This window comes from Megalops cyprinoides, chromosome 1 (genome assembly GCF_013368585.1).
Source record: "Megalops cyprinoides isolate fMegCyp1 chromosome 1, fMegCyp1.pri, whole genome shotgun sequence".
NCBI classification, from domain to species: Eukaryota; Metazoa; Chordata; class Actinopteri; order Elopiformes; family Megalopidae; genus Megalops; species Megalops cyprinoides.
In genome coordinates this window covers 34,354,183-34,415,130 of record NC_050583.1, presented here as the reverse complement: position 1 = coordinate 34,415,130, position 60,948 = coordinate 34,354,183, and the positions used below count along the sequence as shown (strand labels likewise).

General features: G+C 43.4%; 3 protein-coding genes across 4 annotated transcripts; 1 reads left to right on the top strand and 2 right to left on the bottom strand.

The window, feature by feature from the left end:
* Positions 1 to 616: 616 nt before the first annotated feature.
* Positions 617 to 12,329, bottom strand: atp6v0cb (ATPase H+ transporting V0 subunit cb). Its single transcript, XM_036551743.1, has 3 exons — positions 12,070 to 12,329; positions 1,333 to 1,516; positions 617 to 1,055 (listed from the first exon to the last, which is right to left on the bottom strand). Exons 1-3 carry the CDS (start codon positions 12,140 to 12,142, stop codon positions 851 to 853), a joined length of 462 nt encoding a protein of 153 aa, XP_036407636.1. The 5' UTR covers positions 12,143 to 12,329; the 3' UTR covers positions 617 to 850.
* An 8,633-nt stretch (positions 12,330 to 20,962) lies between these two features.
* Positions 20,963 to 30,320, bottom strand: tbc1d24 (TBC1 domain family, member 24). 2 transcript variants are annotated; one of them, XM_036534517.1, is made up of 7 exons: positions 30,270 to 30,320; positions 25,969 to 27,054; positions 24,357 to 24,515; positions 23,461 to 23,524; positions 22,965 to 23,060; positions 21,540 to 21,804; positions 20,963 to 21,285 (listed from the first exon to the last, which is right to left on the bottom strand). In XM_036534517.1, the coding sequence occupies exons 2-7, from the start codon at positions 26,946 to 26,948 to the stop codon at positions 21,131 to 21,133; spliced, it is 1,719 nt and encodes a 572-aa protein (XP_036390410.1). In that variant the 5' UTR covers positions 26,949 to 27,054; positions 30,270 to 30,320; the 3' UTR covers positions 20,963 to 21,130. The 2 variants fall into 2 exon arrangements, with proteins under 2 accessions (XP_036390410.1, XP_036390417.1); XM_036534524.1 differs by lacking the exon at positions 30,270 to 30,320 and adding an exon at positions 27,844 to 28,003.
* A 2,752-nt stretch (positions 30,321 to 33,072) lies between these two features.
* LOC118787770 (alpha-1,6-mannosylglycoprotein 6-beta-N-acetylglucosaminyltransferase B-like) lies at positions 33,073 to 49,799 on the top strand. Its single transcript, XM_036543435.1, has 18 exons — positions 33,073 to 33,141; positions 33,616 to 33,674; positions 35,106 to 35,224; positions 38,320 to 38,449; positions 39,264 to 39,391; positions 40,446 to 40,510; positions 40,916 to 41,089; positions 43,030 to 43,197; positions 43,299 to 43,468; positions 43,553 to 43,684; positions 43,908 to 44,041; positions 45,890 to 46,020; positions 46,807 to 46,962; positions 48,016 to 48,162; positions 48,326 to 48,442; positions 48,656 to 48,730; positions 48,969 to 49,129; positions 49,586 to 49,799. Exons 2-18 carry the CDS (start codon positions 33,649 to 33,651, stop codon positions 49,782 to 49,784), a joined length of 2,232 nt encoding a protein of 743 aa, XP_036399328.1. The 5' UTR covers positions 33,073 to 33,141; positions 33,616 to 33,648; the 3' UTR covers positions 49,785 to 49,799.
* Positions 49,800 to 60,948: the final 11,149 nt, after the last annotated feature.

Sequence of the window (60,948 nt, the reverse complement as noted above, 5' to 3'; positions counted from 1 at the left end):
GAAACGAGCAACGAAATCCTGCTTGGAATCGGTTGGCACATATGACTCACAATAAAATCAATAGTTTAGAGGTGATAATAAGTTGAGGAAATTTATTTGGAAATTTGACCTGTGAAACCCAACCAAGGGCACACAACCTTTGATGCAATCAAACAGCTGTACTACAGGAAAACATTTTACAAGTGTGTCGAGAATGTCAGCATAATTAAAACACACAAAACTCCCACTCCAACATCTGGACAGTAAAGGCAATCTCCATTTTAACCTATTATTACATCCAGAGGAATTCCAAGCACTTATTACAATTAACCACAGTGCAATAAATCTACCTATACATAGATATATTTATAATATATATATCATGGGGAATTCAATAATGACTTTGCTCCATTTAAACAGTGTTATGAACATTTCAAAATCTTTATAAATAAAAAGTGGAAAACAAAAACAAAGCTATTCCATATATATATATTTTACAGATAGTTCCTCAACATCAATATGGAAATTGGAAACTGTCCCAAAGAGAAGAAAAAAAAAAGAAAAAAAAACAAAAAAAAACAAATAAGGTCAAACCCCAGACAACAGAACAAATCACTTTGGCCAACCCGAAAAAGAAAAGTGGAAAAAAAAACCCATTTCATATATCTAAACACACACAGGACAGACAAATCACTAAGTTACATTGCGCATTTACAAGAGATTGACTACCAAATTGAGACGACTGTACACATTGTGGAGATAAGACCATATTTATGGAGCTATTTTAATTTCTCTTTTTTCCATGTTGCATTTTTTTTTAGTTTTATATATTTTTTTCCCATTCAGCAGCAATGTAATGGACGACTCTCATTTACTTTGTGGAGAGGATGAGGGCCACGATGAGACCGTAGAGCCCCAGGACCTCAGCGAAAATGAGGATGAGGATCATGCCCACGAATAACCTGGGCTGCTGTGCTGTGCCCCTGACTCCAGCGTCCCCGACGATGCCGATGGCAAAGCCAGCAGCCAGGCCGCTCAGACCCACACTGAGGCCTGCACCTAGGTGGAGAAAACTCCTGCGGGAGGGGAGGGGAGGGAGAGGGGGAGACTGAGCAAACTATCTATATAATGACCAACACAGCGAGAGCTTCTGTGTAATTCATACAGTCTCTAAGTTAAACAATGCATTATTTTGCTCAAGAAAAGTCTGCCCAGAGAAGAATAGCTGAGTTTACTTGGGATAAGACACCATACTCATTTATTTGTCAAAAAGGGCATACATTCCTCTGTGAATGATTCAATTACATTTTTTTAAACCAAATTACAAACTAAGAAATGCTACTGGCCACTTACTTGTAAAGAGTGACTTTTTCGGAGATGTTGTTGGCGATCAGCACAGCCACCACCAGGCCGTAGATGGCTATGATACCCGCCATGACCACAGGAATGATGGACTTCATGATCAGCTCTGGCCTCATCACCGACATGGCAGCGATGCCTGTGCCACTCTTCGCTGTGCCATAAGCTGCCCCCAAGGCTGGGGAGAGAGAGGGAGGGTGCTACAATAAACCTCAACACCAAAAAAAAACAGGCACACACCTCTATACCTTACACACATCATCCACAGACTGGAGAGGTGTGAAAGGGGCATTAGAATATACCTCTACCCCCATCCATATACAACAGGAAAATAAAAGCGAATACATATACTGGAATACGTATACTGGATGCACTTCATTGCTTGAAGGAGACAGAAAATCCTCACAATTTTCAAATGCATCTTTTAAATAGAAGAATTAAGTTGGCTGAAGACACAGATATTAAAATAAGTAACTGTCCTGTTCAGAGACAGTATTCATCAATAAAAATGTACTGGCCTACTGCAGTATGAACAAAAAAAATGCTGGACATGTCTAAAGAGGTCACTCCCTAGTCCTCCTGGCCCTGTGTGTTGCGCTAACCAGTCAGCTGGGACCCACACTATGACACTGATGTCAGAAACATATTGATCAGAAACCCTTTGTACTGGCTATAAATCGACCCCAATTGTGCAGCTTCTGAGACAGAATCTTCTGCTGCGGTGGGATGTATGGAATGACAGTAAGACAGGCTAAATTTGCCATATTACAACTTTCCCATTTAACAGTAGGGGACAAAGATGTCCTCTACCCTCTTAAGTCAAAGCCTGGATGAGTCCTCCTCTGTGCGCTTCCACATCTTGTTGCAACACTAATCTTGGTGAGTGTCTGTGACTCAGAGGCGCTCCACCTGCCAGCATGCAGCATTTTAATCACCATTCTGTCCTTTCTGCATTCAGACCAGATGTGTGAGGAGATCCAGGCAGAGGCTGCAGCTGACGTCAGACAAAACTGCATTACAGCAAAGTGGGCCAGAGATGCAGCCAGTGATGCTGCTGTAGACGGGAGAGCGCGGCCAACAGCCGGACTGACATTCCAGTTTGCAGTCTGAGTTTATAGTGCAGGTGAGAGCAGATGTGACGCCTAAACCTAAAACTGCTACCTACTGAGGAGTGCTACGGATAAAGCTGCCTGGGTTTTCCGTTTTGCTGAAGGTCACTTGAGAAAAGGGCCAGCTTAAATAATAGAGCAGACAGCTGAGAGAGCCTTAGATCACTGAAGGGATGGAAGAAGCTGCAGCTCATTGGCTCAGCAGAATGTGAAGTCATGGCTGAATGGACACATTCCTGCCCAAGGCTCCGCCCCCCACACAAGATCTGGGGGGCTTCTGACAGGCTGCTGCTCTGGGACTGCAGGTATCGGAGGGACCTGGATAACTGCACACTGAAGAAAATCCGCTTGGCTCTCACTAGAACTGATGTTCATGCTTCTCCAAATATAAAAGTTGTAAATAACTTGTCCCTGGGAGAAAAAGAGTGAAGGAAAAAAGAAAAAAAAAACTGAAGATTGATACAAAGGTTACAGGAAATGTAACTCCTTGTTTCATTCTGTCTGATCACAGACAGGCCATGCCAGGGCCAAGAGTTTTAATCACCTCAAACCAGCTCCACAGCTTTCTAACAGATGGCTTCAAAGTCAGGAGGAAGTCCCAACCTGTATTAAATGTACTAATGGCAGACGTCCAACTCTGATTCATTTATTAGAGGAGGAAAATGATCAATACAAGGCTGCACTACAGTCTTGTTACAAGCACTCAGCAAGAAAAAATAGAACATTCCTGCCTAGATGCATCTAATTTTAAGTGAATTTATTTAGTCAGTTAAGACGGAAGGGCTAGGACAATATCCATTTCATAACATATTCTCAAAGGACAGGTTAGCATTGCTACACATCCTGCTAGGAAATAAAAAGCTTTTGTCTCAGAGTGACTCATTTGATTGTAGTAATGACTGTAAAGTCTACATAGCAGCACAGTTTTACTTCTACCACTCAGTGCCACTGTGAACCAAAACATCATTAAAAGCACTGAACTAGTGGCATAATCTCAGCCATTTGCTTTTTTGATTCTTTCAAGAGCAAACGAAGTTACAATAAATACAGACCTCTGACAGACCTTTTTGTTAATTTACAGCAGAACTAATCCACTCTGCCTCAACTTCCTTGACCTGGGGAACTACGCCTTGCACTGGTACGCCTCTGCCTCAGAACAAAGAAAGTGTTTCAGTAAGGAACAGAAACCAAAGCACAGGCACAAATGTGAACTGCCACCGACAGGAAACCTTTGTGGCCACAGTACTCTGGACAGCCTAATTTTTTTGACCAAAAAAAAAAAAAAAAAATGCAACAATCCCTTTTCTTCCCAGATCAACTGATCTCTAAACTGAAGGCTAGACAATTAGCCCTCACCTGGTCAAAGAGCCTGAAATGCTACCTTTAGCACTGCGATAAGCTTTCATCAATGACTCACACCACCCACTCATACGACCACTGAGACAATCACAATCGCACGGGAGCTGGATCCCGAGATTCTCTTTGACCACACCACTCCTAGCATTAGAACAGCAGGGTTTTCAAGCTCCCTGCCTACATCACCAAGGTGCCCCTACTGTCACTCCCCACGCACATGCCAAGGCAGAGAGACGGCATCAGCATTAACACAACAAACTGGTTACCTCAAGCCAAGCCACCCCACCGCAGAGCTAAATGAAAATGTGTCAGACGAAGGGGGTTTGGAGATTGGTATGGTAACTGAATCAAAGCCCCCTTGATTTAATCCTAATCCTGTTCTTAGGTAAGGAGGTTTTACTCTTGCTGTTGTTTTTTTAATTCAGATTATTCATTACAGACAATGTATAATGCTTTGCAAGGTAAAACAGGGTTGGATAAAATAACCAGCCTAAACCTTCAGCTCCCCAGAAGTACACCAAATGGAAACAAACTAAAATGAAGGCAAAACAAACTAAAACAGGAAAGACAACAGACTAAAATAAAGACAAACAATGGAGGAAATCATTTTTTGTTGCCTTCAGATCAACATTGTTGCTCGCAAGACTTTCAATGTTTTTTCCTAACCTTCCAGCCTCCCTCTGAGCATAAATCAAATCTCATTAACTTTGAGTCATAAAACAATTAACTGTATTTTTATAAACATCTTAAATGCAGATTGCCGCAGAACAGGGACCGACCATTTTTCATGGATTTAACTTTTCCATTTCCTTATAGCCTACAATGGCAAATAAAATGAACACTTGCAAAAAAAAAAAAAAAAAAAAATCTGCCTTGCCTGTTTACTGATCTGGCTGAACAAGAATTCAACAGATTCAGGAAGGATTAAAGCTAGCAACAATTTTGCAACAGAGTAAAGAGTTGGCAGGACAATCTGTAGACAATTTTTTTCATATTTAGTACACTCAGATGCCACACAACCCTAGCGTCTCTACACTAACCACTGTAGAAGCCAAAGACAAACGCAAGGAAGACATGAGGCCTTTACACTGTTCCAGAGGACAAGCCCACTGAGCTCTGACTCCACAAAAAGAAATGCCAGAATCAAGACTCAGAGGGGGTATAGAACCACGTTCACATCGGGGTGCTCTATGCTTATGAGAACCAAAAACTAAAGAGTACATAGACAATGGCAATGGACATATTGCGCTTTCTGGGACCTCAGAATCTGACCAAGCTGACGACTATGTCTATTGTTACTGTAATTTAATGAGGTGCACAGACAATGTCTTTTGTTCCAAGATGTCCGTCTGGATTGGAAACAGTAACCCAGTTCTCACTGTCTTCGCAACCGCGGAAGTAGGCTATACCACTCGATTTCAGTGGGTATGCCAGATCCAAATGTTTGTATTGTGTTGTGGAAGAAATACCAACTTTAAATGAACAGTGCATCAATTAAATGGTGAAATTTTCAAAATGAGAGAACAAAGAGACAGGTTGACATGCGCAATAATGAAAGTCTATTCAAACTGTTACATGAGAAATGGCATTTGCATTTCACTCAATCACTTGTCATGGCAGGACACTCCTGTATGTGGTACAACAGAGCAGTAGGTTACTGACATCTGAACCCTGCAACTTCGAACTCTGGAGGGGCACAAACAGTTCCTTTGAAGCAGGAGTTTTTCTGCATCAGTCCATGTAGCTATATAAAAGGATAATGTACAAACATCAAACTGCAAAGATGTGCAAGATTCACTGCGTCTCTGTTTATCCAATAACAAACAATGTAGCAGCCAATACAATACTAAATATTGCAATATAACTGGTCAGACTGTAGCACTGTGTACTTCCTACCACCATTTGTAAAAACAGTTGAAATTTTTTGATGACTGACATTTGATTCCTGCTTTACCCAGTAAGAAAAACAAAAAGTGGGGTAACTCAACAATCTGAATAATATAAGAGAAAGCAGTGATTTAGACAGCAACACCTCCACACACACAATGCTCACACCTCCCTGTGACAGCTCTCTCACACTTCTTTCCCAGCAGTCACTGCAGACCAGCAAAGCGGTTCAGACCTGCGTGCTAAATCTGGGACACTGCTGACAGTAAAGTGTCCCCTTCACCAAGTTAAGAATTAAAAAATACCCTCCTGTGGAATGCATGTCTACAAAACTCAAATTCCCAGCTGAGGATCAGTGACAGACTGATATTTTCAACAGCAAACACTCGTAAAACACATGATAACTAGTATCTTTAGTAACCAACACATCCTTCCACAAATATGTCACTTTTCTGGTGTTATTCCCGACGAATTAGAACAGTTTATCTTTTTTATGAGCTAGAAACACCTTGAATAGAAATTGCTCTTCAGGACACATGCATGCTGCTAGTGCACCGTTTTAAAAAGCACAGCGATGCCACGTGAGGCAAGAATGCGACTAATTTTCACACTGAGTAACTGCTCACATATGCATATATTTGTGGTGCAAGCAAAGAAAAAGCAAAAGCAAAAGGCAACCGACAGTCGCACATCAAAGCCAGAGAGCCCACACACTGATGTGGCCACTTCAAGCGTTCCCACCAGGGACCCTGGCCGAAGGACACCACTTGCACTGTGCAGCCCCCATCCACCAGTCCTGCATCACCCATGTTAATGCACCACACTGACTCACACCACACAGCCAGGTCCAGCCCACAAGCCCCGGCCACACAGACCACACGCAACATTTATAACAGCATCACAACAGTGGTCCCTTCCAAGCGCCTGGCAGCAGTTATGAAAAAGATGAAAATTACAGAACTCCTACACGTAATGCAACAAGGAAATGTGCTGAAAGCCAGCCCAACAAATCTGTGAAATTCTTAACATTGTGTATTCTAACAATACATCAAGGTAAGCTGTAACCACTAACATGCAGGTAATGGCATGGGGAGTAGTATATAGCTGAATGTGTAACAATAAAGTATTTAAACAATTCTATGCCGTGACTACATCTAACTGAAAATGGGCTTTATACATATACCTAAGTCAATAATAACCAAATCATCTTCATCCCCTTCCTCCACTCTGCACTCAAAATGTCCTACCAGGACTCCCAGCTGGCTAGTTAGCCATCTGTCTCTCAGGCACAGATCACAAAGGAAACCTCACTGTGCTGTGTGGGTATTCAGTATTTCTCCGTGTATATCTAGGGCTGTCAGCTGATTAAGAATATGATAAAATATCTTATTAGATGAATTCACTGGCAGAATATTGAACTATTTTTTGGAACATACAGAACTGTGCTACAAAAGACAGTCCCCCTTCTTTCAGGAAATGCTTCATCTGGGTTTATCGCTGACACTTACTATCTAGCATAATGTTATTTATTTTGCAATATTTGTAATGTTCTGCATCGACATAGTCATTTACCGTTTTCCTTGAATTAACTACCTTGCTAGTATTATTGATTTGCAAACATGCTAAGCAAATGAATCATTCAAGCTCTAGTTTTGTGTATTATTTTGGCAATGTAAGAAAGACATATCATTAAACTGCTGAGGTTTATTCACCGTTTCATGACAAACCTGTGTAGCTAGCCAGTTAGCTATTTCTCCTCCCAATGAATTATTGCCAGAAATTTGCATTGCCGCTTCTGGCTGGTTTAGTGTCCCTTTAGCTAGCTGCTGGCTTGAAGTAAGAGAATGTAGATCCAAGTGAGGACTCCTTTAAAAGTTTTATTTCCTGCTGCTCACAGACCTAGCCTAACAACTGTGCTGGGACACAGTGGGTTTTAACAGGAGCGGTTATGTCTACACTTGCCCTGCATAAACACAATGCTACAAGTATTTAATTTATTCAATACCATCAATTAATCAATTTCAAAATCTCCAAGGCTGCATATACAATTACACTGACTAAAGTAGTGAACACTTAACAGCTGTGTTGGAATCCAAACACATTCACAGCATTATATATGGTACCCATTTTCTGTAATGCCACATTTACCAAAGGCAACTGTATGAGAGTTGCATAATTGCCAGACTGAGACAACCTCGTCAGCACCCCCAGAACAAAGCCAAGTTTCACTTCACACCTCCACCAAATACCGTCTTTGGCCAAAAAACTAACAAGAAACTGTCTCTTGGGAAGCTCACGTCAAACTTCTAGGCCTCTTCTAACAATCAGCTTCTACTACTGCGGTTTAGTGGCTAACGGCATGTCAATGTCTCTCTCCTTTGTGCATTTACTGCAAGGTCACAAAGTATGATGGGACATTAGTTTATCTGCATTATGTCCTCATGAAGTTGCATATTGCACTGTGTGTCATAAGCTGAATCAGGTGCCACCACAAAGTACACCCACAGTTAATGTGGGATTTAAAACAAAAATCAGCTGTATTACAAGATTGTTCTGAAGTTGCTCTGTACAAGAACAGCTAACCCTCAGTCCAATGTGTTAGTGACTGTGGAAAAGGTAATATAATACTATGAATGTATAAGAGGTGAATTTGAGCCATTTTAAGAGTAAGGGTGAGTGATGAAACTCAAGGGTCACATGCTGTAACTTGCCAGTGGATTGTGAAATGCCTGAGGTCTGGTGGCAACCACTGCCTAATTTCAGCACTTTAAATTTGCATTTCCAGCCATAGAGGTGCAGTCTCTTTTCCTTTGACAGTGCTCATTGCTGAGAGATCTGAGCTGCCATTAAACTGCTGACCAGAAGCATTAACCAGAAAAATAATACAGGTACAACAGAGTTGTACAATCTAGATCAATACATTCTTCTGTTACAGTCAAACATATGTAAAGGTGAATTAATAAAAGGCTTTGATTGGGGCCTTACGTGAGACACGAAGATGAGCATGAAAGGCTGCTGTAGTATTATCCTCATCTCTAACATAGCATCTGAAAGATCACACCCAGATCGCACCTCAGAGGCTCTACTTATTTGTGAGAGGTGCTGACAGACAGGGAGGATGATTCTGTTTTTTAGTGAGAGGCGTAATGAAACGTGTCCCTCTGAGAACTGAAAGCTGCAGAAAATACTACATCTACAGTGCCTGCATTGCCACTCAATGAGATATCAGCCACAGGTAACACACAAAGCCACCCTGAGGCTGGTTTGCTTGTGGATGTGCTTGGGTTTATGGCTGAAGGCTGCAACAAACAAATGAGGTGGGCAATATGGTTGAAGCTGAACCAACTGCATTTAGAAACAGTTTCATTATTTCAATTTTTACAATGTTGTTTACATGTGGAAACATTTTCTTTAGTGGCTTTAGTGGTTGACACAGTATTGCTAAAGAACAGGCTTAACCAAACACATGTATACTCCAGTGAGGAAGTAATTAACACTGACAAGACAAGTGAAGGAAGTTCTCCTTTGTTAGGTAATGCCCTTCAAGAAACCACTTGGTCCAGTCAGATGTGGTCAGAATCACTTATTTTTCAGTCGCTCTGGATGAGCATCTGCTAAATGAAGTAATGTAATGTAATGTGGCCAACCCATACTATGTCAACAGCTTCTGCTTTTCTACCTATTCTTGTCTTCATTCATAATGAACCATTAATTGCTCAGTTAAAGAACATTAAAGGGATACGAACATGTTCCCAGTATCCTCTGTTATTTGGAGCAGCTATGTGTATATGTAGTGTATATATATATATATTAGTTTTCATGACACTAGCCATCTCACTGAGCACAAATCCTGGTCTATTTTTTAAACTGTTGTCGATATTATTGGTTAATAGAGAGATGCAGTTGTCCAGCCTTACATAAAATAATAGATGCACAAACTGATGGTTTGAACATTCAAACAGACTTCATAAGTGTTGTGGTAAAACACTGCCATTTTGCTCTGGGTCCATAATTCTTCAATGAAAACAGCAGGCTAGGGTTTCACAACTAACAACACCTGAGCACTTTCACACATGTCAAGCCAACACAATAAAATGCTAAAGGAACTTGTCACTGACAAGTTAAACAAAATGAATACATGTACAGATGTAATATTTTAAGACAAAAAGGCATTAAATACACTGAACACTTCAATGATTAGGTCAATCCAACACTCAATTCAGTACTTATGCAGTAGAGTGCATTCTCATCTCTTGCAATGGGTAAGGCAACCTTGACAGTTGTTACTGCATTTTGTATCAAACAACAGAACATCTTATCTGCCATTATAGCTGCTCCACATCCCTGTGCTACAGCAAAGATATGCTTCAACTGAAGACATGCAGTGCCAAGTCTTCTAACAGTTTTTTTCAAGCAAGCTGTGAGGAAGTGAGACTTAAGCAGGTGAACCACACTGAATGGGAGGCAAAGCTCCTTAATTTCCTGTTACTCTTGGTCACCCATATCACATTCTCACTGTATTATCTGCAGGACTTTGTAGGCCCCTCAAAGTCAACCAACTGACCTTTAATTACAAATTTGTTACAACTCTTATACAATCTGCTTGAATGTAATTATAACATCATGGTATACTTCATTTGAGAAAACTGTTTTAAATAAACTACATGGTCAGGGTTGTCACACGCCAACAACAATTTATCTGATTATACTCCCACGTTTTCTAAAACTAATATTATTTTGTTCATGCTAGTAGTCATTCACTATTCACTGTATGCCTGGAAGGTGACTGATAAATAGCTCTCAGGGTTGAATGAATGCTTCAGAGGAAGCACAACTAGGTTTCCTACAAATGAAATACTGTAACATCCAGGTGGAAAGAGGGCCAGAAGTTGCAACCTTTCAGAAGTCAGATGGCGAGGTTACCATAAGAAACAAATACAATATGGCGACCCATCTTAATCAGCCACGATGTGTACATGTCCTAACAGTGAAATGCAGTTTGGAAATGGCACCATGACTTAAGGGGTGAGCAGGTTAGGTTCACACTTACTAAATAAGAGAGAGAGTAAGTGCTGCTTATGCGTTGTTGGTCTTTAACAAATGCCTAGCTAGCTAGATCCATCAGTGTCGGTTGCATTAAACAGCTCCCGAGGAACTCCAACATTATCTCATTCCTCACTAAGTCGAAACTAGTCGTCCCTCTGCAGTCATATGACCATTTGCGGGGACTCCCCTCTACGTAAAGGCGATCACTAACGGAAATTGTGAAATCTGCACTCAAAACAGGTCATAAATACGAAAAACTGGCGTAGCCATTGCGATAAATCGAATTACAAACACAGCATTAACGAACCCTGCTGGGAATGACCGAAGACAGCTTGATCCCTACCATTAACTACCGCCCTCGCAATGTGTTAAGTCTATGCATAAATATTGCATTTTATGGTAGTCATGTGGCTAGGTGGTTTAACTAACACTGCTGTCTGATTAGAAACACATAAATTCGATGTCTTTCACAGCTAGCTGGCGACCAACTCGGTACACAGATAGCTAGAGGGTCGAGATTGTCCATTTTGCTGTGACAGGTTAGCAAGCTCACAGACGAACAAATTCATGCCAATGTATTTCAACAGATTTCAATAACCAAGCTAACGTCCTGCCTTTGCGCCACAAATATGTCAAGGCTCTTGCTACAAAGACACAAACGTAGACAGTTAAACCAGCGTTAGCTACGGTTAAACTCTGTATCATGAAATGCCTCTGGTGACTTTCTAGACATACAAGGCAAGGAAACATTCAAGTAGACGTGTTAGTTAGTTAACCTCACGATCACTAAGACAAACTAGCTGAATTATAGCTAACGTTACAGCCAGTTTGTCAGAAGATTAACTAGTTTTCTAGCTCGCCACGACAATCATGAGCTAGCTAGGCAGCTAAATCGCTAATTATAGTTATAATGAAATGAAAGTATTCGCTCTTGATAATATTTTAGCAAGCTAGCTACGACAGCTAGCTAGCGCCTACGTCAATGACATGGTATACGAAAGAACACTGGCTAGGTAGCAAACAGGCTAGTTATCATCCCTCACAAAATAAATAAATGCTTAGTTAGATAGCTAGCTACCAGGTGACCACTTTAGCCTAGCGCTGCACGTTAAAAACAGCGGACAGCTAGTTAGCTCGTTAGCTAGCTTGGTAACCCGTCTGAACACACACCCTCTTCCACAAGCAGGCTAGCTAGCTAACTAGCTAGCTAAGCAATAGACAGCTCCAGGTCCTTCGTACGTTACAATAAACAACATGCAGATAATACTTTAAAGCATGTATACTGCTAAAAGGGTAACAGTGAAACAGTGAAAATAACAAATGTTCTAATTACCGCTGAAAACCATAGCCGCAGAGGCACCCATCACTGCGAAGAATGGAGAATACTCAGGGCTTTCGGACGACATCCTTTCTTACACACAATAGCTAAAAAACAAAAGAGTACAAAACAGATGGAGTGGCAGCCTCCTTCAACCGTCTTCCTTTCAGGTACAACGAGCCTTTTAATTTTTATACAGGAAACCAGGGGATTGATCCCTTAGCAAGCTATCAGACTGTAAAATGTGTTGGTCACGAATCTTGCCCGCTGATAAATACCGGCGCAGCAGTACAAAATGGCGAAGCGGAAAATATCACCTGACCAGCCATTAAGGCCTAGTCCATTAGGCATTTGTGGGTATGAAAGTAAAAGTATATCTGTACGAGTTTACCAGTGTCGCATTATACATATCTTTAAAATACAACATGTACATTTAGCTAATTATAAATTTTGTTTAAAACATAATGCAGTGTCTTTTATCTTTTTTTTTTTTCAATTGTGTCATTTCAGTGCCATCCCCTTTTCTAACATATGGTGGTGGTGTGTCCCGCTGCAGGATGTATCACTGTCGAGTGTGGAGTATGTCTATACGATGTGATGTAGCGGGCGGTATTGGGGTGTCAATTCATCAGGGTAGTATTCAAAGCCCTTCGCTGTTTAAATTACAAAAATTGTGTCTGTCAGGTGTCCATATACACACAATAGAAGACATTTGGCTGTTGACACACTTCAAAAAGCTTGGCCGCTAGTACATAAAGCTCCTGTTATTTTGTCCGGTACAATAGCACTCAGCTGTTTTTCCTTAAAATGGACAAAATATAATAAAGAAGTCATTCCAAATTTTGTATGGCGACAGTACTCGTACCCAGCCCATGAAACATATCTAACCGCTGCAAATGCTTAATCAGTAATTCCGTCTATTAGAGGAATGATTTTAAAAATTAATGGAAAGGAAATATATCAACCATGAATTAAATAAATCACAGTCACATGTGCACCTGGATCTTGTGCTGTTTCCAGGCTCAGTCTGGGACTAAATTGTCTAGATTAGGAATATATCCTGGTGGATAATTTACTCTTCCTGGAACGGTAGAAAGTCTACTTAGAGGGCTGGAAGGGAAACCATCGCCGCTAGTAAACTCGTCTTATATCCTATGACCTCGTAGTAGGAGAGAAGTTCATATCTGTTCAGTTATAAAAACCAGGCATTCAATTTGAAGTGGAAAAAAAAATCATAAACAAGGTTTCTACCCCATTTATTACTATCGCATACAGTATATGGAAATAAGAACCTTCAACCTTTTACAAATAAACACATTTTGTGCATCATAGTGAGAAATTAAGAAATCCCTCTTATAATGCTAGGCATCAGTCACATGTAGTGTGTGTATGTGTGTGTGATTTTTAAACTCAATACAGGCTCCTTGGTGCATTTCAGCCTGAAAATCATTGCATTTATTTGCTTTGAGGTAACATTAAATGAATGAAAATTTTACAGTAGAGACCCAGGCATTACTGTGGCAGGGTGGAGGGGAAATATGTGTGCATGCGCACGTGCGTGTGCGTGTTTGAAAGGGAAGGGCGTGGGGGGGGAGGGTTTCCCACTATATTGCTCCTAGCCAGTACAAGCGTAGAGTACCAGGGACAGCAATGAGGGAGGGAGTGAGTGAGTCAGAGAGATCACACAGTTCCTCCCCTCCCCCAGCACGTCTTACGCCTGCATTTCCACACAGCCAGGCAGGCATGCCCTCTCAGACCCCACCCTGATGGCAGTTCTGCAGCAGCATCATCTAGGCTGTGCCATTTCCTCTGCACAATACAACACCTTGTGTTCTCATCTTCTATATTATGTGCATGGGGGTGTGATCTCCTGTGTTACAGAAAGCACATAGAGGTTACATGATTGAAGTCATGAAGCTCATATTCTTCTTCTGTGGTAACTGAACCACCATTGATCAAAGATTATCATTAATCTGATGTACATAGTGGCTGTAAAAGTAGCTTCTGTGCTTCATGAGAAGTGCTGTCCTGTTTCTTTTATCCTGCAACACCAGCATATGTTACTATTTTTACCCAGATAAATAAATAATGAGGCAATGGATGAATTATGGGATGTTTAATCTGCACCTTTAGATTGAAATCTTAGATATTATTGGCAGTGTGAGGTTCTTGCTTTTAAATATGATATGCAGTTTTCTATGATATGTGCAACTATATGAGTAAAAAGCTTCCAGCAATGGAACGTTTTCCTGCATTTTCCTCTGTGATATGTTGACTAATGATGCTAGAGACAAGCTGAAAATTGTTCTGTAATTATCAGATTATTACCATCAAGGCATGCCAAATGCTGAAATTTCCAGAAAGAAAATAAATTATCTGAAACAAATATATGGGTTTCTGTTCCATAGAGTGGAGATGGCATATTCAGACATTTCTGAAAACCACGAGGCCACTAAGAAGACAACATAGCATAAGCAGGATGCTTACGGGGGCAAATCCACTATTAAGACAGGGGAAATAAAAACTTTGGTAATTAAAATGCTGCACTGCATCCAAGTTTCCATCTACCATGAGACCAGTCATAGATCTACATATACTTCCTCTTGTGGTATTTCCATTAAACCCTAATGGTACTTCATACATCCCCTAGAGACAACTACGTACTGTAAAAAAGTCCATAATGAAATGCCTATCATTTCAGAGACATAACTAAGATGAGACGGAAGCAGTCTCCCAAGCTGCTACAGAAGCATGAAGATCATATTTTTAGGCGTTATATGATGGCTATAACATCCATGAGAGCACCACTCTCAAAGGTCAGTCTTGTATCGATACATGTATTTAAGGACTTAGTTGGCGCTTTATTTTTCTACACAGAAAAGACATTATGAGCATATAAAATTAGCTGTTAGCCTTTCATGTGAAGGCATGCCTGTGAGCTCTGGGTTCTCTTTCCCTTGTGAAACTGGGGAGGTGGGGATATATCCAGCCTGAGGAGAGAACACATGCATAGCTCTGAGGGAGAGGCAGGGTGGAAGCTGAAAAAAGGGTGGTGACAGATGTGAGTGCAATGAAATTCTTGTCAGAGCAAGGAAAAAATAACACTTGCACATTCACTAAAAGCAGTGCACAGGTACCTGATATCAGTGAGTGTGATTTAATAAACTTCAGCCTGTGCATTTCAATATCTAAACTATGCATGCAAAGGGTTAAGAGTTTAAGGACCAGAAATCCAGACTTTCAAACATTTGTACCTGACCCATAAAAAAAGCATTAATAGCTGTGAAAATTCTGAATGAATTACATGGTTTTGCCAAAAGGGGGCAGACATATGGTCACTTTGACTATCTGCACATAATAAAAACATTTCACAACATACTCCTAAACGTTCATTTAGCTTTGGAACAATGTCTTTGCACTTAAAGAAGTTAAAAGACATAACAGCTAAAGCAGGACATAGCTTGTTATGGTCAATGTAAAAATGTAATAATTGATAGAACGGAAAAAGTCCTATGGCAGTATAAACTATCATGCTCTTAAGGAGATTTATAGATCAATAATCCTGATTGGTGTAGCTTAACTATTTTAATGAACACATCCTTCAGTTATTACAAAACCATCACACAAATTATGCATTTTATATGTGACATTTTTAATAGAGCTGAAAACACAGACAAATTTGACAAAACAAAACACTTTTAAGAGTTGAGTGCCCTTTGAGTGGAATGGCCTTTTACTCTAACACTTTCCCTCTCAGGCCTTGTACACAATACCTCCCCAAATGGATTATTGACATGAAACTCAGATAATGACTCTGCTTACACACACCAACTGGTTGTGATCGGTCAGTGCATAAGAAGCTGCTAACATGCAAACCCATATTGTTGCATCTGGGGATTATTGTTGTGCTTGGGTTTACTAACTGGTATTGAACTGAAACCCAGTGGTAGCTTTTCCATTTCACTAGTCTGCAAAGGTTTCAAGCTGTAGCTTGAACAATTCAGATGGTCAAACTTTACCATACCTCATCCAGCATTGTCTTGATTTCAAAGTGATGTAGCTTCTACCCCATCATGTCTTCCGTTCCTCCTTTCTCTAAGGTCATATGATTAACCAGGTGATGTGAAAACAATTCTAGTAATACCCTCAGATTCTTTCTCCACCCATGTGACATGTGAGTGAGGGCTGAAAACTTGTCATGGTCTCTTGGACACAGATTATTCCACCACAATTGTCCCCTTGGTAGCAATACCGTCAGCATGTGGCTGTGAAACTGATTTGAGCATTTCAGTGTGACATTTGCATTTAAGTATACAGTCCTCTTACGACTCCTTTATGAAAATGCTAAATTAAAGACAACAAACACGCTTTACATGGTTACTCCTGCACCAAGCTGTGGGGTCACATATACAGCTCTAGTCACATCTGGAAACATGGCTGGGAAAACCTGGTATTAGTCAAACTGCAATATATTGGAAGTCTTGGAAGGAGAAAGAGGGTTTACACACAGAACACTCTGATAGTAAAGACAACTGGGCCATAAAGCATACATATGTCACATTCCCAATATAGCTTGCTCAACCAGTTTTTCCCCAACCCTCCCACTCAAGACAGTTGGGATCTACATTCACAACAGAAATAGAGGAAGCTGGCAGCAAATATAGAAACTGTCTCAGCCTGCCCATGTGATTAAACATCTTCTGGTTGATAATAACCAGAATCTAACTGAAATTTCTGAAAAAATTTCGGCTCCCACTCATCACAGAAAGTTGTTATCATATAGGAAAATGTATATATATATATATATATATATATATATATATATATATATATATATATATATATATATATATATATATGTATGTATCTCGCAATCTCCGTTCCAGTTCATCCCAAAGGTGCTCGATGCTGGATCGGGGCTCTGTGTGGGCCAGTCAAGTTCTTCCACACCGAACTCATCAAACCATGTCTTTATAGTCCTTGCTTTGTGCAGTCATGTTGGAATAGAAAAGGGCCTTCCCCCTTCACTGGAGATAAGGGGCCTAGCCCAAACCCTGAAAAACAGTGTGTGTGTGTGTGTATAATATATGTATATATATATATATATATATATATATATATATATATATATATATATATAAATATTAAAGAATGCAGATCTCTACATACAAAAGCAACACCTGATATATGGAAAGTAAAAGTAAAGATGAACAAAGTAGCTGTATTCCAAAAATGTGCCTCCAAAACACTGTGAATGTTATTGATGAAATTCTTCGATCAAACTGGTCTACATTTTCTGTACTTAATCACACGAAAAATTAGGGATTTACAAATTTTGCTGTAATGTACTACATGCGGCTCAGTGGTCAACATTCAGCTGATAAGAGACTCAAAGAAGGCATCTGATTTTGCTGCAAGGACACAGTAGTGCACACACCACCAGCACAACAGCTTCACACAGGACACATGAGGTTTCATTTGGTCATTGGCGCTCAATGGCACATGTTACACCCTGTGCAGTGCAGTTTTAATTTCTGCTGTGCTCTTCCGTGGAACAGATGACATCCTTGTCTGACACACAGGAAGACAAAACCGAGGAGCTGGCAGCAACAGTGCAAAGACAAGCGTGGCTGTGAGGATTACTAATGCTCTCACAGGACTTGCAGACTCAGCCCAAATTCTATTTTTGACTTTCAGCTGCACAGGTTTTATATTAATATTCTGTAAAATATGCTGGAAGTGTTATGACTGCTAAATTGCATTATTTCTGCCATCGTGTAAACCTGAAAGTTTTTATTTCAGGGTTGAAAGCATGATTAACTGCAGTTTACCTGTCAAATCTGATATTTTATTCATTTAAACAGCACACGTTCAAGAAGAGATGTTGAGTGTTCTCAAAGATAATGCAATACAGGAAATAGGCTGAAGTCTGAGTTTGTGCTGTAAGTTTGGTGTGCAAGATACCAAATGTGTTCACAAATCAGACTTTCCTGTTAGGGGAGAAGAATCTACATGTCAGAAGAGCAATCGTTTTCCTGTTAGCTTCGCACATTTATAATTCCAAATATGGCAAAACAAAAAGTAGGATGTATTATTGACGTTAAATCAAATTCACCTCCTCCATAGGTATTGGTAAACGTCTTTAAAAATAAAATACGTGAGACACGATCCAGTAATTAAAACGTAACTCCGTGTGCGACTGCGAACAAGGTGGTATTCTGTCGCATGCTGAGAGAAATCACACTGGAACACCTGTACCCAGTAAATGTACACTGCCTGGCCAAAAAAGGTCGCCGTCTGGATTTAAAATAAGCAAATGATCTGGGGTTGCTTCAGTTGGTCAGGTCTAGGCTCAGCAACGTTATGTGGCAGTAAAATGAAGTCAGCTGAGTACCTGAATGTACTGAATCACCTGGTTATCCCATCAGTGGATTTTTTCTTCCCTGATGGCACGGGCATATTCCAGGACGAAGATTCATCGGGCTCAAATTGTGAAAGAATGGTTCAAGGAGCATGAGGAATCATTTTCACACATGAATTGGCCACCACAGAGTCCTGACCTTAACCCCATTGAAAGTCTTTGGGATGTGCCGGAGAAGTCTTTACGGAGTGGTTTGAGTCCCCCGTCGTCAAATAAATGTTGTGACGTTGCATAAGGTTGTCGAAACAATGCCATGGCGAATGCGCGCCGTAATCAAAGCTAAAGACGGTCCAACAAAATATTAGAGTGTGCGACTTTTATGGCCAGACAGTGTACTTCATTACGCTGTAGTCCTTCTACCGTGTGGTTCCACCGTGCCTGGCTGCGTGGCTCTAACAATGTGTAGCGCTCTAATGTAAATGTAAGATATTTCTATTTGTGTGGGCATCTACAGAGACGACGCGCTTACATGAACGGGCGTGGAAATCCTTGAATCACCATTTCAAATTTCATGGACATCTTGGGGAGAACTTCACCCGAGCTTGTGTGACTGAAACGTGTAAAACAATGTACGTATTTTGGAGACATGTAAGGAATTACGAACATAAAAGATTACATATTATATTCACATCTAACCAGAATGACGTCGGCATGTTCCGCGAACCAAGGTGATCCCCGTAAGCATTGGGCACTGATACTGTAGCACTATTTTTATGGTGCAATCTCGGGTATGCTATCTAGTTATAGTAATGCTGCCGAATACTTCACCACGACGTTCCATAGCCCTATTCAATTACCGATGTTTCATTCACGCTCAAGCTTTAATCCGCATCGCTCACACAAGCGTTATTTAATTAAATGATATTAATTGTTGTACTTTAACATTGTATAGAGCCTCCGAACATCGCTCCTCAAACCTCTGTAAGTTTACTGGGGCAGACGACTCAAATATATTATATTCTAGTCATAACCGGCATTCATTGAACTTGAAGGTGCAGTTATGACATCTAATGGAATATTTTAAAGCAGTTTCAAAATATGAATATTGAAAGACACTCAGAGTGATACAAAAGGAATGGTGAGACAAAGATACTGCTTGTTCTAAATGTATTTTCAAATATAATAAATCTGTAACTCGTCAAACAACAATTTAATGGAGCACATTCTTCAACAAAACTCAACATACATGTTGACATATAACCAAATCAAGTCTGTTCACAATCATCAGTTTTCATGTGTTATGATCCTTCAATTCATGACATCCCTGACTCAGAACCTGGTCACTCTACCTGGCGTCAGTGTGAAACAACACTACATGACACAGAGTGTCAAAGCTGAGCGAAAATGCGCATATGTATACAAGGGAGTTCTCTGCTGATATGGACTTCATTTCACTGAATATTTGCGATAGTAAAATACACCTGACAAACGTACAGACTCGACAAAACTATCACTCCTTCTACAGCACATTTCAGGTATCAAAACAGATACGCTTCATGTAATGTTACAAGGAACCACAGGTCTTACATTCACAAAAACAAAATCTGAGGGTGTCTATGCAGGACACACTTCGGAGTTCTGATAAGCACAGATCACTGATATGTAGGATGAGAGAGGTACACCTAAGGACTAAGACTGAAATACAGCTTCCAGATTGTGGTAAACAAAAATGAAACTTGGGGAGAGATCCTGGTTGGACATACCAAACACTTCGTAATCAGCCTTATGAGAATCATGTGCTTTGATGTGTCTAGTACCCTCCAACAAAGGATTGTCCCCGGGGTTCATTTTCAAATTCTTATGTTTTTTTTTTTTAACCACAAAACTTACAATGAATTTCAAATGAACTTCAATCTCCAGTTAGACAAACCTTCTAAAAGACTTTTTCATTTCCTTCTAAACAGCCTTAGGCTTCCTTTACAAAAGGTGCAATAATGCTTCTGGATGAAACTGATGTGATCACATTGACTCTGTACATACATAACATACCTTACAAACAATGAATGGCCTTCACAAAACAAATGATATTTTACAACATATACTTCACTTTTATAGAACAATTAGCACCAAAGACAACTGGATAGACATCTTTGATTACTTACTGGAGTAAGTGCTAAATTTGGGTCTTTGGCAGTTGGTATGCAACCGATTTGCAAAAATAAATTCAGGTGGGAAAGATTCTTTGCTAAGAACAATGAGCTGCGATAGTGTGTATTTCCATTTCAAAATGAAAAGAAAAAAAAACTACACTGTAAATGCCCTTGTGCAAGCAATGACGCATTACTACAATTGTGATTTCTAAATATTCCTAATAACACTGTTCATTTTTTATAATTTTGCACCTCCGAACAAATAAGTGGCAGACAATTAAAAATACTGAACAATTAACAAATACAGATTTGACCATTAAAATTCTCTTCAGTAAAATAAAGTAATAAAAAAACTCTAACTAAATGTTATTGATTATGATGAAAATGTGTATGGATATGATGCCTATTTGTCCTTAAATAAATACCCAGAATGCTCACTACTCATTTAATGCGACCATGTCCTGGACTCTAAATACGCCCGGATCCGTGTAGTGCAGCCGTAGAGGGACGGACTCAGCTCAGGGTGAAGTGCAACTGGGGCTGTTCTCTCCCGTTCCGGACCCAGTTAGGAACTCATGGTGTCCTGGAAGCCCCACACCTCCAGAATGGCGATCTGGAAGGTTTCACTGCACAGCGGCGGATTGTCGAAGGTTGTGCAGCGTGCGGTGCGACCATGGTTCAGCTCTGCATCTATGTACAGGGCATTGCCTTCGCCCCCTCCTGGTCAAACAGAGAAAAGGACCACAGCTGGAGAGGAGCACATATAACGAATATCTATCTATTCATGCTAAGAAGCGTAGGTACTTGCACTTGACAGCCACACTCGTGACAAGACTTTTGACACATGGTAGTAATTACAACCCGCCGAAGAGAGGAGGGATCATTTCACTTCCCTTTTGTTTCAAGCGAGGCGACTGACACCAGAGGAGAGCAGAAGGCCTCTGCAGCAGAAACGCTGTCTTGCTCACACTCACCCACGATGATGGAGTCAACGTTGCCGGCCATGAACATGGAGGTGTTCCTGGAGTTGAGGTGGAAGTGACGGGCGGACAGGAAGGGAGAGAGGCGGTCAGAGGGGTCGGTCCGGGGATCGGCTGCAGGGAGGGTGTTTTTGTCTGAGTTTTGGGGCGGGGTGGCAGGCTCCCCCTCAGAGGGCTCTTCAATTTGACCCGGAACGGCTGATGCCAGCTCCGGGTGCCGGATCACCACCCACTCATACCTCTCCATCTCTGGCTTCATCTGTACAGACAAGAGCATTAGTATGATTTATTTAGAGCTCTTCCTCTTGACGTACAGAGCTCAGAAAAATGCCACAGGCCTAAGAGAGTGTGGTCAGTGTTTCTAATCATTCCATTATAGCCACCTCTTTGTCACTCTGTGAAATCACAAAAGATACAGCAGACTCAGTCACGACAGCACTGGATATGGGACAAATCATTGCCTGCAGCCCTGTGTCAGGTGTCAGGTGTAGGAGCAACTCAGGTAAACGTACGAGCTCGGGCTCAGATTACAGGTGTAGAAGCTCTAGGCGCTGTTGGCTGCAATGGTGTGTGTGGACTGTGCACAGACAGCATCTGCCTAACTCTGGGAGTCACATGCTGAATGATTCATGCAGGGCATGGAAAACTGGCTTGGCATGTGCTCCTCTACAGGCCTCTGTACTGACACTGTCTGGGGTTTGAACTTTACAGTGCATGAGTGTTCAACCACACAAATCTGGTGCAATGTTTTTAACAAGACGTTTTACAGGACTTCATTAAAAATGCTGTGATGGCTACCCTGATGTCTTAAATTTAGCTGATGTTTATTTGGTCACTGAAGTCACGGCATCAAATAACACCATTAAATCCAGAAGTTTAAATTTTTAAAAATGTGAAATCAGTTTCCTTTCATTTCTGAAACATCTGGATTCTGAAACTGTGAAAGGGTGGTGGTCAGTACTAAAAAATGTTTTTCAGACCATATATGACAGAGGGTGAAGCCCTTTGTGAATGGCGCCCTCTGGTGACTACTCCCACTCACTCCCCTTTTAATCACTATTGCTTTCACTAGTGATAAGCGAAGAGAATTTGATCTAAGACAAACAATCCACTGTGTCTTCTGGGATGTCTCCAGTAAAATCTGTGTTATTTTTTCATGCAAGGTTCTTTAAACAGATAAGAAAAGAAAAAGCTGTTTCCCAAATGTCAAAACTTTTCGAGGGAGAAAAATACTTCATAAATTCTTTACAACTCTACACCTCCAGCAGCAGCAAGTTACAACTCTGAAGATCATTTGATTAATTAAATACAATTAGAGACAAAAAAACAAAAATGTAAACAATCACTATAACACATAATATACTGCACTGTGGCTTTTTATAGCCTCCTACAGACTGTGGTGGCAGCTAGCAAACTCACCCTGAACACGAAGCACTCCCCTGTCCCGAAAAAGCTGAGCTTGTTCCCACCTCGCTTGCGTTCCTCCCAGTCAGTGGACAGGTAAGCACCACACATCTAGGTACAGGCAGGACAGTGTGACGTGTCATTACAGCATGGATTTCTGCACCAGCAGGGTCAAGGTAATTTCCCCAAAGACTGTGTGCATGCTCATTTATGCACAAACTGCAACCAATCAATCATCATGGTTAATCTACACGGCAAGCAGGTCATTGCAGAGTGAGGAGGTCCTTACTGGGACGTGTCCAAATGACGTCATGGTCAGGGCCAGAGACAGTAGAGAGCAGTAAAAGCATACACAGCAGTTGTAAATGGGAGACTCGTGTCACATATTCAAGCAAAGCTGTGTGGAATGTATTCATAGGTGCTCCAGCTATCTCTGTGCTCGTACAGTCAGTGTCTGTTGTGCCAAACTCAGTTTAAAGAGGTGTAGCGAAGTGCGACGTCTGTACTGTACCTCTCCATCAGTGGTCTTGATGAGGAGCAGAGTGGGCTCAAAACCCTCGCAATGGGAGTAGAACCTGCAAGCGGGAGGGAGACACAGCCGTCAAATGCCACGCTCTAGAGGAACACCTGGACACATCCTGCGCCCCTTTCACTGCTCTGATGCTAATGTGTGAGCCCTTATTCTCTCCTAGCATGCTGTAATCCCACCCCTAAACTTAAAGGAGAAAATCTACAGCCAGAAGCCACAGCTAGAGGAGGAGGCACAAATTGTACTGCAGTTGCCTACACACGAGATGTGTCGTTCCCATCAGGTGATATTGGGTTAGCTGTAAACTGTCCTAATTCAAATTCCTAAGCAGGCACTGCAGCAGCAAATGATCAATGCATTTTTTTTTGCACCATTCTATATTCAACCCTACACACATGGAAAAAAGGACAAACACATACACATACAAAGTTACCTGTACAAAGATCTCGCTGCTTTTGATCAAATCTGTTTTGTATACAGACAGTGCTGATTGGAGTATGTGCTCTGAAGCTGATACATCTGCTTGGGTGAAAACATCATCTGACTCCTGTACTAAACTGCTGTGGCTGAAAGCTCCATAGAATGATAGAAAATAGAACAGAATAAAAATGCCTACATTCTACATTTTTTTTTACATGAAATCAGGGATACAGAGGATTTTAAAGGTGAAAACCAACATGCAGAATTAAGATTTTATATATTTTTTAACAGATATATGGCTGTCATGTGATGAACCCCAGAACACAACCTTTGTGGCTGTGCACTGTAAAATGACCTTGCAGTGAGAACACTATACATTTTTCTCACTTGTCATGCCAATGCTTTTATGACTTTGCGTACTTTGTACGGTTTTCAGGTGCTCCTCCCTTGGGCCGTACCTGTTGAGGCTGCAGCCGTGATCGGCTGTGGTGAAGAGGAGCTGGGGCTGACACAGGGCGAAGCGCTCTGGGATCCAGGACCAGATGTCCCGCATCTCCTTGGCGCTGACGATCGCCGAGGAGAAGTTCTCCGCATTCACCGCCAGCTGCACATTTCGCCTGGAAATTACACACAGGAAGGGGGAGGGGGGGCAGCGTTAGTTTCCACAGTCTGGGCCAGCCGAGCCTTTCACCATTTAGATTGGACGATGAAAGTCTCTGTAAGGCATGCTGCTGATTGTGTTAGATTATAATAATTTACAAAAAATCCTCATCCTGTTAAAATGTCATACTGTGCCTGTTGTGGACACTTTCGCCTTGCTTCCTGTAAATCCTGAAAAGGTGACATTATCAGGCACTGACAGTGCTGATAAAATGAGATCTAGAAGCAGCACAAGTCCCACATAATTTCCACTGCATTTAGCTAGCATTGTTACTTTTAGATTTATTTCTTTGTTTGTGACAGTGAGATATCATAATACTGGGTGATGGATGTTCCTGTGGTTCCATTCAGTGGTGTCTCTGCTAAAGAAGTTTAGCTCAGGCCCAGGAAAAACCAGTTCTGATTCTCACAGGCCTAGAGCAGGAGCATGCAACTGAAGGTCCTGGAGTACCAGAGATGTTTCTGGTTTTGTTGTTCAGCCTTTTATTACATAATGTGATCAATTACCCTGCGGTTCCATAACCCTGAAGACTTTCAAGAACTCTCTGAATTATGAACCTTGAGCACATGGACATGTACATTAACTTAGCAAAGTAACTGAACCGGTTATGTAATTAAGGGTTGGGATGGAATAAAAAAAGAAATATCTTTGGAACTCCTGGACCTAGGCTGCCTTCAGATTTCAGTACATGTCTCATGTACTACTATACTGAAATATTCAAAACCAGGAAATACACCTAAAACAGACATGCAAGAAGTTTATAAAAACAGCCATTCAGACTTTCCTGTTGCTGTTTGCATTTATGTGCCGCATATTTCATGTAAATATCAAGATAATTTACTTCTGTTGTTGGTTGTATTAGTAATTATTAGTATTAGCTACACTGTTTTGGTTGTCAATAAAGTCTATGAATGACATATACAGCTTGAAAATATTTGTATCCGGACTTCACAAATCCATCAGTGACAATCAAGACTGACATGTACTCCGTTGTCTGCAATATTAATAGTGCTGTGGTTTCTTTCCTGCATACTGGTAAAAACTGACCACGATAAACATCATGTACAATAAAAGCTATGAGACAGTGCCCATTAACCCCAGAGGCACAGGAGCACAGGGTACCTACCCCTTGTGAAGGCTAATCACACAACAGCGTGAGAGGTGAAGACAGGAGTGAAGACGGAGAGACAGAAGATGGTGACAGGTGGGAGGAATGCACAGGAGCACAACCACGAGTAAGAAAGAGAGAGAGGTGAGTGAAAAAATGACATCACAGTGAAAGGAAATAAAGCACATGAGCACGTGCAGATGGGCACGAGCATGCAGATACAGGAAATTAGCACTGCTCAGAAGACAGCAGCGAGAGTCGACTGGCCCTTCCTGCTGGGCAGGAGCTCTGCACTCTGTACCTTCTCTGCTTGACGGTGATGCCCTTCTGCTGCAGGGACTTCTCGTTGGTGAGCTGCAGCAGCGTGATCTCCTTGCGGCTGAAGAGGCGGATGGCGAAGGCCTTCTCCAGCAGCTTGTCCGGGGAGACGCAGGAGGCGATGCCCCGGACGAAGGCCTGGATGCTCCCCCGCACGCCGCCCGTGTCCTGGCCGGCGGGCTGCTGCTGCTGGCCGGACTTCTGCTTGCGGTAGAACTTGAGGAGGGCCAGGGCCACGCGGAACAGCACCTTGTAGCCCTCCACCAGGAAGACGTCCATGACCCTGGCCACGTGGGAGAAGGGCAGGTCGCCCAGCACCCAGTGCATCCAGTCCGAGTACACCTCCAGCACGTCCTGGGCAGTGGCCACGATCAGCTTGTGGGCGGTGGGGCAGTACTTGTTGGCCAGATCACCGAAGGTCATGCAGGACGACTCGTAGGCCAGGAAGGTCTGGTCCAGCATGCGTCGGCCTGGCTCGTTGCACGCCAGCAGGCGGCACACCTGCTCGAAGCAGTACGCCTCGTCGGTGCTGAAGTGCAGCAGGAGCGCGGTGACAGCGGGCAGCGCGGGGCAGTGGGAGATGTCGGGGAACTGGCTGGCCACGCACGACATGATCTTGTGGGCCGCACCCACGCCGTCCGCTTTCAGGCAGTACTTGGGCACAGGGCTGCCGTCCACAAACTCCGGCAAGGGGATGCTGGCGGCAGCCCGCTTGCCCACGACGTTCTCCACGATGTCTCGGTAGACCTCGGCGTCCGGGGTCACGGTGCGGCAGGGGATGGCTTTGATCAGCTGCTGGTAGACCTGGGCCCGCAGCTTGTGGTTCTTGGCCCAGTAGCCCTGGCGGGCCAGCTGCTTCAGCTCGCGCTGGTCCTTGCAGTCCAGCTTGCTCGGGCCGCTGCTCTTGGCCAGATCGCCCATCTGATCCCAGTCCACAAAGCGCCCATAGTCCTCCTCAGCCATGACCCTGGGCTTGCAGACTAGAGTGGGGGGACAGCGAGACTGGGACAATCTGCTTGTATACAACAGATATGTCTGGGGTTTGATTATGAGCCGCACATGATGTTCACTGTGAGGGACGGAGGGGGGAAGAAAGAGAGAGCGGGAGAGAGGGAGGGAGGGAGAGAGAGGGAGAGAGAGAGAGAGAGAGAGAGAAAATAAGTGCTTACAGTTTGAGCACAGTTATAGGCTCTCAGATAGGCCGCCGTGATCTGCAGCAGTGACGGAGACCACAAAGCCACAGCACTGCCCTGGGCTCTCAAATCAGATGTAGACTAACAGCTGCCTTCAAAATGGGATAAAACCAGAAAGAACCATGTGACCAGTGTGTCTGACTCAGGTGTCTGACTCAGGTGAACCTTTGCACAAGTGAACTTGCACTCCCTGCTTCAGAAAAAAGTGTTGCAAACCATTGACATAATGTCAGCATTTATGGGCTCTCCATAAACACAGCACCATGACACAGGGGTTAACTATGACAGGCTACTCAGCTTTTTATTACAGATGGCACTCACTGTCAGTGCTTGATTCTTAAACACCTCTGGATGTCAGAATCCAAAACAGTATATTTGTAACTAGCAATGTACTTTCAAAATCAGATATGAATATTTGGTAAACATTAACAAACAACCACAAAGATTGCCTGTCAAATAATTCCTTTTGTGAATTTTATTACTGGCATGCTGCATTTCTTTGATCTCTGTTGACAATGAGCACAAGAGGGACCAATAACAAAGAGTAAGCAACTCTTTAGTACCAAGCAAACACACAGAAGAATCCTATCAACAGCAACAATATTTTAGCATATGAACAGCAATTTATTATCTAGACTACGATCAAACAAGCACTCCACACTCACTTTTTTCTGGCTTAACACAAATGCATGGAGGGTAAAAGTCGCACGCTTCTTGTTGTCCTTTCTCCCCACTGTTGAGCTGCTCTGATCCGGACCGCCTCTCTGGGCTTCAACAGTCTTCATTGCGGCCACATGATCCAGCTCTGGCCCCTGAGCCCACCCATTCCAGTCCAAAACAGGCTTAAACTGTGCATCTTCCCCCCAGGCCCGCGCCCCACAGCTCACTCCACCCTGCCCCTGCCCCTGCTCGCGTGTGAGCGTGCGCGGGTGCGCATATGCACGGGGAGCCGTCAGCGCTCAAACCACGTTAGCCAATTATCTTAATTAGATTTTTCTTGCAACTTGGGTCTTCTGACAGGAAAGGACCAGGTGGCCCCGGGCATGCGCGCTCCGAGTGCCGCACTGAACCTGGGGAAAACCTGAGCGAAAGAGAGGACTGGCACATTTCAGAGACGGGCTGCATGCATTTCAGGATGGGCCCTTTCAGAGGGTAGCCGCCTTGGATTGCTCAAAAGTCCTGAACTTTGCAAGAGTGGGAGACAGCTCAGCTTTCTGTAATGCAAGACAGCATGGACCACAGCTGCCTGTAGATTAATTATAAATAAGAATCACTTTATTATCATTCTTTGGTCATACTCCAAATCAATTACCACAATGAAATCAGCTGAGAGGGATCTGAAAGCAACTAACTTTACTGCAGTGTCAGAGCGGAGGAATCCTTATTATAGCGCAGTCCTAAAACGATCAATAAATTACTTACGGCTAACAGCAAATACATAAAGCAAGACAGACAGCCATATTCTTGGCGTACTAATGTAAGCTACATTGAATCACTAAAGAGCACACCATACAACAATGCTAGGTGCATGTAAGCCTTGCATGGATCCATTAGCTTCAGGTCATACACTGAGAAGCACATCACACACCATTAGGAATGGTCATGTTTTGACAGGTTTGTCTGTCCAGGTACACAATCATAACACTTTGTCATCATCTCAAACTTGACCCACAGCAGACACCACTCCTTGTCTAATCTACCTTTTGAATAACTAGGTGGGTCTTGCGGTCTACAATTGGACTTCATACCGACCCCTCCAATGTTCTCCGAGTGGTGAGAGAAAAGCCAAACACTACACCTGCTTTCAGCTTATTTACATGGAGAGGAACAGGAACAGGGAGAAACATGGAGCATGGAGAGGAACACCTGTGAGCAAAACTGAATTTCACAGAATTTGAAGCGTTGCTCTGAAAGTGAACCAGAAATGGAGCAGCAACATGGTGCAGGACGGAGGTGAACAGGTTTCAGAGTGAGACAACCTGTGCTGTGATGACAACCAAAGCTGTGATGCTGGCAAAGGATTCCTGGGTGCTGTATGCAGTTCACCTCTTTGAGTACTCCATGAGTACCCATGCTCCTGTTTTCTGTTCTCTGTTCTCCTTTTTACGATCTCTACAACAGGCCTTTGATCACTGAAATGTGAAGGACCTGGATGCCAGTTCTACTTGGGACAAGTGAAATATCAGAAGAAAAGGATTGATGTAATGCTTTTCCTCTCTTTCATATTTATGAGCAAGGGAAAAGCATTAAAATCGATATTACACTACTGGTACAGACAACAAGCTGAAATAACATGAATGAAACAATATCTGAGACAGCATTCATTAAGTGAAAGCAGACAATGACAGCTGGCAAATTGATTAGCTAGCTCGGTTTCACACTACCCATTCCTTGTTTACACGCCATATTTGGAATGGGAAGTGGCTAACGTTACGCATGTATTGCTATCCTGTACATTCAGGACAGCAGTCTCAGCCGTTTATATAGCTATCTACTTCGCAAGGAAATAAAGCAGTCAATACCTAACACACTGTGCACTGTCCATTGGTGGGCTCTAAGGCAGCAATCTATTTCATATAGCGTGAAGCTAACACAACGACTCAATGCTATCATCCACTGAAAAAAACACGCCAAAATGACTCTGTGAGCACACTTGACTTGCTAATTAACCAACTACGTTCTGTCCATGTTTATAGTTAAGGTCCTTTGCCTTTTCCAAATCGTCTTTGCGCGACATCACACTGCGTAATACAAGTCAACACGTATTAATTTGGCTAGCTGCCGTAATAGCAAACTTGCTTAAGATATTGTGAAACTGTGTGGATATTGCATGCTAGCTAAACAGACATACTTTGACTGCGTACCTGCAGACAGTAAGTAGCTAACGTTAACGTTTCTAACTACCGAGCTAAACATTAGTTAGCTGCCTACCTTGCTAGCTGGCTACGTGACGGACAATATGCATTGGAAGATGGCAACCAACTCTTCTACAGCCATAGGCGAAGGTCAAGGAAACACGTTTAAGCGATGCGTTACTACACGCATTTACCATGTTTTTCCGTAAATGTGTGAAAACATGCAACGCACCTACCTGCTCAATGGTTCCACGGTCTTCAGCCCAGTTCATTTCACAGAGTGCCGGACATGCGCATTGGAACGCTCCAGTTTTCGCGGGGCCTCTACAGAGAGTGCGCGTTGGTAAGTGCACGCTGCCTGCAAGGCAATAGGTGCTGAGTTGATGTGTCGCGCAGTGGTACTACTTAACATACACATTTTATTTCAGACCAGCAAGCTGGAAGGAAGAATTACAGAATAAATAAATGAAAATGTTACATATTTTATTTTGTTCCAAAATATGAATAGGGATAACAAGTGAAAAGTAGTGAAATGACACCTATAAATAGCACAGATCATTAGCTAATGGATAATGAGAGCTAATGTGAGGATCGGATTAAATGTAAATACAGACTTAAGAGTAAAGCTAATGGGAAATTCAGTAAATAGTTGTAATCACGATTAAAATACACACTTGCGTCACTGCTGTTGACCTACTCCATAAAAGTTGGTTGGATGCGGGACCCATCATCTGATTCAAGTCTTGTTTACAACGCTGGACGACTGTCAAAGGTAGCGGGAGACAGGAAGTAACCCTGGCACCCGAACAGCATACTGCTTTGTCCTTGACCAAAGCCACCCGAAACAGCAGTAGAAACACATGACAGTTATTAAAGCTAATTGAATTCAACTGTCGTTACCCACTCTATTTCTGGTTCCAGCTGTTTGGTTTAGGTTTTTGCATCGGTAATAGCTGCTTATTCGGGGATTGAACTTATGTAGTAATATGTTTTCCTCTAACCTACAGCAATATCTTAGTGACAAAAAATATAAATCACTTTTTTAAGTGACCTCTTTCTCAAATTTACTCCAGCAATAGTTGTTCTTGACAATCCGTTTCAGTTAGTCAGCCTGCGTATTGCTATGGCTGTCCTGATCATCGTGTTGTTTTCATGTGGCTTGCCCACTCAGAATGAAGGTGGAATTCTGACGCCCAGCTGGTTCACATCTGCACTGAAGATAAAAGACACGGGAGACCAGTAAATCACTGTGTTGCATTGCACTCTAAACCATACGCAGCTGTATCCAAGCAAGGTACGCAGAACCAAAGTCATGTAATCACTTATGCCGGACAGTTACCATATACAAGGGCAATGGCAAGTATTTTCCGCCACAGGGCACCTTGTGTGTGTGTGTGAGAGAGTGTTAACTGTAATGATGGTTATTGAGGAGGGAGGTGCAAGGCCTCTACTGGGCTGGGAGGCAGTGGGGGGAGGGGACAGATGGGTTAACAGGCTTTGGATCTAACACTCAAGCTTACTGGGTTTTAAGCTCATCAAATCCTTCCTGCCTCTGCTCTGTGACATCACAACTGTTTCTCATATTGTCTTACACAGGCACAAGGCAGTTCTGCTCCTGATCTATGTCTTTTAAAAGAGATTACTTTTTTCATTGTTATTGGTATTCCTTCACCATCGCTGCATGAGTGGATTCAAGAAAAAATATCATGGGACAGATTTATTTAATCATATTTCCTCATTAGTCATGTTCATCTTATTCTGGCTGTAATAATAACGCCATTGTATAGTGTGTCTTCTGTCTGTGCTCTCATAGATAATGGTTGCATTTCTATTTAACATGTTAGCCAGAATTTATTAAATAAATGTCTCTATAAGTCCCTCCTTTTATTTTTTTTTTTTTGGAGTGACTCTAACCCTGGCCTGTACCCTGACCTTCAGGCTTCAGTCACTGACTCATGTGCATACAACCTTCAGCAAAGGATTTGCTCAGTGGCTTGAGACCTGTCAAAACTAAGACTGGATTGCCCTCTGCTGGTTAAAGACAAAATTGTATTTTTCTTGCTTGGTAGGGATTGGAATTGTGTTGGCAACCATACCACTAATAGACATATAGTCATATATTGACTTGTTAGGTCTAACAAGGACTTAACTTTTCTCCTAGGCGAAGTTGCTGATAAAAGTGGAGTCTATGTGTTAATAGAGGACTTGATTTGTTCTGGGCCAAATTATCCCAATGCAGCAATGGAGATGCTGTGCTCCAGGGTATATTTTAGACAAGATCTCAAAGCCTTGTCCTGAGTCTCTGAGGTTACCAAGCCACTTACCACAAAATGTGTAGATGATGAAATCTCAGTCTTGGTCCAATAGGTCAAAAGCTGACTTTGCAGTACTGTTTATTTAATCTATCAAAACATCACTGCATTTCTTGCATAATTAACAAATATAAAAGAAATATAATTTAACATTTTATCCAGTGTAAATTAGATTTTGTTCTTTTAATCAATATGAAAAAAGGATCATGCGTGCACAGAACTGCAGTGAAGTTTAATTTCCTAAAAATACTGGGTAAACCAACAAAACAAAAAGAATAACAAAAAAAAAAATCCTGTTTAATTGCTAATATTCACATTCAGTATCTGAAGATGCAAATTAGTAAAAGCAGTGCCAGAATGGAGAATAATATAAGAACAAGCCAATCAACATTTCAAGCCGTTTCAGAATCCTTCCTTTGCGATATTTAAAACAGCAATCAATAGCAGGTCAGAGATACATTTTCATACACACAAAGGGTGACACAGTACAGCTGGATTGAAAGCTCTGCTGTCACCTTATAGGAGAGGGCTCATTGTGTGTGAAAGGCCCCAACGCCACTGTGGTATTGTGTTCTCTAGAGGGGAATAGGGTTTCCCCGGCAACGGCAGGATGCCTACCCAGAAGGCTCGAGACAGAGAATGAGAGAGGCAGGGAGGGAGGGAAACAGAGTGAGAGAAAGCCAGAGAAAAGAGACTTTTTTTACTCAGTTCCCTCTTTATATTGGGACTTTTTGAAAGGGGGTGTAGTCCTTGACGTTCGCTGGAAATGGAGACCATGAGGCTGCACTTTGAATGGGTGAGTCCAAGCTGCTGCTCCAGTCTTTATCATCCAGCCGTGTCCTAGAATGTACACAGAGACCACAGGGGTGAGGGATGGGGAGAGGGGAGCTGCTTTCTCTAGCATTAGACAGCACTGCTTTTACAGTTCAATTCATTCATCAGTCTCATTTAGTTTGATCCCAGCCTGGAAAGTTACCCCATGCATTGAGCAACTTTCCCTTAGTCATAGCTTGGTTTGAATGCGGAATATTTCTGAAAGGCTTAACCTCAGAATGCTGGTTTATGTTTGGTAAGGTAACCTAAAATGAATTCAGTAATTTCTTCATCTAACCAAACCTCTAAATCTAAAAAAAAAAACAAATGGAACAAGATATCAGGACTTCAGCTTTTTATAGAAGTAATTATAGAAACAAACAGTAACCAGAACTGTGCAGATCAATATTACTGACTGTATTGCAATAAACATGGTCTGTGTTTGTATGTGTTTTAGTGAAGCGCAGGTTGCCCTGGCTGGAACTGGACAATGCGTGCCCCACTGCGCCCGAGGAGGTAAGGACCCAATTAGGGTGCTCTGTGTCAGAGCAGAACTGAAGAAAGAAATATTTCTACTTGAACAATCTAATTGAACCATGACTCAAACAAACTCACATTATACTATTTGCTTATCTGCACAGAACATGTTGTCCATTATTATCTATATATCAGTTTTATTACAACATGCTGAAACAGCTAACATTCCCAAAGGCGAATAAGAAAATGCCATAGCTATATATGGTCAATGCACAGCACAAATGGATGGAGCAAATGAAACTTAATGGCAGCCTTGTTCTTGGTTATGGCTTTATGCTGTGTGCTGTGAGATATACAAAATAAAGAGTGTTACGGAAATCAGACTGAAAGAACAAGAGATCCCGGATTATCACTCTCTTTTCCAGTTTCCACTACTCTAGCAGCATGTTCTGAGATGTGCTGCACTGGCTCTCATTTCTGCAAACCGGAGGCTGAATCCCTGCCTTCCAGCGTGCGTCGGTCTCTTCTCATGAGCGAGCTGAAGGCAAAAGCAGAGTCGATGCTACTGCCGTCACTGTTATTTTCACTGTTATACATGTGGGTTTTGGATGTGGGCTTTTTAGATGCACCGTTCAGGGGATGCCCAGGGAGGTGTGGGGACCGTCAGGAGAGGGGCAGCGGCAGCGCAGTGTGTTTGCCTTGGCCGGGCTGTCTTCTCCTGGAACAGGCCTGTCTCTCCAAGGGCTGGCTCCAGGATTCAGCCTTGGCCTTGTCCCTTCAACTCCAATAAAACACAACGGGACCAAACCAGATGAAATAAACGCGTGTGCCGCAGCTGCCCATCTTCGCCGAATGCTTGTTTGACACGTTGTGCTTTCCTTGAACCCCAGATACGGAACAGTTCAGCCTGCTCCTCTATTTTTTTTTTGTAATAGCTCTGTTTTTTGCGCCAAACTATTTGCTCAGGATTGATGGCCAGTCCAAAGCTCCACCAGAAGAACACTCCGAGCCTTGTGATATGAGCAGCGGCTGTCAACCGGCCAGCTTCTTCATCATTCACCTGGGACAAATGGGCAGACGTGCAGTACTGTGCTGCTAGTCATTTATAAGAGAACCATCTGCACAAGTAAACAGGCAACTGCATTGTCTCTCAGTGTATATGGCATGCCAGATAACTTTATATCCAGAATTCATAGGCATACATCATATAGTATGAAGTATATATATAGGTATATGTTTGTTACACATTTAACATTTTCTGAGGCGGGTGGAGAGGACATCCAGGCAATTCTGTTACCATTGAATCCTTTCAGTTCTGAGGATGAATGAGAACCCTGAGATAAATTTATCACGTCCCCTTTGAAATATATCCATGAATGTAATTAAAGGTAAAGGTAATTAATGACATACATTTCAAAGTGCAGAAAGTGCATTTGTGATGCAAAGTGAAATGTCTCTCTGTCCCTGCAGTGGCTGCCTGCTGCTGTGTCTGTCTCTGTCGCTGCTCACTCTGCTGCTGCAGAGCCTGTGGGTCCCTCCAGAGACCGCCAGGGAGGAGCTCCCAGGAGGGAGGGGTCCTGCTGACCAGGGTGAGATATGTGCTGTTCGCAGTCTGCGCCCTGCTGCCTGTTCACTGGCTTCACATACTGATATCTGTTCACACACGTGCATCACCTGCTAACACACACCCACACTGTATGCACGCGAACATTGCCACCTGCTCACTCACACACACTGCCGCCTGAACATACACACACATACACACATACCAAATGCACGCAACACACACAGACACACAAACACACACTGTTACAGTACTTCTTCACACGCAAGCACAATACAAACTGAAGCTGAAATAACACTAATTACATCAGAGTGTAGCCTGGTACGTGTTATTTGATCCAATCATAACTTTAATTTGGATTAAAATACTGCTGTAATTATGGTTGGTTAATGCAACTGAAGCCACATCCGTAGACTGCTCTCCTAGTCTAAGTTCATGGCTGATACCCAGTAAAGCTCATTGAAATTCAAATCACAGCAGCGACATCATTATTAAGGAAGGTCTTTGAGTTTGTGGTCTGGTGGGAGAAAACTATATGAATAAGTGGACACCATCTAGATGTGAGGATGAAGACCTTACTGTAGGAACGAAGGCTTCAGCTCTTGTTTCATGTGACCCTTGATCCCTGCGGTATCCGGTTTTGTTGCTTCAAGGCAAGTTATTGGAGTGATGTACAGGGAACGGCTGGATCAGACCCATGCCTCTGATGGGACATGCTGTAATCCTCCCTGTTGGGGTTTTGATTGTAATTACCACTCTGGCCATAAAACCCACTGACACTGAAATCAGGGCTGGCGTCTGCCGTTCTGCTATTTCCATGCCAACAGAGCTCTCCCTCTATGGCAGCGTTTCCCCCAGCCAATCGGTATGTTTCAGCTTTTAAAAAGAAAGAGCATTTTGGCAAAATTCTGGCAAAAGATTCAGATGTAGAAACAGTGAACAGCTATAGTGAAATGAAGGGCTTGAACTAACAGGAGGATGTTTCAACGCACAGACAAGCAAAGAGAAGACCATAACCGAAGCTGCACAGTGCCTATTTGTGCCTGTTTCATGACGTTATCTGCTTTCATTAGAGTGCCTCTGCAAAGTCATGCTCTTGCCGCCTGCTTTGTCCTCTGGTTTTGCTAAATCAAATTAATTCATTAAACCATTTAGCCTAAATGATCATCTCCCCCGGGATTCCCCCCTTGTAGAGGGAATAGTATTAAAAGCTACATCAGGTCAGGACAGGCTGGGTGCTCAGGGACAATCTGGGTACTTCTGAGCTGTGCAGCCGGTGGCAGTCAGGGTTCGGGGGCATGGATTAAGCAGAACTGGGTCTAGGGAGAGGCTGTTGTTTGGCAGCAGGCCTATACCCAACAGAACCTGCGCTGGGGCAGAAGCGTGGTGGGTGAGTCACAGAATGTCCCTAAATGACTGACTGACTGACAGGCCGCCTCCACGCCACGGGGAACAACATCTCCTTTCATTCTCTTATTGTCCCCCAGCTTAACATAAAGCTGTTTTTCCTCTTGACTTTTTCCCCTCTTTCTCCCTGGCACTCGCCCCACGCGGCCCGGGTAGCGTGCAGTTTAGCACCAGCTGGGTAAACAGAGGGCGGATGGGATGAGATCACCGCAGGGTTGCCGTGTGTGTCAAATGGGCAGAGGGTCCACATAGATGATCCCTGGTGGAGATACACCGAGGGGTCTCTGGCCCTCCCCTCCCCAGCTCCCTCAGAGCCGGTCAACATACTCATAAACGCAAATAGCTTTTTATTATGGCACGGAGCTCCAGGCTTCCATCGCTCCCTTCCTAAAACGTGCAGGCATCTGCTTGGTACCTTTCAATATGTGTCATTGACCAAAGGGACTGTTGGAAAGAAAAGAGCCAGATGTCTACATGGATATTGAGATCTCCAAAGTAGTAATGTCAGATACCAATGTACTTGTTGCATTAGAGTACATCATTTTTATTCCATTAAGGGACCTTAGAGGACCTTCCACACATGTAGCTGGCGCAGATAATGCGGTCCACCAAGACCAGGGCTGAGTAACAATGCTTTAACGTAGCAGAAATCAGTAACAATGGAAAATGAACATTTTTCATGTTCAAAGGTAGGAAGCAAACACTTTAAGACATCCAAAACCTTCGATCATAAAACAATGTGGACAAACAATTAACAAAAAAGACATTATACATTGAACATGACGATATTACATTGGAGCAGTACTGTTTTCCCTTAAACAATCACCCAAAAATACAAACATTAAATGTACCTTACAAATTGAAACTGGCAGTCTGTAAAAATTGTAAATTTTAAATTAACTTAAGAAAATTCAAGTTGACTATGTGCTGTATATTACTGGCATCAGCTAGTTGTTATGACAAGACTGTGTGTGAGCATGTGTAGAAATCTGACCCAGTTATGCCACCATGCTGAGCTCAGGGGAAAAGTGATCTGGCAGTAGTGCTTGCCTAGACATATGTGTGTTGGTGTGATAGACCTTCACTGTGTTCACTTGTTTGGTTAATCGAAAAGGTGAATTTCTTACTATGAGAAACATTCCTGCGTGAACCACTTCTTGTCTGATATCGCACTGTCTCCTAAACATCAGAAAATTACAAAAATGATTTTATGAGTATTGTCTGATGAGAACATATTTCTGTCCTGAAAAAATGTGCCTTTTTGTATTTCTTGTATTGCAATGTCAATGTGGCTCCTACAGCTTTTAAAAAATAGAGCAGTCGCATACACTGACAAAGTGAGCGAAATCATGCTGTGAGATTTTCCTTTGCTTGCCGAGTGCTAATTAACTTGGGCTGATTCCAGCAGTAATTTGGGGGAAAAAACAAGCATTCGTATTTGCTCAACAAATGATACACAAAAGAAAAGGTGCTCCAGATTTAAAGAGATACTGTTATCAGGTTAATGCGCAAATACTTAAATCTGAACACAACGATGGAATCAGAATCATCTGGATCTTATATTGGAATGTTTATAGCTGTTTATAGACATTTACAGAGACAGTGGTGATGTTAATGTCTGCAGTGAGTCACTGTGGGTTTCCTACACTGTAATACTATAATCGACCCGTGACGGCCTGCCGCTCATCTGTGCTGACCTGCTGTGTCCCGCAGAGGGCCCTCGTCACAGCGTGCGGAGACTGGCCCTGCGTCTGGACGCCCTGAGCTCCCAGATCCAGAGGCTGACCAGAGAGAAAGACAGCCCACCGCCCGCACAGCCTGACCTCACACACGTCCTGCAGAGGTGAGCTGTGCGTGTGTGTGTAATTATAATAATTATATTTTATAAATGCTTTCATACATACAAGCATGAATACAATACATACACCTTTATATCTACTGTATCTATCTATCTATCTATATATAATTATATATATAATATTTTTTCTTTTTGTCATGTATGTAATTTAAAATGACATTTTACATGTTGCAAGCATATATGAAATTGACTGTAGTTGATGTCATTTCTAATATATAAAGTATATGTTGACATACACTGTTAGCATATTCTGGTCACACTTTTAGCGAAGTGTTGCTCATAAAGGCTTTATGAAGCTTACGTAAAGCCTTCATAAACACGACATAATGCCTTAAGGCATAGTGGCTAATGGCTAAATGCCAGATGACATTCTTGGTTATGTCACATTTGGTATAACGTGTTGCATAAGAAAGTGTTATGTCTCCCTTTATGAAGTATGACATTTGCTTGTGTGTGGTTCATGAAGACTTTACATAACCTTCATAAAGCCCTTATAAGCAACACTTCATTTAAAGTGTGACCCATATTCTTTGCTGTTTATTTTGGATATATTGTCAATGTAGGTGCTTTTATGATTCTACCCGGTCTAACAAAATGACTAGAAAAACCCCTTTGAGCTTATGTAATGAAATGGGGTTAAACCTGATGGTGGCCTTTTTGTGTGTTGAATATGAAAATAAATCAGGAGATCATTAGAGTGAGTGACATTTGCAATGCTGTTTAAAGTGCACAGTCAGACTCTTTGATTGGAGCCTTTCTAACGAGCCTTTATTTGTGTCCTGCTTATATGATTATTCAGCTTCAGGCGAGACAACAAAAATCTGGTGCGCTCCATGGAAAAGGAGCTTCTGCGCATGTCCTGGAAGTTAGACCAGCTTCTCCAGAGGACCCCTGCTCCTCTGCCCCAAGTTCAAGCCCCTCAAAGAGGTACAAATGTGAACACTTGAATATGTGACACCAGGAGCCCTCCTCTGGTAATACTGCACCACTGACAAGGAAGATAGCCATGCACTTTAGACCACCACTTGGCTAGTTTTAATCAATGCCTCAATTCAGTGTTTACAGTTGTCTTCAATAAATCAGATCAGGATAACCAACAGTACCAGTAACGTATGGCCTCACAATATCTTGCCTGCAGGCAGGTTTGCAGCAGCAAGGGGTGTTGACGGAATGGGCCAGCAGGTGGGGGGACAGTGAGGGGTAAGCTCTCGGGGGTGGGGTAGGGGGGCTTGTTTAATGAGTCTGCAAGGATGGTGGCAGAACAGCAGCCACAAGCAGGCTTTACTGCCTGGACTACCGTCTCCTTAACGACCCTCGCTGGGGACGGGGTCACACAGGTTTAGGGTCCTGTAGGGAGAGTGCATGGAATGTTTACATCTCTGAAATACAGTGATTCACACAGGGCAACCCCCCACCCCCCCAGCTCCCTTTCGCCACATTACCTCAGACCCATAAAACTGTACTGGGTCTCCCAGCAACCCGCCATCCTTCGCCATCTCAGTTGGCTTTACTTTTGTTGCTACAGATGCTTACTTTTTAATTGCTCCATGTCACATTTTCAGGTTTTCACACCTTTTTTTTTGAATGGGGAGTGTGCGTGTCTGTTTGCACCTTCCGATGTCTTCACTCTGTTATTGTACCTTGTGAACATGGATAGCCTGTTTGGGTTGGCAGCAGAGTCAGCGGGTTCAGGTACAGAACAGGCACAGAGTGTTCGGAGGAGGCTGGGGAGGGCAAGGGGGTTATTCCAGGTGATTCCTGCTCCTCCATTACAACAGGGTGAGATGGATTAATGGGTTTGGGACAGAGCTGTCCTGGCCACCACAGTACTCACTCTGACAAGGCACTGCTTTTTTAATCCTTTGCACAGGAGAAGATTGCACAATGGTAGAGGGCACACTTCTACCACTATAGGCTAGCACATGGACAATGGAAAGCGATCAGTATTTTGCAGATGGTCTCTCCACTGTCTTCTCCCAAGGTCTCCCTCAGATGTGTGAAGTGCCAGACGACCCTCACTTCCCTCTGTGTGCTGGGAAAGTGGAGGTAAGCCAGAGCCACTGGGGAAATGTACGTCTGGGAAGGTAAAAGTGTTCTACATCTGTATTCAGATCGCATGGAATAAGAACTGGAGGTCAGCCTCAATCTGCTCTTCAGTCTATACTCAACCTTTCCTCATCCCCCACCAGGGGATTCAGATACAATACATCAGTTTTGGTGAATACATTTTGAGAATGACCTAACAGTTTAATGGCAATGCCCTGTGTGTGTGTGTGTGTGTGTGTGTGTGTGTGTGTCTGTGTGTGTGTGTCTGTGTGTGCGTGTGCGCATGCGTGTGTTCTGTGTGCATATGTGTCTGTGTGTCTGTGTGTGTGTGTGTGTGTGTGCATGCGCGTGTGTATGTGTGTGTGTGTGTCATTGCCCTGTGCTCATCCCCTCCTCCATACACAGTTCCTTAGGGCCAGCTGGCGCTCTGACCCCTGCTATGCCTTCTATGGGGTGGATGGCTCCACCTGCTCCTTCCTGGCCTACCTGAGTGAGAGAGAGGATTTCTGCCCTGCACTGCCTGGCAGGAACCGTACCACACTATCCTGGCACCAGCAACCGAGGGCTGACAAAGATGAGGTGGGCACCTGGAAAAAGAAGCAGAATCCTTCTGTGAAATGCATACTTTTAGGAGCCTGAGAAAGACTATACATTTCAGAATGTTAAATGTAGGCCCTGTTCACTCAAAATAAAGACATCTCTTCGTCTCTCGGATAAAAAAGAATATTTTACACCGTGCAATGGTTTTTATTTTGGAGAGCTGCAACTATGTAATAAATATAATTCTGGATGCCTCATTGCCAACCAAAGCACAAGGTGTAGCTCTGAAGTATGAGGTATCTTTTGGTTAGGCTGATGAAGAATGCTGCATTGGTCCCAGCTGTTTGTGGACACCTTTCATGTGCATATGAATGGTGCTGTGTAACAAACCTTATTTACTGTGTTTGTAGCTGTAGTACATAGACAAGGCCTGCATGTTTCAGGTGTACATTTGCGAGAATGGAAGACAGGCCAAAATACAAGTATACAGTGATACATTTTCAAATTCTCAGATGGATGACTTTAAAATGTGCTTTCTCCAATACTTCATGACAAAGAAAGAGGAAAAAGGAGTGATTTAGATGTACTGTATATGTTTAAGTTCTTAATGAGCTATAAAGGTTCAGAGGTCATGGAGAGTGTAAATTATGGAGCAGTATCTGCCAGCACAGCTCAAGTGTGTTTGACAAGTAGGAGACCAGTTTTTTTTTTTTTTTTATATGCAAAGCATTTTCGCTCTTTCTTTTGTCTCAGTGTATTTGGATAATGGCAAAGCAATTTATGAAATTTTTTTGTGACATGTTGTGGTTCTCTTGATAGTTAGCCAGGAATGTCAGCCCACTTGTTACCCAGCAGAAATGTCAAACGGAGCCTGTCTAGCTCATCTCAGGTGCCAGTGACCTCAGTATGCAGTGTGTATTCAAATGAGCAGTTCAGTGGGTGGCCCTCTGCCTCTGCAAATTCAAACACGCTTTCATAAGTATATGTTGGTCTTTTCAACAGTCATATCTCTGGTATTCCCAAAACAGGATGTTACAATATGCCAGTTCAATGAGAAGTATTATTACTGAGTCTTTCCAAACAAAAGTAATGATACAGTTATGTGCCATTTTATTTTGACATTAATGTTTAAAGTAATGGGGTGTGGCTGTCATGTAATTTATTGCAATATGTATAATATTGTCAGTTTAACCATTCAGAGGCATTTTAATGCATTTTTACTCATTTCTAATTCCTTAGGTGTTCGACACCATGAAGCCATAAATGTTTTTAAAACAGAGACATAAGCAACAAAGTAAGCGATTGCAACATCTTAGGAGCATCTTAGAAGATAGATGCTTGATAGATATTCGGACAGAAGCAGGAAGCTCAGGACACATCAGCATTCAGCACATCAATAAATACCTAGACTGCCACAGCGGGTCAGAAAGGTTAAAAATGCAAAAACATTCACCCCAGTGGCAGGGTGAGGGAGTCCACCCACTCCTAAAGGTGCTGATGGATGTACGGTACATTGGGACAGGCTGGCATGCACAAAGACAACAATAAATCTCAATTTCGGAGTTTGTGGACTGAGGACATCCCTTAAAGCCAGTTTTCCCAGGGTGTTGTATCCTGTTGTATCCAGTGGTCCATTTAGATGGATTTTGCAATTGTAGCCCACTCAGTCAAAATCATAGAGCTCTAGACTTAGATGCTATTAAAATTCAGCTTGCATTCAGTTAACGTTCATACTTAGAACATTAGGATGCCTGGGCTTGCTTCCCTCTTTGCAGGCATCTGGAAGAGGTAAGTCTGTACTGGGTCCAGGCCTGCTGATTTAGAAACCCTGTCTAATGCATGTCAACCTGTATTATAACCAGCACAACTCCTCAGTCTGTATTTCATTAATTTTGGGTCAGGGGACTGGAGCTTGGTGTTGTTAGACAAATTGTTGCAAACAGGTCATTCACATTACATTTTGGCTTTTTTTTGTGCAGGCAGTGATCCAGACAGACCTGAGGCCCTTGTATGAGTTGATGGGTAGTGGCCAGGGTCCTGCAGTGAGGTTCATGCGCTCCAGGATAGAAAGGCTGGCAGCCAGGTGGACAGAGGCTGGAGAGAAGCTGAAGCAGAAAATCACTCTCAGGGCTTCACAACGTCTGAGGGTGGGTTTCTCAGGGCTTCTTCTCTGTTGCCTCTCATACAGATATCACAGTTGTTCCAGCACATGAGATGTAAGGATTCCTCTTCCGTTGGTGTTCCTCAGGTGCTGCTGTACCCAGGAATTCTGGCGGGGGGTGGGGGCCAGCATTTTGGGGAGATGGTGGAACGTGGTGGTCCTCTGGGTGAGCTGGTTCAGTGGGCAGACATGAGCGCTTCCCTCTTCATCCTGGGGCACAACCTGACCTTCACCATATCCCAGTCCCACCTGCTCAGGTAATGTGTTTAAATATCAATGTGGTGACTGCTCTGTTTTGTCACATCTATGCTGATGGCTGACAGCATTCTGCTGCTCCTCAGTCTGATAGGGGCTGCACCCGGCAGAGGGAGCTGTCCGATTCAGAGGCCCCTGCCCTTTGACCTCCTCTACACTGACTACCACGGCTTGGCTCATCTTCAGGGAGTCATGGGGCTATCTTTCCAACACTACCAGTAAGAGCATTGCGTTAGTTAGTCTTCTGAGGCATCCTGGCTAAGACCTATAGCCTGGCACTAAAATCAGAGCGGACACAACCAAAACAATGGCTGTATATCATGTTTCTCTTGAGTGCTGAATTCTATTGCTTTTAAGCATATTAGGCCTATTTCTAGGAAAGATATGGCAACCAAAACTATATTGAAAAATACTGAATCTCTCCTTTCAATCTGTCTCAAGATGCCGCTTCAGAATTCTGGACTCATTTGGCACAGAGCCTGCTTTCAATGTCAGGGAGTATGCACGTCGCCGTGGCTACAGTACAGTGTGGGGAAGCTGGAGTTTGCAGCCACTGCAGTACATGACTATGTTCCGTAAGTACAAGCATGTGTATGTGCATGTGCCTATGTATATGCATGTCTATTCAGGTGTGTGTGTGTATGTATGCACATGTGTATATATGTGGGCGCATGCAGGTGTGTGTGTGTGTTTGCATATGTTTATGCGTATGTGTATGTTTCAGTGTGTATGTGTGTCCATGCTAGTGTGTCTATATCTGTATGGGTGTGTGCGTGTGCATATGCAGAGGCATGTGGCTGAGTATGTGCGAGAGGAAGAGAAAGATGTTTTACAGTGCTCTTCTGTTCTCAAACCTCATAAAACCCTGATCTGGTCTCACCCTTTTGATTTGGGAAATAGCAGTAGGACAGCCAAGTCTGTGCAAGGGAGCCAAGATGAGCCACAGTGTGGCCTGCTCCTAAAGGGACAGTCAGATGTTTTTCCATGACATGTTCCCTGTTGCCTGTCACGTGGGCGATGCTGGGAGGCCGGAGTTTTGAAGAGAGTGTGCTGATGTGTGGTTTTTGTGGGTTCCAGTTCGAAGCCGTGGGGATCATTGTCCCCTGAACCACAGCCTGCGCGCGCTAACTGAAATAACTGAGATGTCTAGAGACGAGGGAAATTTATCATGGAGGTTATGTAAACGTGAACTGGCCCGGACACACTGGAGGAATGAGGACAAGCTGGACGGCTCCCCCGGCCTCCGTGTCAGTTGGGAGCACTCTGCTTATTTGTGCTGCTCCATAAAGAGAGATTGATGTTGGCCCACGGCCGGGTCGGTGGATTAGGCTGAGCGGAGTGTGGCTGACATGGCTGTGAAGAGCATGAGGACCTGTCGGAAGTGAGAGCCATTGGCCGCATGGCTGCTCTGCCTCTCCTCCTTCCTCTTCGCCATTTCACGCTCTTCTTCCTCATGTTCCATCAACAGCCCCCAATTTTGTGATCAAAAGGGACCTGGATTAACCATTCTGTTAATCATTACCAAAAAATCCGGTCTTGGCTCTTTTTACACAGAGAAAGACATACACTTTGGCAGGGCCTTCTTAATTCTACAGCACCTCTCTCTGTCTCTCTCTCTCCTACACACGCTGGACCCTTCACCGTGTCCCTTACATAAATATCCATCTCTCACACCTCGCTGTCACTGGGGTGTGTGGAGTAATTGAGCCGATGGGGGAGGGGTGCAAGGAGGCCAGAGTTTAGGCATAATCCAAACAGAAAGAGAAAAACCCTAAGACAGCGCCGCTCTTTATTTCCATTATTAGCTGATTTATTTCAGATATTTCGCCTCCCGCAGCCTGTTGAAATGTCCAGTATGCTATCGCTGAGCAGTCAGGGCTTTTCTTCCCAGTCGCAAATTAAGCTCCACACATTCCCTCTTCCTTTCACTGCCCCCCTTCTCTCCTGTTCTTTTTTCTTGGTCTTCAGAAAAGTGACAGAGCATTCCGGCACTCTGAATCAGTGCCATGCTTTTCCCGCTTGCGATAAGTGCTCTTTTCCCAGAACGGTGGATTGTGACAGCCTCTCCGCTGTGCTGCCCTGTGTTCCACTGACCACTGAGTGACCTCCATACACACAAGATATATGTGTTACATACATTCAGCCATATTTATTTCAGATGTATGACATAATTGTTTGGTATTTTAAGATGTATTAAGAGAATATTCAACAATGCATATATGGAATATACTATAAAATGCACTCATAGGAATATGCATTAAATGATTACACAATGACGTACTGATATATATATTGTCATGTGTGAATGTAAGCTGTGTAAAATACTGGTGCACCATTCACACATAAACTTAAGGTTTTGGTGAAGGATAAGTCACGATTTTGATGAATAATGCTAATTCCTTGTTTTGTTTGGTCTCAACCAGCCCACACCCCTGATAACTCCTTCATGGGTTTTGTGAGTGAGGATGCAGGACATGGACGTGAAACACACACCAAGGCACAAAGGAAGGAAGACATTGCTGTGGTCTATGGCAAGCTGGACTACATGTGGCAAGTAATGGCATTCAGTTTGGTGGACAGATCAAAACAAGCTGGTCAACTATGGCTTTCTTTTCATTGGTTCTTTGCTCTTCCTTATTCTCTTTGTAAGCTGTATGTATCTGTTTATAGTGCATAAGTGGTTGATCTCCTCCCCCTTTCTTGTTGGGATCATGATTTCTCAAAAATGAAAGATCTGAAGCCCACAAAGACTTTTTCATTCAGAAAAACAATAATGTTCTTTTCATTACACAGATGCTTTGCCTTGTAAAATCTGGTTGGGATATAAAAACATGTGGGTTTTCCAGCATGTTTCAGCTCATCTCTTTGTGTAAAGTGTCTCCTTGGCATAATTCTGTACGTCTTATAAATCAAAATAAAACAATATTGCTCAGACTAAAGCAAATACAATCCAGCTCCGGATGATGGCTGTGGACCATCAGTTTCTGTGTTTGTGTGTGTTTTTTTTAGAGAATTGTTTTTGATAGAGTTGGCAGCAAATTTCGGTTGCGCAATCTGTTTGGAAGAATCTCAGCAGATGTCTGCTTTGTTTGGTGAACAACAGCAAATGATGAAAAAGAAAAAGAATATTGCAGCCACCTGATGTGAATTATATGTATCAAATACCTGCTTGGCTTGCACATATTGACTGTCTATTCACTAAATGTATTTAGTATTTAATAAATGTTCATGCATCATCAAAGAGGAGCACTTGTGCACCCTCTCTTTTCCAATGTGGAAGTATCCTGAGCAGATCTAGCTCTGTCTCAGCACGGCTCCCTCTCTCTCCATGTCTTTGCAGGGGAAAACAGGCTACCTGGAGGCCATCAGTAGACAGCTGGAAATCCACGCCACTGTCTACCAGTCACCTGGCCGTCCCTCTCTGCTGCCCGAATTTGTCACCAACCATGGGCTGCTCTCCCAGGACCAGCTCGTGCTGCTGCTCAGGAGAGCCAAGGCAAGATCTTCCCTGCTGTGGATCTGCGACAAGATGGAAGTGAAAATAAAGAAGTAGTCTGATGAGACAAAGGCATTCATAGATTATACTACATGTTATTGTCAAATCTTCCTGCAGCATGCTTTTTCAGGTCTCTAGGGAAAAGGATTGTGTTTGCAGATCTCAGATTCTAATTCACTAACTTCTGATTCACCGTGTGAACATGACTGCTTTCTGATATAAAATGTTGTGGAATGAGAAATCATCATTTTCATTTCAACGTGGTAGCCTCCTATAAGTGTACAATGCAGCATCTTTGCATGTTACTATAGGGCATTAGTGCGAAACAGTGTGAAATCTGTATAGAGCTCATTTGAACTCATTTCTGCTTTCTGGCTTAGTATTTCAAAGTCATGTTGTGTTGGATGACACAGGAAATGCCCGGGCTGATAATGCTGTAGCTGCTTTTGCAGTGGCAGAGGCACAGGTTTTAGCAGCTGTGCCACAGCACTGCTGCTACAGGGTCTGTGTCTCACGTGGTCTGGAAAACCTCATTCACTGCCATTCATTTGCATCATCGTGGAGATTTAAGCACATTTTGAGCGAACTTAATTAATGTTGTGCTATACTGGAATGCAAATTCTTAAAAATTTGACTAGAGGTCGAATGTTGCAGTGGTTATCAGTGAAGACAGAACGCATGTCAGAATTTTATGCAAAATGCTGATTCCTTCCAATTTCATGCATCAGTAATTGTGATGCTTACCTCAATATGTGCAAATATAAAATGCACTCACCAATAAAAATGAAATTTGTGAGCTCTTTTATGGGCCAAGGGGTAGGAAATTCAACCAAGGGGTACACAATCATTTGAAATGGTTCTTTGCCAGCACATCATGGGCCTAGTCCATGTATGTATGTATGTATTCAGTGGGATCATGGCATTAGTTCTGTTATAAATGCAGTATAAATGATAGCTGAAAATAACAGTCCCTCCAGATGATATGGACCATTAGGTTTCCATTTTCTGAGTCAACAGTGCCAGGGAATGTGACACTGGGCTGATTTTCCACAGCTGTTTGTTGGCCTTGGATTTCCGTACGAGGGACCTGCACCCCTGGAAGCCATTGCGCTGGGGTGCACATTCCTCCAGCCGCGATTTCGGCCTCCGCACTCCTCCGACAACAGCGAATTCTACAAGGGGAAGCCCACGACGAGACAGGTAGTGGACCTTCGTTCTACCTGAACCTGCTTCAGCTGTGCCTAAAAAGGCTGTCGGTTCCTTGTCTTTTGAAGCACCTGTGCTGCAGCCATAGGGTTTCCACTCAATTGGCTCAGCGTGCACCACAAATCTGGACCAGTGAATGAGACTGTCTGTGTTACAGATCCACTCCCAGCACCCCTACGCTGAGGACTTCATTGGCAAACCCTATGTGTGGACTGTGGACATGGACAACACCACTGAGGTTGGGGAGGCAGTGAGAGCTATCCTGAGCATGGAGGTAAGTCACACGTTCTGGACTGGGGAGCATTCTGGAAAGATGGTGGGGCCAGTATCACCCAGTCTGTCACACTGATGTCTGAAAACACTCCAATGGAGGAGTCATAACCTGACATTGTGTCAGCATCAGAAATATGGTGCAGGAATACTGCGTGTAACACACTCAGAAGTCTGTGTTGGTTATCAGTTCACAGTGATTTTGCCTGTGTTCCAGGTGAAGCCCTTTATTCCCCATGAGTTCACCTGCGAGGGGATGCTGGAAAGAGTCTATGCCTACGTCACTTACCAGGTCACACCCACCTCCTTTTCATTTGTTTGCAATAATGTCATGAAATTCATGTGCCCTGAATTTCTGAGTCACTGAGGTTTTTCTAAGTTTCAATTCCACCTTAATTAAATTGTCATTTTTGTTTAGCCAGTGGGGAGGAACCTCAGGAAGCTGCAGGGCTGAGGTTCTGTGGGGAGCAGAAGTGGCCTCACTCATGCCGTCTCCACCGTCACTGTTCCCTCTGTGTCTATCTCGCCAGGAATTCTGCAGTGCCTCCCTCCCCACCTGGCCACCAGAGGGCGCTCTCGTCGCCCAGCTGGGCCCACTGGGGCTGTCGTGTGTGGCAGTGTGCCGACAGGCATCACTGGTGTGTGAGCCAGCCCTGTTTCACCACCTTAACCACCCTACTGCCTTCAAGAGGTAAGAGGGGAGGAATCATTACAGCTGTGTAAGAATCAAAGCAGTGGTCCTACAGTACATGGGATGAGAGGTTTATGCAGTTCATACATGTTCAGAGCAACATTGTGTGCTCTGCACAGGACCAAAGTATATCATTATGCAGGGGTATGTGCAGGTTACAACCCTCATTTATTGGCCATATGCATTACCTTACATTATTCATCCTCTGAGCAGATAGCTGTACCCAGGTAGTCTTACACTGGTATTCTATAACACTGTCTCATTCCAAATTAGAGCCCACAGCCCCCTGTCTCATATCCAGTGCTCCAGCTACCATGCTAGACTAAATTTAACTATATGGTCTCTCAAAGATGGATACTGGAATATTGTGGGAAGAGGCATTGGAGGAAGCACCCCCGCAGTAGAAGCTGATGTGAGATTTCAGGTGAAAGGTATGGTGTATCTGTGCTCCCGCAGACTGGGCCTGATATGTGCCAGCACCGAGCAGGAAGTGGACCATCTGTTCCCAGCCTACAGCCCCTGGGGTCGCCGCTGCTCCCTGCAGGAGGACAGGCTGCTGTACAGCTGCGCAGGCGCCCACCCCTCCTACCGCAGGCTGTGTCCCTGCAGAGCCTACCAGCCCGGGCAGGTGGCGCTGTGCCCCCGCTGCCTGTAGAGGGCAGAGCTACGCAGCTACGCACACAAACTCCGGGACGCGGGCTCTCATGCCCTGTCTCTCTGCACATTCCATTGTTTTTGCTCACTGGTCCGAAAGGTAATTTCAAGAGAAGTGAAATGATGAACTACTGCTGGTAATATACTAACATGCACACCCCGTGAAGGGACTTTAAATCCTGCTGATCAGTGGTGTAATCAGTCAGATTTTTCAGCTCGGTTTAGTTTACCGTATAGCTCACACCGTGAGTAGAGCTGAGATGGTAAGCTGTTTGAGAGGCCTACTGTTTCCCCAACTTCACAGATCCATTCTGTTGAGTTCACTAAAGCGTGAAATTACTGCAATGAAAGTGGTTCCTGAATCACCGGTCTTGGGCACTGCATAAGCCCTCACGGAGAATCTGGCAGGGTAAAATTTAAGGAGCCCATTTACCAGCGTTGAATCACAGGGCAGTCTTTTTCTCCTTCAGGAGGAGGCAATAACAGTTTGATTAAAACAGATACAAAGTGATCCTGCTGAACTCTGCAGAGAGGGGCTCCGGCGAGCATCGCCCTGGAGGAGAGGGGCGAAGCTGAACTGTGCAAACAAACAGGCCGAAACAAATGAAGTGAGGGGTCAGAAAAACGGGCGCGGAGGTTCAGAGCCCCCCCACCCCATCGCATATTTCCTCTTAATAAAGGGTGAGCGAGAGGAGTGAAAAAGATGTTAATTAATAACATGAGAAGGCTGCTGTTAGTGCCTTTCAGAGCTGTGGGGTGGCGTGTAACACGAAGCAGCTGCTCCCTGGCCCGCTCCGCACGGATCCGTCTGAGATTTTTTCCACCTTGAACTGGATCGAGTGTCCTGGGGAACGAGAACCCAATGCTCCCCCCCAGCCCCCAACTGCTGCGCCCAGCCCTCCTCGCTGTGGGTGCTTCATACACAGCCACAACAAGGCCCGGTCGCCTGGCCTGGACTCAGTAAGACCGCGCCTGCAACGAGACGTTGCTCTGTGCCGATGAGAGACGTCTGAAACCGCTGTCCCAGAGTCAAGCTGACACACTTAAAATCTTCGAAAAGTTAGCAGAGTTAAAGCTGTGCTTCAGTTCAACTTCAAGGTACCGCCTGACAAAACAAAATATTTTCTGCCTGCAGCGATGTACTGCACTCAGTGACTCAAGTAATTAGGCTAATTAGACCATGGCGCAGAAGTGGAGCAAACGATACAGAGTATCAAACGACTTGTTTGCTCAGAATACGGCTCTATCCAGGGCGGCTGACAGGGCTGAAGGTAGAGTGAGCTTTAGATAAAATGGAATTCCAAAGTGTTTGATTAGCTGGGACAAGGAACAATAAAGCCATGCTACGCAATGAGATCTCCCTCAAGTACATGTGTCCAAATCCCCCAAAACATGGTCATGAATATTAATGCCAAATATTGAAAGATCCAAGGACTGACTTAAAATGCGTTCCTTGCTGTACTGTGACAAAGATATTGCACTTGGGGAAAGCTAACACTTAATTACAAAGAGGCTGTGCAATAATAAATCTGGCTCAGCAACATCTGGTGTGGTAACTTTCTGCTGTTCGATTCTGCAGTTCAGTAATATCCTTTGCCACACGCCATGAAAGGCCTTCACTGTGCTGTTCACACACCCAACCGTAATGAATCTGGTGGGAACCGCGTTGCATAAATATAAAAATGAAAATGGACAGCAAATATCGAGCTTGAGTTACGTTTACACCTGCCATTATTTTTTTTGTTCAACTTGTAAATGTTCAAAATTCACACGCGACTATTCGGTCTGCTGCCCTTGCAAAGCCAGGCCTTAACAGCGTGGGCCCAAATAAAGGCGACTGTTTAAAGCCACAAGTGTCAAACAATATGCCACCGCACAGGGGAGAATTCTGTGTGTTTCAGCACATCTGGAGTGACGTGAGCTGTTATTACACAGTGATTAAAGGTTGAGAACAACGAGGAAAAATGGCGAGTAATGAATAGAGGAAACACAAGCTGTCCAGTTTACCCAGACAGCTTGGAATGTTCATGGTCCAGCAAAGACCCACTGTTTATCTAAGCGGTTTTTAATACGTGCTTTTTTTCCTTGGAGAAACGGATGGGTGGGTGGGTTGCTGGGGCACAGGAGGGCATTACAGAAAACGATTTGCCTAACCTAACCTATAATACCTTCACACGCACATCATTAAGGCCAGATCCTGGTGGGCCAGGTTTCTTGTTTTGAGACAAGTGGATAATGTCCTTCGTGCCCTTCCTCATTCTGGGCTTGAAACTCTCAGGACCCTGTCAGTTCCTCCAACAGGCAGCATTGCTGTGCTCTGCATGCCCTGTTTGTAGCCTGTAGGGATTCTGGATGTGGGCGAGCATGCCTTAGCACTGATAACACAACACCAGACCACGGTGATGGAAAAAACACATGGGCAATGATACGCAGAAACGCCAGGCAAATATTTAAAAAAGGCTACCCGAGTATATTCAGCGAGGCTGTAATTAGAAAATAATGAGAAAGATTTGTTATTAACATTGGCCTTTTCCATATTTGCGCACAAAACATGCAGCGGGGTCTGACGTGATTCTTCCCTGTTTTTAAATCACTTCTCCGAGTTGAGGCTGGTGTCATGAGGTACGGCCCCCTGGGTCCCTGTATGTTTTATTATAGTGTTTAGATTCATAAGTTCAGTCAAATGAAGTGCTTATTTTGGACACGTAACCTGAAGCATTTTCCACAAGTGGCACCCAGTCAAAGTGTTCTGTTGTGGGGAGGGAGGGTGGAATCTCCACTTGTTCTTCTACTCTCTCTTTCTCCTCGTATGCTGCACTGAGTAAAAGTCACCAATAGAGGGCAGTGTGGTAGCGCTGATGGAGTAGACTCTACGTCTCCGGGTTTGGCACTTCAGAATACTCAACATTCCAGTGAAAATCTGTGCCACCTGCTTCAGGACAGAAACAGTTGGGCCATATGTAGACGCTTACAGCTTTGTGCTCTCAGCTTATTCCCCACATTTAAAAAGGGAAGAAAAAAAAGATCTTTACAACAACAACAAAGCAGCAGCTTTTATTGAAACCTGTTATTGGCACGCCAAGATTACACTAAACAATCACTCCTCCGCCGAAAAAAAAGCAACAACAAACACTTGGTTTCCTTGAAATATTCAAAAACCACAGAGATTGACTTAACGATATTTGGTTACTCAGTTGTAGCGCTAAACACAAACAATTGTTTGCCTTGTGATTCATTTCTCTGCTTGTCCTGTTGGTTTCTGACTCTGTTGAGTCATTGCTCTGCTGCATCCTCTGTTGCCTGTCCCTTCGTCACTCCAAATGAAGAGGCCTCCTGTTACCCTAAGCGCAGCTGTAAGGAGGCAGCTTGGGTGCAGCCACTTGTAGGCGTAATGTAATCGTGTGCAGTCTGATGTGAATCGCAGCGTAATTGCTCTTCAGCGTTGAGTGGAGCTAGTGCAGGGTGGAGCGTGTCCCATCAGGCAGCGCATGAAAAATGGCCTGGCTGCGGCAGAAGGGTCTGGGAGCTGCAACACCTATAAATCACAGACACGCGGCCGTCTGTTCACTCGGGTCCTGAGAGAGAGCAAGGAGGGGAGACGATTGTCCTTCCTTACTGTCACTCTCTTGGCCTGGCGGAGAGTGGGGGGACCTTCACTGTGTCCTTCCCTTCTTCTGCTGTCTAATCTATGGGCTGCATAGCAGCAACAATCTAACTTTAAGAACGATTCCCACCATTGATCTCTCACATTCACTCAAAATTTGACTGATCCTCTCTCAGGTTTCCAAGTCTCGTATGCCTTTAAAGGTGAAGTTTCCCTCATGAAAGGGCAAACAATGTACTGTTCCATTAGATGATTTTAGAGGGATAGTGGGGAGAAAGAGCTTGTTTGTCGGTTATGTCTCTTAACTTGAAGTGAGACATATATTATTCTGGTTTCTAATGGAAGCAACTGTTATGTAGCTGTGGAAAAGATCTACACTAAATATAATTTCATTTAATGTAATCCTCTGCTTTGAATTTACTCCTGGAAAATGACCACATTTCATAATTTCTCATGAGTACTGATAATAATCAGCTCATATCTTAAGGAATCAAACCTGCCAATAAATACTGCAGCTAGCACAAACACTACATTTTTGTGCAGACAACAGGACATGTAAAGCAGTCAAATATCATTTGAATATGCAGCAGCAGACGAGGAAGAGGGAGACACATGTTTGCTAAAATGGAGCCAGAGATTTCTGTAATAGAATCAAATCAAAATGTTCTGGAGGCCAATGGCAACAATAACCAATCCAAATAAATTGGAAAGATATAAGTGAACAGATCTATCCAGAGATGTCAGGGCTAAGACACGAGTGGCCAGTATCGTGAGACTTCAGCCTGATGTGAAAGAAAGGACATAACAGGCCAGCAGTTGCAATTCTCCCTGGAGCTTAATAATCATCTACAGGATTGGCTCAAGGAGAGCCAATGGCATGACAGGAAATAATGCAAATAGAATTCACACCAGCGTAGTTCTACTGACCTGCTGTATCAGGGCTGGTTGTCTAGCCAAAGTGATGAGGTATGTGTTTGTTGGGATGGACTGACAGACAGACTTAACAGGATTAAATGAAATCTAAATCACTTTTTACAAACCAGTAAATAAAATGTCCAAAAAATGTCCCTTGTGCACAATTTCCAGAAAAGAAAAAAAAAATGTGGAAACTCGTGAATTTGAAGGTGAAGTGTCATCCTTATTTTAAATGTCAAGCATGTTGCTTCACTCAGACTGAGTTCTAAGTTATTCTCACTTCTACTATTTTCCCGTAATCCACTCTTTGGCTGGGGTCGTTGCAGGAATATTGCAGGATGTGGGGGGGCTGGGGGCAGGGGGTTCTCTAAAAGTATTGGTGTAATTTCATGACTCACAGCTCCTCCGATGATTAACCCAGACTACTGAAGAATCACAGTGTTACAAACAGACGACTTGAATAATGATGGTGTTTGGGACGCCTTGTACAAGGTTCATTTTATGGCTTTGCCTCACTGTTACAGATACATCTGTAAAAGCAGATTAGATTTTAAAATGGACCATTGCCATTTCAGATTAATGAAGAGTAAATATGTGAGGCATCTTTGGGTATATGACTGATGCAGTTTTTATATGTGAAACAAGTGGGCCATTTTTATATAAGACCTCTTCATTTTTGTAGCACAAACTTGGAGAAGGGTGGTCTGCTGTGTTTCACGTGTGGTGATCCACTAAAGATGCATGCTGGCTCTCATTTAAATATGCCTCGACTGAAGATCGTCTTGACACCTTATTTGTTGAAAAAACAAACACCCACCCTGATCTGGTTCAGTTCCTATGTGATAACCTACACATAATTTAAACATTTTCTTTAGCCATCTGTGGAATTCATTCACAGGGGGTGGGGTGATTGCACCTCTCAGCTGTGTTCCATTTACACCTAAAGATTTTGCTGAGCATTACTAACTTGAAGGGCTTCACATTTTAATCAACACTTCAGATCTGTAAACAGATATCCCTTGTTATCAACAGGGAAGAATTATTAATTTAAAACCATTTTGTTTTGATAAAATATCCATTGGGCAAGCTGTGAATTTCATTCTTGCCTCAAGGCAAGGATTATTTTAGACATGCAGACTGTTGAATATAATAAGGAAATTTCCTGCTGCTTTTTCTCACTAGCTGACCAACTGTGAGCTCAGGTATGGTAGACAAATCCAATTCTCTGTATTATAGCAGACCTGTGCTCATATCAACATAAAGAGGTTAAGACCGAGCAATACTCAATTTTTAACTGTAAAAAAATACAGAAAAGAAGGATTTTACTTCAGTAAAATTGCAAGGGTTGCCCCAAATTTCAACACCTCCCTGAAGGGGAGAAGCTCCCAGTTCTCCTAGGAGAGGAGGGGATCTGCCTGAGCCTTGCAGCACAATGTATCTCTGCCCATCACAGCCCAGCATAAAATTGCTATTTTCATTATTAATGAAGGTATTGTTAGTACTGGAATTAAAGTTATGATTGATTGTCGTAATTGTTTCACGATTTTTTTCAGTTTTTCTGACAGATTTCATGTTCTGTTTTCTTGGTTACTGCTTTGGTAACATGTGCTTTACCAGTAAAGCATTTTTTAATTTGTATTTGAGAGACGTGTGTGCGTGAGTGTGCGTGTGTGCGTGAGTGTGCGTGTGTGCGTGAGTGTGTGTGTGTGTGTGTGTGTGTGTGTGTGTGTGTGTGTGTGTGTGTGTGTGTGTGTGTGTGTGGGGTGGGGGGGGGGGGGGGGTAGAGAGAATCTGATTTTTAAAAACCCTTTATTTAATTTAATTGTTTAAAGAGAGCTTGTGAATAGGTTCTATTTACATATTTACAAGCAATACTAAATGAGCAAATACAGAAAGAAATCAAAGGCAAGTGAAATCCAAAAAACAGTTATAGAGAGAGAGAGAGACAGACAGAGAGAGGGAGAGGGGGAGAGGGGAGCCCTGGCTAAGCTGGGCTAAGAGAGCCCTTGTCATCTTTCATCCAACACTTCAGAATTGCCTTCATTTTCTGTGCCCCATAAATCCCTTCTTATTGTCCCATAAATTGCTCCTTTTTGAGGATTTATGAGGGACCAAGGGAGAAAATCATTTTCCTTTTGATGCCCCCTCCTCCTTTAATAATGAAATGAAAGGTGATTGCCCATACGCCTTGTATGCTTTCACATACATTTCACATTTTTAGCTGATTTTAAGGAATGCATTATTACTTCTTGCTTATTGTTATTTTCTGTAAGTTCATAAGAGGTAAAACTATGTGTTGCATTATACTATACCCGTTATTCATTCTTTACATTCATTGAAAAAGCTGATTCAAAATCATAGTGACAAACCTCTCGGACTGTTGATCCTTTTCTTATTCAAGTTGTTTTTAGACATTCTTTTTGCCTCTCACAGCATTCTTTTAATTGAATAATAGTGCCCACAATGACACCATCTTGCAGAGGAAATGGCCAATTTAGCAATTTTTGCCAGACAGCAGATTTGAACCGAAACGGCATAGATGTAATGAGGTCGTAGAAACAGCGGTTCCGCTCATGGGTCATTTTGTAAGAAGCTCTGATGATGAGAGGCACCGCACCTCTCCCCTTGCTCTTCGAAAATCACAACTTAATCTCATGCCGCCGGAATTCTTGGCTCACCTTTTCACTGGAATTTTCCTTTAAAGGCAGTCCTTCACAAATGCGTGGTCCTTTCGCAAATCGAGTTTGTTTTTTTCTGCACTTTAAATAAATGAAGTATGACAGATGTTCTGATTGGATTACAGTAGGCTAGGGTCAGCACAACACTCCCCGAAACTAAACAGGTAAATGATACACTTGTAAGATTTAATTTGTGACCGCACCATCGAGAGCAGGTCGAGTTACATGGCCCCCATTTCCCCAAACATCCCTGTAATTAAAACCCCAAATTTGACCCAAAACTCTGCCCCCCAGTCCAAGCACCCCTAATCCTAACCTTTAGAGCAGGTTGTGCTTACGTATTATTAAAACACGGCAAGATTAAATTTCTTCAGGAACATAATATGGTATTAAGGAGATTAAAATCCGTCTCCATATTTCATCCTTTCCTGATAGAGATATTTTGAAGGAAAGACACTTGATGCTTAATCACTTCCCAGACCCCTCCTCCCCATCGCTACCTGTCTGAATGCAGCGCTGCTGCGCTCCCAGGGTGCTCCTGTCTACCCCACCTGTGTCGGGGCAGATGGGCAGGATGATAGCTGCGGGCCCAGCTGGGTCTTGGTTGCCACGGCGCTGACGGCTCCGGGCCCAGGTGCGTGGGCAGTTGAGGGGCAGGAATGTGAGATGAGTCGGCGAGGGACCTGGGTGCGAGAAGAGATGGGAGTGACAGGCGTTCAGATCCAGATGACAAGCTGGTGTGGGAGCAGCAGAAGGACTGAGAAAGGAGTGTAAATGCAGCAACCACAAAAAGTTTGCTTTGGTCCTGACTTATCTTTCGTATCAGCCAAACAGCTCCTTACCTAGCCAATGAGGTCACACCCTGTTTTTCAAACCCTATCACGTGCTTGGAGCCTGGGGATTTGTATGTTTCTGACTACAGAGGTCTAGATTAGGTCTTATTCAAGATATATTTGCTAGCAATCAATTGGACCTTTTATTGAATCATCCTGACAAAAAAATCCCATGTCCTACGCACCTGTAAGGAGTTCCTTTCTCTCTCTCTCTCTCTCCCTCTCTCTCTCTTCCTCCATCCTTGCTGAAAACATTCCGGCCTGTCCTTCTCTTCCATCTCTGCCTTCCCCAGCCAGTTCACCCTTCTCACCTCTTTAATTAGAGCAGGAGGCAGGACCGCCATCACTCGTCACCGTGTGATAACTCTCACAAAGGACCCTTGGTGACCACCTGATCCGAGCTGGAGAGGGGAAAAAACGGGGCACGGATAGGGGGCGGGGGGGGGGGGGGGGGGGGGGCGAGTAGGGAGGTGGCCCACGGATGATGAAAATCCTGTCAATCTGGATTAAATAGTAGCGACTCATTGGGGAATGGCACCTCTGCATCTTTCTCTCTCTCTCTCTCTCTCTCTCTCTCTCTCTTTTAACTGCCCCGTTTATTCATCTCCCTGTCTAATTTATTCACATGTTCATTTCCTTCCCACTCTTCAACAGCTACCTCTGCTATCCCACTAAACCTGGGCTTCAATCAAAGGGAAATTTTAATTATTAGAAAGCAACTAGACAGATGTAAAAAGACAAGGCAAGACAAAGACAAGTCCAAAGACTCAGTGGACCTCACCTTACAAATAAATTCTGGTATGGCTCTGAGAAATCCTGTAGGCAGCCTGAAACTGAGGGAAAAGGCGCAATGGACAGTTTCATTCAATATGGCAGAAGACTTGCATTGATTAAAACAGAACCATGCAAATAAAGAAAAACCCAGCAACAAGCATCTTTAGACAACAGCTTTCTAGGAGTTGTAGGAATTTCTAGGAGTGTGCATTATTGCACCGAAAAAGCCACGCACAACATTTAATTTAAAATGGATGTCAGCTTCTAGTGATGTATAATATACTGTATAATAAACAACGGATGATTCAGCCCTTGTTTGTGCTCACATAAGAGTCTGTATTTCATTTCACCTCTAAGGGACAAAACTGGTCTGCAGTGATGCCTTTTGTCTCTTTTCTTGGCATTGTGCCTTGCGGTAGATCATCTGTAATGTATCACCCACTGGGGGCAGTATTGAGTCAAAAGGACCTTTTTGTGATAATGACAGCAGGAGTTCTCTGGTCACCCGCAACGTGTGTGGGCTGGTGGGGTGAGGGACAGCATGACCCTTTCAAGAATAACCAAATGTAGTGAATATGTTCAGTTTCTGTTACTACTGATTGGTCCATCAATGAATACACCCAGCACTGTGCTGATACTTGGCACAATAAAAGAATAAATTAAAATAGTTAATCATTTCGGGTTAAGCAAGTAAGAACTGTTATTGTGTTAAAAAGACAAATTAGACGATTTCAGTTAACATTTGTGTGAGAGAAAGTGTGGAGAGAGAAAGAAAGAGAGAGGCAGAGAGAAGGCAGAAGGAAAGGGTGTATTTTCATCTGCTAAACACCATGGCCAAAGGCATTCAGGATGGGTGTTCTTATGAAACTAGCAGAACATGCATCTTCTTTCCCAGCGAGCCAAAATGGGCGCGAACGGGGCAGCCAAAAATTGATTTCATGCTGGAGTCATACAGAGCTGAGGGTAGAAGGGGGCAAAGACTTGGGGGGCTGGGGGTGCTCACAATGGGCGGCGGTTGGGGGGGTGGAGATTGGGGGGATGGGGAAGGGGGGTTAGGTGTAGGAGGACAGCGGAAAAGACGACAGATAGAAAAGCTCACTTTAATCATGTTGTTTTGCCTCAGAGATGAAAAAAGCGAAACGACAAAAACGTTCTTTATCCTGTGCAGTTTTCACGGCACGCCCCGCACTTTGTGCTCCTGGGGCTGGTTATTTATCGAGTGTGCAAACTGGGGATGAGCCTGGCTGTGTGCTTCTCTTTGACTCGGAGCAGCTTTCTTGTCTCATGCCGATGTGTGAAAGTGCACAAAGACTGCAGCCCAATCCTCCTCTCTGGGGTAAGCCAAAAGACTCAGTGACCAAGTCAGGGGAAAGAGGAGGGGACAGACACTCGACTCGACACTGTCCAATAAGCATCCGAATCATTTCACTGTCACTAAAGTCTATCCAAAAATAACCACATAAAAATCATAATTCTAGAGCACAGGGCTCTGAGCTCATGAGTCAAAAGGCAAATAAAGAACTGCTGTCAGTGGGTGACGTCAAGTTATGCATGATGTGCCCTTTTAGCCCATAATTACATATTAATCACAAATTGAGGAATTCCATGGAGTGGGGGGTTTGTAGAGAGGAGCAGGAGCATTTGCTCAACCTACCGTTGCTCCAATTTGCATTTGTGGCAACACCCCTAACAAATGGCAGTGCCACCTCCCTCCCCCCCAGAGTTCTCGCCCCATTCCTTTGCCCCTTTAGAAGCCGGCTCTATGCCTCTTTCTCTTCTATATTCAAACCTCTCCTTTTTGTTTCCCTCCCATCTTTTAGAACACATTCATCACCATCCATCATGCGGTCAACCGCTCTCTTCCGCTCTCTCTCCTCCTCTCTCGGGGTTTTGTCCTCCACCGGTTGCTCACTTCTTCTCTCTCACTTTCACTCCATCTCTCTCCCCTCCCTCCATTCCCCTTTCTCCCGCTTTTTTTGGCATCGGCGGGCGGCATCTCTTTTAAGGCACAATTCAAGGGAACTGTCTGCCCCGTTGAAAAGCCTTTGTGCCCAGGCTTTTTCTCCCCAATTAGTCCTCCCCCGAAACCAGAACGCTTTCCCATAGCGTGGCCGTCTCACCCTCTCTCTCTCCCCCTCTCTCACCTTCCCCTCACTCTCTCCCCCGGTCGCCCCTCAATAGGTAATTTCTGGAAATGCCATGGTAACAGAACGAGAGAGTAGCTGAAATCTTTCCAAATTTGTCAAAAAACTCTGCAAACTGTCAGATGCTGGATTTAAATATTTGGGGTCTGGTTCACTTTGATCTACTGGGATGTATGGGGGACCCTGAAAACTCCTGTCACCATCCCAGCTGAGATAT

Excerpts from the sequence above, each read along its gene's own strand:
- tbc1d24 (XM_036534517.1), bottom strand. The coding sequence starts at position 26,948 with ATGGCTGAGGAGGACTATGGGCGCTTTGTGGACTGGGATCAGATGGGC. Across the intron at positions 24,516-25,968 it reads ATCACCGTCAAGCAGAGAAG|GCGAAATGTGCAGCTGGCGG; the intron begins GTACAGAGTGCA and ends TGTAATTTCCAG. Across the intron at positions 23,061-23,460 it reads TCAAGACCACTGATGGAGAG|ATGTGTGGTGCTTACCTGTC; the intron begins GTACAGTACAGA and ends GCCTGTACCTAG.
- LOC118787770 (XM_036543435.1), top strand. The coding sequence starts at position 33,649 with ATGCGTGCCCCACTGCGCCCGAGGAG. Across the intron at positions 33,675-35,105 it reads GCCCCACTGCGCCCGAGGAG|TGGCTGCCTGCTGCTGTGTC; the intron begins GTAAGGACCCAA and ends CTGTCCCTGCAG. Across the intron at positions 48,163-48,325 it reads GGAAGCCCACGACGAGACAG|ATCCACTCCCAGCACCCCTA; the intron begins GTAGTGGACCTT and ends TCTGTGTTACAG.
- atp6v0cb (XM_036551743.1), bottom strand. The coding sequence starts at position 12,142 with ATGTCGTCCGAAAGCCCTGAGTATTCTCCATTCTTCGCAGTGATGGGT. Across the intron at positions 1,517-12,069 it reads TGCGGCTATGGTTTTCAGCG|CCTTGGGGGCAGCTTATGGC; the intron begins GTAATTAGAACA and ends CTCTCTCCCCAG. Across the intron at positions 1,056-1,332 it reads GAAAAAGTCACTCTTTACAA|GAGTTTTCTCCACCTAGGTG; the intron begins GTAAGTGGCCAG and ends CCCCTCCCGCAG.